Source organism: Bufo bufo, chromosome 1 (genome assembly GCF_905171765.1).
Source record: "Bufo bufo chromosome 1, aBufBuf1.1, whole genome shotgun sequence".
NCBI classification, from domain to species: Eukaryota; Metazoa; Chordata; class Amphibia; order Anura; family Bufonidae; genus Bufo; species Bufo bufo.
In genome coordinates, this window is record NC_053389.1 from 712,697,667 (window position 1) to 712,769,755 (window position 72,089).

Consider the following 72,089-nt stretch of genomic DNA (forward strand, 5'->3'; position numbering starts at 1 on the left):
AACATATGAGTTTCAGAACGGCCTGCTGACATTTACCCCGGGCTGTGCTGAAGTTGGTGGTGAAGGTGTGTGGCTGACTGGATGAGCAGGTGGAAGAAGAGGAGGAGGAAGCTGAGTAGGAGGAGGAGGAGACAGGAGGCAAAGAATGTTGCCCTGCGATCCTTGGCGGCGGAAGGACGTGCGCCAAACAGCTCTCCGCCTGGGGCCCAGTCGCCACTACATTTACCCAGTGTGCAGTTAGGGAGATATAGTGTCCCTGGCCGTGCTTACTGGTCCACGTATCTGTGGTTAGGTGGACCTTGCCACAGATGGCGTTGCGCAGTGCACACTTGATTTTATCGGACACTTGGTTGTGCAGGGAAGGCACGGCTCTCTTGGAGAAGTAGTGGCGGCTGGGAACAACATACTGTGGGACAGCAAGCGACATGAGCTGTTTGAAGCTGTCTGTGTCCACCAGCCTAAATGACAGCATTTCATAGGCCAGTAGTTTAGAAATGCTGGCATTCAGGGCCAGGGATCGAGGGTGGCTATGTGGGAATTTACGCTTTCTCTCAAATGTTTGTGAGATGGAGAGCTGAACGCTGCCGTATGACATGGTTGAGATGCTTGGTGACGCAGGTGGTGGTGTTGGTGGTACATCCCATGTTTGCTGGGCGGCAGGTGCCAACGTTCCTCCAGAGGCGGAGGAAGAGGCCGAGGCGGCGGCAGCAGCAGAAGAGGCCGAGGCGGCAGCAGCAGAAGAGGTAGCAGGGGGAGCCTGAGTGACTTCTTTGTTTTTAAGGTGTTTACTCCACTGCAGTTCATGCTTTGCATGCAGGTGCCTGGTCATGCAGGTTGTGCTAAGGTTCAGAACGTTAATGCCTCGCTTCAGGCTCTGATGGCACAGCGTGCAAACCACTCGGGTCTTGTCGTCAGCACATTGTTTAAAGAAGTGCCATGCCAGGGAACTCCTTGAAGCTGCCTTTGGGGTGCTCGGTCCCAGATGGCGGCGGTCAGTAGCAGGCGGAGTCTCTTGGCGGCGGGTGTTCTGATTTTGCCCACTGCTCCCTCTTTGTCTTTTGCTACGCTGTTGGTTCGGTCTCACCACTGCCTCTTCCTCCGAATTTTGAAAGTCAGTGGCATGACCTTCATTCCATGTGGGGTCTAGGACCTCATCGTCCCCTGCATCGTCTTCCACCCAGTCTTCCTCCCTGACCTCCTGTTCAGTCTGCACACTGCAGAAAGACACAGCAGTTGGCACCTGTGTTTCGTCATCATCAGAGACGTGCTGAGGTGGTATTCCCATGTCCTCATCATCAGGAAACATAAGTGGTTGTGCGTTAGTGCATTCCATCTCTACCACCCCTGGGAAAGGGCTAGGTGGATGCCCTTGGGAAACCCTGGCAGCAGAGTCTTCAAACAGCATAAGAGACTGCTGCATAACTTGAGGCTCAGACAGTTTCCCTGATATGCATGGGGGTGATGTGACAGACTGATGGGCTTGGTTTTCATGCGCCATCTGTGCGCTTTCTGCAGAAGACTGGGTGGGAGATAATGTGAACGTGCTGGATCCACTGTCGGCCACCCAATTGACTAATGCCTGTACCTGCTCAGGCCTTACCATCCTTAGAACGGCATTGGGCCCCACCAAATATCGCTGTAAATTCTGCTGGCTACTGGGACCTGAGGTAGTTGGTTCACTAGGACGTGTGGCTGTGGCAGAACGGCCACGTCCTCTCCCAGCACCAGAGGGTCCACTAACACCACCACGACCATGTCCACGTCCGCGTCCCTTATTAGATGTTTTCCTCATTGTTTCCGTTCACCACAATTTTGAAAATGGCAAATTTGGGAATAGTTTTTCAACCCAGAACAAAAACTGTGCTTTTACGGTCACTACAAATAATTTGACCAGCTAAAACAGTACAGATTTGGTTGAATTTGAGGCCTATTTTTTTTGCTCTGTCTGACAGGTATACGTTTAATCACAGAATTAGACTTGTATCTGCACGGTAGCGTGTGTGTTAAGTTTTTCTGAATGACACTATCAGCACCTTGAATCTAAGATATCCTTTTTGGGATGGATTTAAAGTAGGCCTGATATAGCATAAACTACTTATTTTGAGAATTGCAAATTTTGGAATAGTTTTTCAACCCAGAACAAAAACTGTGCTTTTACGGTCACTACAAATAACTTGACCAGCTAAAACAGTACTGATTTGGAGGAATATAAATGTCAGGTCTATTTTTTAGGCGCTGGGTGACAGGCTCAACTTGCCCCTGATGTAGTATATGGCCAAAAAATAACCACACTATTGATGGTTAAATGCACTTGGGTGACACAGGCTCAGCCTGCACCTGATGTAGTATATGGCCAAAAATTAACCACACTGTTGATGGTTAAATGCACTTGGGTGACACAGGCTCAGCCTGCACCTGATGTAGTATATGGCCAAAAATTAACCACACTGTTGATGGTTAAATGCACTTCGGTGACACAGGCTCAGCCTGCAGCTGATGTAGGATATAGCAAAAAATAACCACACTATTGATGGTTAAAAGCACTTGGTGGTAGCTTGTGCTGGCGCACCACAAGCCACAAAATGGCCGCCGATCACCCCAGAAAAAAGTGATATAAAAACGCTCTGGGCAGCCTAAAAAAAGTGAGCAATTCGATATTAGCACTTCAATGATCCACAGCTGGAGATCGATCACAGAATGAAGTCTTTTAGAGGAGTTAATCTGCCTAATCTCGCCCTAACGTCGCAGCAGCAACCTCTCCCTATGCTTGAATCAGCAGAGTGACGTGCAGCGCTACGTGACCCAAGCTTATATAGAGGCTGGGTCACATGTTGCACTGGCCAATCACAGCCATGCCAATAGTAGGCAAGGCTGTGATGGCCTCTTGGGCAAGTAGTATGACGCTTGTTAATTGGCTGCTTTGCAGCCTTTCAAAAAGCGCCAAGAAAGCGCTGAACACCGAACCCGGACATTTACGAAAATGTTCGGGTCTGTGTCACGGACACCCCAAAATTCGGTACGAACCCGAACTATACAGTTCGGGTTCGCTCATCCCTAGTGAAGAACAATGCATTTTCCAGCACGATGGAGCACCGTGCCATAAGGCAAAAGTGATAACTAAGTGGCTCGGGACCAAAACTTTGATATTTTGGGTCCATGGCCTGGAAACTCCCCAGATCTTAATCCCATTGAGAACTTGTGGTCAATCCTCAAGAGGCGGGTGGACAAACAAAAAAACACTCATTCTGACAAACTCCAAGAAGTGATTATGAAAGAATGGGTTGCTATCAGTCAGGAATTGGCCCAGAAGTTGATTGAGAGCATGCCCAGTCGAATTGCAGAGGTCCTGAAAAAGAAGGGCCAACACTGCAAATACTGACTCTTTGCATAAATGTCATGTAATTGTTGATAAAAGCCTTTGAAACGTATGAAGTGCGTGTAATTATATTTCACTACATCACAGAAACAACTGAAACAAAGATCTAAAAGCAGTTTAGCAGCAAACTTTGTGAAAACTAATATTTGTGTCATTCTCAAAACTTTTGGCCACGACTGTATACATGACTTTCTGAGTACTTAAAGAACATGGAGATGCAGAAGGGGAATCACAAATTGGGCACATGCTCACTTCTGTACTGGACCAGCACAACAGACTAGGAGTTCAGTCGACCACATGGCACCCCCCCCCCCTCACCTTCTCCCCTCCCCCCTATCTACACTCCTTTACTTCTTGTTTCCTTATTTATTATTTATGTCTATTGTAAACTATTGTGGAGTAGATATACCTACCAAATACCATGTAACCATATATTGTGCCTTGACCTTCATCCTCCCTGGAAAGGAAGCTTTATATTATGTATAGAGAGGTCAAACATGTTACACTCTGTTTGAATATATAATTGTATTCTTAATTCTTGCGAATTGTACAGTTAATGTCAGTTTCAATGTATTATTTTGCTGATTAATAAAAATAAATGTGAAAGAATTCCACCGTGAAGTTTCCACAGTCTGTGTTGATTTGGGGAGCCATGTCATCTGCTGGTGTTGGTCCACTGTGCTTCATTAAGTCCAGAGTAAACGCAGCCGTCTACAAGGATATTTTGGAGCACTTCATGCTTCCTTCCGCAGACGAGCTTTATGGAGATGGTGACTTCATTTTCTAGTAGGACTTGGCACCTGCCTACACTGCCAAAAGTACCAAAACCTGGTTCAATGACCATGGGATCACTGTGCTTGGTTGGTTAGCAAACTCTCCTGACCTGAACCCCATAGAGAATCTATGGGGCATTGCCAAGAGAAAGATGAGAGACATGAGACCAGGGCCGTCTTTACCAAGGGGCAAAAGGGGCAGCTGCCCCGGGCCCAGTTGCTCCTGGGGGGCCCAAGGCAGCTGTCTCTTGAGCCCTGCTAGCTACTGCCCCGGGTGTCAAGCTGTCAGCTACACAGGGGGTGCTGCCATGCCAGCACCCCCTGTGTCCAGGCATCATGATCGTACTGTGTTAAAGTTGTGATCTAGGACCTTAATGACATCATCACCATGTGACCAGTAACCTACCAATTACTGGTCACATGGCTATGAGGTTATCACAGGTCCTAGCAGGAGTGTTGCAGAAGTTAACTGTGGAGCTTTTTTGTGTGAAGATTACATCAGAAAAAGGTGACAGGGGCTGTTATGTTTATATACTGTAAACTACTGTATAGTTGGGTGCTGTATACTGTGTGGGGCTGTATACTGTGTGGTGGGCTGTATACTGTGTGGTGGGCTGTATACTGTGTGGGAACCTGTATACTGTGGGGGCTGTATACTGTGTGGTGGCTGTATACTGTGTGGAGGGCTGTATACTGTGGGGGGGCCTGTATACTGTGGGGGGCCTGTATACTGTGGGGGGGCTTGTATACTATGGGGGGGGCTGTATAGTGTGGGGGGCTGTATACTGTGTGGGGGCCTGTATAGTGTGGGGGGCTATACTGCTGTACTGTATACTGTGGGGGTCTGTATACTGTGGGTGCGGTATAGTGTGGAGTGCTATACTGCTGTACTGTATAGTGTGGGGGGGCTGTATCGTGTATAGTTTGGGGTGCTGTATACAGTAAGGTGTTGTATACTGTGAGGTGTTGTATACTGTGGGGTGCTGTATACTGTGGGCTGCTATACTGGTCTACTATATACTGTGGGGTACTGTATAGTGTGGGGTACTAAACTGCATACTGTGTGGTGCTGTATACTATATGGTGCTATACTGCATACTGTGGGGTGCTGGGGTGCACTGTAACACTAGGGTGAGCCGAGCCCTGGTCTCCTTCCTGCAGAGCGGTGCCCACTTCTAGCCCAGAGCACTGATCCTGAGCCGCTGGAGTCTTCAGAACTGGAAGTATATACAGTCATTCACTGGACTCTACCAGATGTGTGGATTTTTTGTGTGTGTGTTGTGGTGGAGGGCGTGATTGCCTGCTAAGGTGTGGGAAGGCGGAATCCAGGGGGCCCAAGTAAATTTTTGCCCAGGGTCCAATCAATATTAAAGACGGCCCTGCATGAGACCGAACAATGCAGAAGAGCTGAAGGCTGCTATTGAAGCATCCTGGTCTTCTATAACACCTCAGCAGTGCCATAGGCTGATAGCATCCATGCCACGCCGCATTGAGGGGCCCATACCAAGTACTGAGTACATATGCATGGTTATACTTTTCAGAGGTCCTACATTTTTCTATTTAACATCCTTTTTTTATTGATTTCATGTAATATTCTAATTTTCTGAGATTGTGAATTGGGGTTTTTCATAAACTGCAAGCCATAATCATCCAAATTATAACAAATAAAGGCTTGAAATATCCCGCTTTGCATGTAAGGAGTCTATCTCATATGTTAGCTTCACCTTTAAGTTGCATTACTGAAATAAAGAAACTTTTGCACAATATTAAAATTTTTCAAAATTTCACCAGTAATCTCCTCCTTTTCTTTGATCCTATTTTGCGTCATATAAGAGTTATAACTGATAAATACAACATATAAAGAAATCTTTTGTATGTGATCCTGAATTTCAGCCATGTCCTCCTCACTGTCTTTGGTCTGGCTGTAAGACAACTGGCTGGAGAAGAAGCCCTCTCTCCTCTGCCCTGTTTATAGCAGAACAAACAGATCAATAAGTCCCTCTCAGCTGTTCCCAAAACTAAAAGCTTAAAGGGATTGTGCAGGGGTTTTATATTGATGACATATCCTCAGTCCGACACCCCCACGATCAGCTGTTTGAAGAGGAGGCGGCGCTCCGTACGACTTCTGCTTCCTCTTTAATTTGCTGTCCGTCATCTCAGAAGTGCAGTGTAAACAATTACTTGTTTCATTCACTTGAAGGGAGCAAGTACTTGTAATTACACTACTGCCGCAAGGGAGATGATGGGCAGTGTAATGAAGAGGAATTAGTGCTCGCATGGAACGCCACCTCTTCAAACAGCTGATCGGTGAGGGTGCTGGGTGTCGGAACCCTGCACATCAGATATTGATGACCTATCCTGAGGATAAGTCATCAATATAAAACCCCTGCACAACCCCTTTAACTCCTGTGTTGTCTGCAAGATTTTTACAAGACTGTCACAGGAACCTGCCGAAAATCTATCGTGCTCATGTCTGAGTCTGTTTCCTTTATCGTTCAGTTCCAGGTTTAGAGTTCTTTTTAAATATATTAGTATTTTTCCCTTCACCCATGACAGCACCATAGAGAGAGATTGATCCGCCCCCACAATTGGACAGGAAGCCTCAGAGCAATCAAAAAGGGAACACCTACTTCCTCCCTCAGTATGGTTTCCTGTCCTCCGGATAGAGGAGCCTGGAGCATGCAGCCTCCAGGGCTGTGAAACAAGGAACACCTTATGATGGATTGAATTTAGGTGATACAGCGAATATGTGGTTGGTACGAATCTGGTTCACTGCCTCATGGCTTCAGGGCCTGGTTGGCTGCCTCATGGCTTCAGGGGTCTGGTTGGCTGCCTCATGGCTTCAGGGCATGCTTGACTGCCTCATGGCTTAAGGGCCTGGTTGGCTGCCTCATGGCTTAAGGGCCTGGTTGGCTGCCTCATGGCTTAAGGGCCTGGTTGGCTGCCTCATGACTTCAGGGCCTGGTTGGCCGCCTCATGGTTTCAGGGCCTGGTTGGCTGCCTCTTGGCTATCGGGACTGGATGACTAACTTCAGGCCTTCCTGGCTGTATGCCTTTGATTTTATGTTGGTTTGGCTGAATTCTGATGCCTGTCTGGCTGAACGCCTTTTGCATCTATGCATGCTTGGTTAAATGTCTTGCATCTACACCTTCTTTGTTGAACGCGTGGTCGGTGAATGCCTGTAGCGTCTATGCCTAGTCGGCTGAACGACTGTAGCGTCTATGCCTAGTCGGCTGAACGCCTGTAGCGTCTATGCCTGGTTGGCTGAACGCCTGTAGCGCCTATGCCTGGTCAGTTGAACGCCTGTAGCGTCCATGCCTAGTCGGCTGAACGCCTGTAGTGTCTATGCCTGGTCGGCTGAACGCCTGTAGCGTCTATTCGTTTTAAATTAGAGGGGCAAAGGTTTAGAAGTAATATCAGGAAGTATTACTTTACTGAGAAAGTAGTGGATGCATGGAATAGCCTTCCTGCAGAAGTGGTAGCTGCAAATACAGTGAAGGAGTTTAAGCATGCATGGGATAGGCATAAGGCCATCCTTCATATAAGATAGGGCCAGGGGCTATTCATAGTATTCAAGTATTCAGTATATTGGGCAGACTAGATGGGCCAAATGGTTCTTATCTGCCGACACATTCTATGTTTCTATTCCTGGTTGACTGAACGCATGTAGCGTCTATTCCTGGTCGGCTGAACGGATGTAATGTCTATGCCTAGTCGGCTAAACGTCGGCGAGACTATGCCTGTCTGGCTGACTGCTTTTGAGTCTGTGCCTGCCTGGCTGGCTGCCTTTGAATTTGAGTCTGTCTGGCTGCCTTCGAGTTTGTGTCTGGATGGCTGGCTGCCTTTGAGTCTGTGCCTGGCTGGCTTTCCTGGCTGACTGACTTTTAGTATATCCCTGGATGGCCTCATGTGCTTATGGAGCTGATTGCTTCTGTGTTTATGCTTGCTGGGATGACTGCTCCTGCAGCCTTACATTGTAGCTGTCTGCTTCTGCAGTGCAGTTGTGTTTGATTGGCTGGCAGCTTCTGCGACCGTGTCTGCATGGCTGGCGGTTTTTGCGGCCGTGTCTGCATGGCTGGCGGCTTCTGCGGCCGTGTCTGCATGGCTGTATTTGGCTCTGAGTGGGTGTCTATGTGACCAGCTGTGCCTGAGGTGTCGCCATGTCTTGGTGGTGGTCATGCATGCAGGGTGGACTAGTTCTGGTTGTCAATTTGTAGTTTAATGGTCTACAATAAGCATAGCACTCCAACAAAGCCCTATAATGCTCCTGGTTGAGAGGGAGAATATGGGCTGGACCATATTACTTGGATGGCCTACAGGATGTATGGTGTACCAACAAAGCCCTATATGGCTCCTGGTTGGGAGTAAGAAGATGGGCTGGAACATTTAGTCTAGATGGCCTACAGGAGGTATGACGCACTAGCAAAACCCTATAAATACTTGCCGCCGATCTAGAACTTCCCAGGGATGCCCTGGAGGGTCGGTGGTTATCTGCTGGGGTCCTTCGTGCGGTAGTTCCGGCAGTGGGGACCCTAGGAGGTCTGAAGGGCTCTTTGGACCTCTCGCAGCAGATCCGTGAGCTCCTCGAGAGGATGGATGCCACGGTTGGGTTCCATCATGGATGCCAGATTGCGAGGAAATTTGGAGATTTTGATGTCTGAAGTTCTTCTGGTAAATGTAACAAAGGGCCTCTAGTGGATCTTGGATCAAAGCATCTGTCTCGCAATATATTCTGCACCAAAGGAATCATCTTCAGTTTGATCATTCTGTGTCAAGATAAGTACTTCTTTAAAATGTTTTGTTAGATCTGTTATGATTATTTTGATAAACACTTGATGAGAAACCCATGAGATTTCTTTTATAAGATTATGCTGGGTTTTAAGTATAATGTCTAGTATTAAAATTTCCTAGGGTTTTGGGATGTTTATTCATCCGACTTTTTTTTTTTTTAGTTCGGACCTCTTGTTAGCCTTTGGGTTCCCTATGCTTCCATCTGGGTCTTCTTAGTTTAGATTACTTTTCAAGCACGGTCCCGCCCGAGGGGTGTTTTTATCTCTCTGCTATTCGGTCTCTCTATGGTGCTGTCATGGGTCAAGGGAAAAATTATAATTACACTTACCGGTAATTGGATTTTCCAGAACCCATGACAGCACCCCTTTAATTCCCTCCCTGGTGCTTATGGTTGATGAGAATTGTTTCTGTCTTTCAAGTAAAAAAAAAGTTGAAAATCACCGCTCATGTGAACAGCCCCATAGAAATGAATGGGTCGGGATTCAGTGCGGGTGCAATGCGTTCAACTCATGCATCGCATCCGCGCGGAATACTCGCCCGTGTGAAAGGGACCTTAAAGGGGTTGTGCCAAGTTTTCAATTAGCGTTCGAGTGTGAATGGGGGATAACTGATTGGTGGGCGTTCGATATTGAGAACAGGGTCCTGGTGCCATCATTTGATGGAGTGGCAGGTCGAGCATGAACCTTAGTCACTCCATTCATTCTCTATGGGAGTGCTGGAAATAGCAGAGTACAGCACTTAGCCATTTCAAAGAATGAATGGAGCATGCTTGACCAGGCTCCATGAGATTGGGGGTAGGGATCGACCGATATAGATTTTTTAAGGCCGATACCGATAATTTGTGAACTTTCAGGCCGATAGCCGATAATTTATACCGATATTCTGGGAATTTTCATTTTTTTTTTATTTTATTTCCTACACAAATCTGCTGAAAATTTATGTTTATTGTTAACGTGTATTTTTTTTGTAAATTTTTCTTTTTCATTTATACTTAATATTTGTGTTTTTTTTTTTTTACTAACTTTTAGCCCCCTTAGCGACTAGAACCCTTGTCCTATTCACCCTGATAGATCTCTATCAGGGTGAATAGGATCTCACACGGTCCCTCCTGCTCTGTGCTTTGTGCACACAGCAGCAGGGAGCTGAACATGGCAGCCAGGGCTTCAATAGCGTCCTGGCTGCCATGGTAACTGATCGGAGCCCCAGGATTACACTGCTGGGGCTCCGATCGGAGGAGCAGGGGAGAGGGGATCCTGTGGCCACTGCCACCAATGATTAATACTGGGTGGGGGGCGCACTGCGCCACCAATGAAGAGAAATCGCTCATTAATTCATATACAGGAGGCGGGAGCTGGCTGCAGAATCACATAGCCGGCTCCCGATCTCTATGAGCGGTAGCTGCGATCCGAGGCACCTAAGGGGTTAACTACCGCAGCTCGCAGCTACCGCTCATAGAGGTCGGGAGCCGGCTATGTGATTCTGCAGCCAGCTCCCGCCTCCTGTATATGAATTAATGAAAGACTTATCTTCATTGGTGGAGCGGTGGCCACAGCCCCTCCCCTTCTCTTGTCCTCTCTCCTCTAATTGGGGTCAGCGGCAGCACAGGGGGAGGGAGACACGGCTTCCTTCTCCCCTGTGCTGCTGAGGGAACACAGAGCGCTGAGAGCAGCGCGTTCTGTGTTCCCAATACGCTATCGGTATATCGGCAAAATAGATGCCGATACCGATAACTGTCAAAATCCTGAATATCGGTCGATCACTAATTGGGGGTACAGGACCCTGTTCTTGGGATCAGTGAAGCTCCCAGTGGTCAGACCCCCAGCAATCAGTTACATATACTCCATCCAGTGCATAGGGGATTACTTAAAGAGGACCATTCACAAAAAAATCTAAACGAAGTATACAGACATGGAGAGCGGCGCCCAGGGATCTCCCTGCACTTACTATTATCCCTGGGCGCCGCTCCGTTCTCCCGGTATAGGCTCCGCAGCGCTCAGCTCATAGCCTTAGAGAGAAAAAAAACCTCTCAGGCTATGAGTTGAGCGCTGCGATTGGCCAGCGCTACAGCCTGGGAGAAGGAGACGCCGGCAGGCTCCACCCAGTTGAGCCGAAAATATGAAGATACCGGAGCCTATACCGGGAGAACGGAGCAGCGCCCAGGGATAATAGTAAGTGGAGGGAGATCCCTGGGCGCCACTCTCCGTGTCTGTATGATTAGTTTAGATTTTTTATTGTAGTGAAAGGTCCTCTTTAACAACCAGGCTCAACCCCTGTAACCTGAGCAATAGCTATTTTCAAATATAATACATGATAAATGTCATTGGCTGATGTTAGATGACTTTAAAAGGAGGAAAAACAACACTAAATGTGGTTAGTTGCTATGGGCAACAAACAAAACAAATTTTTTTTATAATGTAACCACTTTCCCAGAAGCACTGAAATAAGAAATTATGGTGGCCAATGAGATTTTAGCCTATATTTTCTGACACACTCTCCATATGCAACAACTTGATGTTACAGGAAATTCACAACTTTTCCTAAATCATCTCAATGTGGTAAAGAAAGAGAATTTCAGCTGTGTAAAAGTACACTTTAATTAAACAGATACGGCATATTTTTTTTAAATACAGATGAGTCTTGTAAAACATTACTTTGTATACAAAATGTCCTTAAAGGGGTTTTCCAGGCTCCCGATATTGATGGCCTATCCCCAGTATAGGTCATGAATATCTGATCACTGCAGGTCTGACGTCTGGCACCCCCACCAATCAGCTGTTCCCACTACTGCACTTTAACCCCTCAACAGTCACTTTAAAATTGAAAAAACACTCCCGAAAATGTCACTTTTTTATTGTAGATTTTGAACTTATGTCAAATACAGTTGGCGCACCCCTTGGGTGACTGAAGTGCATTTTACCCCTTAGTGACATAACCAATTTTAGCCTTTATGACCAGTAACATTTTTCCCCCTCCATGTTCCTGTTTTCTTATTTTTTTCTTTAGCTGTAGGAGAACTTAAATTTTGCAGGATGAGTTGTAGTTTTTTTTGGAACCATTTTCAGGTACATCTAATGTATTAAATAACTTTTCTTATTTTATTTTTAGGGGGAACATAACACCCCCCCCAGCAATTTTAACATTATTTTGTGGGATTTATTTTTACAGCATTCACTATGTGGTATAAATAACATGATAACTTTATTCTGTGGGTCAGTAAAATTATGATGCCATATTTATATAGTTTTTATTATGTTATAATACTTGCACAATAAAATCTCATTTTTTACAAAAAATTAGTTTTTTGTGTTTGCGTTCCAAGACCCAGAAAATCCTTATCGCTATTACTGTAGTGTGTAAAGTTTATTGCTAGAGAAGCGGTCCGCTTATTGTATGGTAAAGATTGAGTGTTTGGTGTTACTTATTTCATGCTGTGATCCAGGCGCTGGTAAAAGTCTGGGTCATAGCTTCAATAAATGTCCTAATGTGGCACAGAGAGGCTATTAGATAGGCAAGTGCTCTTATTCTCAATGAGTAAAGTATGTTTATTGATTGATGGAAGAGAGGGGGATACGTAGCATGCACAGAAGTTCATATTTGGGGGAATGTTTTTTTACTATTTTACTGCAGGTTGTCATCTCTGCGCCCCTCCTCCAGGCAAGCTGAGATCACAGCCAGCTGAAGGGAGGTGGGTTCTTTTAAACCTATTTCGGGCTATGTAGCAGCTAAATATACGTCCTGGTCGTGTTTGAAAACTGACAATCTAAGCTTCAAAACAAGACCAGGTAGGGAGATATAACTTTTATTCATCTATTCACTTCCTTTCACTTTCAGCTTCTATCACTCCCAACATGATTTCTAAAGACTATATCTCCCAATGTAGAGGAGCTAATGCTGCGATTCTTGTTTTACAGCTTAACTTGCCAGCTTTCAAAGAACAGGACCATATCTCTATCTTCTACACAGCCCGAGATATGAAGGGTTAAAGCAACTGTACCCCTAAACCCAGCTGCCAGAGCTGTGCTCGGGCTAAAGGTATTTTTCTCAAAACATGAACACAGTTCGTGCAAATCTGTTAGGGGGTTAAACAGAGCTGGAAGAACAGCTCCTTCCAAAGTGTAGAGGCCGTGTCTGGTTACTGCAGTTCGGTTCCTACTCACATTAATGGGAACTCAGCACAACCACTCCACTTTGAAAGGAGCTATGTTTTCTGTTGCTAGTTCCTGCATCAGAGGCTGCAGGGAACAGCTGATCGGCGGAGTTGCATGCTGTCAGATCTGCACTGATCAGATACTGATAACTATCCGGAGAATAGGTCATTATTATCAGGAGCCTGGAAAAGCCCTTTAATCTCCACTTCCTTCTGGATATCAACACGTGTAGTTGAAGGTGCAAAATATCTATTAATTCACGTACTGAATATGTGACAATGAAAAGACATATATAGAGCTGACCGCAACATCACATCAGTCATCCTTATTGGCTTAACACCATTTCTAAGGAAAACATCATTGATAGCGTCACACTGCAGTGACCCAGAAGAAATCTACAACATTTTCTGTTAAATCGATAGGTCACCAGATCTTCTGGACATGAAACATGCCCCTCCAAATGCAGGCGTCACACTAAACATAGACGCTGAAAGGGACAATTAATTCACTGTATGCTCCATTTAAACTCCAGATAAGGGATACAATCTAGATTCCCTTAGGGGCAGAAGAAGACGCTTTGTTTGCTGGCGGTCCAGTCCCTTATCCTTGCTGATATTTTTCAAAGAAATAACACCAGCAAGGTGCTTTAACCTCATCCCCCTGCCGAGGGCCCTCTTCTTCCAGGTCTCCAGGCACATGTACCTCCTCCGTTACCGGTTAGAGGGTTATAACCTAATAAAAAAAAAAAAAAAAAAAGAGATAAACATAAAAAAAACCATGTTGCATGTTGGCATGGTTATATATGCAGAGTCATGGTAAGTAACTAGTTTCCTGTTCAGAAAGCTCTGTTCTGTAAGAGGACAGTTCTTGTGTGCCCTCTGCAGGACAATATGAGTATGACATGTGGATTTCTAAATAAAACCCTGTTAGTGCAAAATATCCCTATGTACTGTGTGTTACAGTAAAAAGCTCGGCCTTGTGTATACAGAGCCATGGGTACAGCCAGAGGATCAGCGGGGACAACTCAGCTTCATTGAAAAATCAGGCTACACGTGCCTATAGACAACTATGGAGAGGAAGCAGGAGTCTAGCTGCCATGACATCTCTCATACAGATCACACAGATGAAACAGGACAGCTTATACAGTCAGGTCCATAAATATTGGGACATCGACACAATACTAACATATTTGGCTCTATACACCACCACAATGGATTTGAAATGAAACAAACAAGATGTGCTTTAACTGCAGACTGTCAGCTTTAATTTGAGGGTATTTACATCCAAATCAGGTGAACAGTGTAGGAATTACAACAGTTTGCATATGAGCCTCCCACTTGTTAAGGGACCAAAAGTAATGGGACAATTGGATTCTCAGCTGTTCCATGGCCAGGTGTGTGTGTTATTCCCTCATTATCCCAATTACAATGAGCAGATAAAAGGTCCAGAGTTCATTTCAAGTGTGCTATTTGCATTTGGAATCTGTTGCTGTCAACTCTCAAGATGAGAACCAAACAGCTGTCACTATCAGTGAAGCAAGCCATCATTAGGCTGAAAAAACAAAACAAACCAATCAGAGAGATAGCAAAAACATTAGGCGTGGCCAAAACAACTGTTTGGAACATTCTTAAAAAGAAGGAACACACCAGTGAGCTCAGCAAAACCAAAAGACCCAGAATACCACGGAAAACAACTGTGGTGGATGACCGAAGAATTCTTTCCCTGGTGAAGAAAACACCCTTCACAACAGTTGGCCAGATCAAGAACACTCTCCAGGAGGTAGGTTTATGTGTGTCAAAGTCAACAATCAAGAGAAGACTTCACCAGAGTGAATACAGAGGGTTCACCACAAGATGTAAACCATTGGTGAGCCTCAAAAACAGGAAGGCCAGATTAGAGTTTGCCAAACGACATCTAAAAAAGCGTTCACAGTTCTGAAACAACATCCTATGGACAGATGAGACCAAGATCAACTTGTACCAGAGTAATGGTAAGAGAAGAGTATGGAAAAGGAAAGGAACTGCTCATTATCCTAAGCATACCACCTCATCAGTGAAGCATGGTGGTGGTAGTGTCATGGCGTGGGCATGTATGGCTGCCAATGGAACTGGTTCTCTTGTATTTATTGATGATGTGACTGCTGACAAAAGCAGCAGGATGAATTCTGAAGTGTTTCGGGCAATATTATCTGCTCATATTCAGCCAACAGCTTCAGGACTCATTGGACGGCGCTTCACAGTGCAGATAGACAATGACCCAAAGCATACTGCAAAAGCAACCAAAGAGTTTTCTAAGGGAAAGACGTGGAATGTTATGCAATGGCCAAGTCAATCACCTGACCTGAATCCGATTGAGCATGCATTTCACTTGCTGAAGACAAAACTGAAGGGAAAATGCCCCAAGAACAAGCAGGAACTGAAGACAGTTGCAGTAGAGGCCTGGCAGAGCATCACCAGGGATGAAACCCAGCGTCTGGTGATGTCTATGCGTTCCAGACTTCAGGCTGTAATTGACTGCAAAGGATTTGCAACCAAGTATTAAAAAGTTAAGGTTTGATTTATGATTATTATTATGTCCCATTACTTTTGGTCCCTTAACAAGTGGGAGGCACATATGCAAAGTGTTGTAATTCCTACACCGTTCACCTGATTTGGATGTAAATACCCTCAAATTAAAGCTGGCGGTCAGCAGTTAAAGCACATCTTGTTTGTTTCATTTCAAATCCATTGCGGTGGTGTATAGAGCCAAAAATGTTACAATTGTGTCGATGTCCCAATATTTATGGGCCTGACTGTAAGTATAAGCAGCTGCATGGAGGACATAATACAGCAGTATTGAGCAGTGTAGCTGTGAATCCAGCACTGTAGTGATTCAGTAAACACTTACTATAAGCAGCAGCAGGATGAAGAACATAATACTGCATTACTTAGCAATGTCCAGAAGTGGATGAGATAGAAAACCTACTAAAACCAAAAGGTAAGGTCTCTGTGTGTATGTATGCTTCACTCTCGCACTCTGCAGTTGCTCCCCCCTAGAGTTTTATAGGCTCCTTGTAACCTGATCCCTCAGTAAGGCTAAAATCAGAGGGGCGGGATAGAAGGGAGTGTGCCTGATCAGTGGAGAATGGGGCATTTTTCTCTAATAAGATATATTAAATACTAGCATTATTATCCCCCAGTATTATTACTGGAGGCATTTACACTATATACACATGCATTACATAGTTCACTTGCTTAGCAATGTAAAATAACAACGTCTGGTTTATTTTATGGTTCAATATCTTTTTATTGAAATACAAAGTACATATTAGCATAAATCGAGAGAATGCTTTCATGAGGGTTGTCTGGTTTCTTTTAAACCCCTGACCCATTTTCTACCACATCTCTGTCTCCCCGCTTGATACATACTGACCTCCACCCCTGAGAGGTCTCCGATCTGGTTTTGGCTTTGGAGCAGCTGATGATGTGGATGTGCTGGGAGCTGGCTCCTGAGGCTGCAAATGAATAAAAAGAAAGCTGCTAACAGTACAAGAAAAGAAAGGATAAGGCCCCTTTCACTTCAATGGGGCTGTGCAGATGAGCGGTGATTTTCATGAATCACTTATGCGTTGCGTGAAAAATCGCAGCAAGTTTTATATTCTGCATTTTTCACCTAACGCGGGCCCCACAGAAATGAATGGGGCTGCGTCAAAGGTCCTTGAAGAAGAAGAAGACGATGCTGGCTGCGCGATCAAGTGGATGGGATGAGTTATGTAATGACCATTTTAGTAAGCATTCTGTATTCAGAATGCTATTATTTTCCCTTATAACCATGTTATAATGGAAAATAATAAAATCTATAGAACACCAAACCCGAACTTTAGTGAAGAAGGCCGGGTTCGGTTCTGGGTACCACATCCAGTTTTTATTCACGCGCGTGCAAAACACATTGCACTCGCGCGGAAAAAAAACTGAACATCGTAACGCAATCGCAGACAAAACTGACTGCAATTGTGTGTCTACGCGCGCGGGTTTCCCGCAATGCACCCAGCCCTCAACTGCGACGCCCGTGTGAAGGGGGCCTTAATCTCCACATAAAAGAAAAAAAAACATCAATGGTCATTTACACACAAAGCGACCAGCATGCAGGATTCATATAATCCCGTGTGCATGCCATTTACCAAGGGCTCTTTCACACTTGCGTTCTTGTCTTCCGGCATAGAGTTCCGTCGTCGGGGCTCTATGCCGGAAGAATCCTGATCAGTTTTATCCTAATGCATTCTGAATGGAGAGAAATCCGTTCAGGATGCATCAGGATGTCTTCAGTTCCGGACCGGAACGTTTTTTGGCCGGAGAAAATACCGCAGCATGCTGCGCTTTTTGCTCCGGCCAAAAATCCTGAACACTTGCCGCAAGGCCGGATCCGGAATTAATGCTCATTGAAAGGCATTGATCCGGCCTTAAGCTAAACGTCGTTTCGGCGCATTGCCGGACCCGACATTTAGCTTTTTCAGAGTGGTTACCATGGCTGCCGGGACGCTAAAGTCCTGGCAGCCATGGTAAAGTGTAGCGGGGAGCGGGGGAGCAGCATACTTACCGTCCGTGCGGCTCCCCGGGCGCTCCAGAGTGACGTCAGGGCGCCCCAAGCGCATGGATCATGTGATCACATGGCACGTCATCCATGCGCATGGGGCGCTCTGACGTCATTCTGGAGCGCCCCGGGAGCCGCACGGACTGTAAGTATACTGCTCCCCCGCTCCCCGCATGGCAACCAGGACTTTAATAGCGTCCTGGGTGCCATAGTAACACTGAACGCATTTTGAAGACTGCTCCGTCTTCAAATGCTTTCAGTACACTTGCGTTTTTCCGGATCCGGCGGGCACCTCCGGCAACGGAAGTGCACGCCGGATCCCAACAACGCAAGTGTGAAAGAGGCCTAAGGCTTCTTTCCCACTAGCGTTAGGCTTGTCCAGCAGGGGAACAGATTGCCGGATCCGTTCTACAGTGTACCCCCGTGTGCTGACGGAAATCCAGCCCAGCCCCATTCACTATAATGGGGACGGGCAGGAGATGCGGCCGCAGCACGGCAAACAGCTGAATTTAATGATAACTTTTAATTAGCGATCTGTAGCCTCACTCTGGAGAAAAATTACTTAGATGTAAATGAGAAGTTAAGTGCACTGAGGGTGGGCCCAAGCCACTCTGTGCACCATGGTTCTCCTGCTTCCTCTGCCAGTCCCTCCATCTCCTTCTTGATTGACAGGTCAGGTGACATGGCACCGGAGTGGCTGGCAGAGGCAGCAGGATGAGCAAGGGTGCACAGAGTGGCTTGGGCACATGGATTAACAGAACTTTTCCACTGGAATGAAACAACGGATTTCTAAGTGATACGTCATCACATTTAACTGAGCTAGTCCTACAAGGCACTGTGCCTGGTTTAACCCCTTCCCGACATCTGCTGTACAGGTACACAGAGAAGACACCCAGGGGTAATGCCGATCACAGACATTTAACCCCTCACATAACCACAGCATTGAAAAAACAAAAAAAAACACAGAAGCACGCGCTTTTCAAGCAGGATCGCCTCTCCCTGGCTGAGATCGGGGAAGGTGTTCCGTTGAAATAACAAGACAGAACCTGTACTAGGCTTCTAGGTTTATTACTGGTGTATTCCAATTCAGGCCTGCAGGTGGCAGCCCTGTATAAGAATATACCAGGCATGCTCAACCTGCGGCCCTCCAGCTGTTTCAAAACTACAACTCCCATCATTCCTGGACAGCCAACAGCTATCAGCCTACAGAAGGGCATGGTGGGAGTTGTAGTTTTACAACAGCTGTAGGGCCGCAAGTTGAGCATCCCTGGAATATACCAATCTTTTTATATTGCAATTAGTGTTGAGCGAATCGGGTTTAGATTTTTGTATCCGAACCAGATTAGTTTGTAAACTTAGTTAACAATATAGCCTCCGTGCTACCGGAGGTCTTTGTGAACTTGCGGCAAATATCGCGAGACTTTTTTCGTCTCGAGTCTATGATGTGACACTTTGTTTATTCGCATAAATTACAGAGTCAAAATCCGATGCTGAACTCTACTTCCTGTCTCATTAACGAAGCAGAGTTCATCTTCGGATTTTGACACTGTAATTTATGTGAATGAACTGTGTCACGTCAGACGCGAGATTAACCAAGTCTCGCGATATTTGCTGCAAGTTCGTAAAGATCTCCCAGCAGAGCCCATACACAATAAAAAAAAATTCAGTTTTAGAACACAAGAAAAATTATATAAAATGTAGTATTGTTGTAATCATACTGATCCAGAGAATCAATGTAAAAAAGCAACCCACAAAACTGTGGTAAAATTGCATTTTTTCCCCCTATTCCACCACATTTGAAAGTTTCCCACTACATCACATGCAGTATAAAATAGAGCCATTACAAAGTGCAACTTGTCTCACAAAAAAACAAGCCCTTATACAGCCATGTGAACAGAAAAATAAAAAAGTTATGGCTCTATGAAGGTAGGGAGGAAAAAAAAAAAAAAAAAAAAAAAAACCCTGCAAAAACAGAAAATTACCATGTTAGAAAGAGGTTAACAGTGAATTTCCAGCTGACATCTAAGCGCATGACTAGCTGACAGAAAGCAAACCAAAAGTTAAATATCAGGCTAAAGGCCCGTGCAAACGACCGTATGCCCTCCGATACATACGGTCCATGAGCGGCATTGATTGTGTGCACGGGAGCGCACAGCATCATAGGTTACAATGATACTGTACATGTCGGGCCGCCCGCGGGGCTATGTCCCACACTCATAAGATCATATGAGTGCAGGATAATAGCCCCGCGGGTGGCCCGACGTGCACAGCATCATAATCTATGATGCTGTGTACCCCCGTGCGCACGATCAATGCCGCTCTGGGACATATGGCCCGCTCACAGACCGTATGTCTCGGAGGGCATATGGTCGTGTGCAAGGGCCCCAATTGTGGATCCTTTGGTTGAACAACTGCAGCTGTGTCCACTTGCTTTAAAAAACAAAAATCTTTTCTTTCTTTCTACTTCCCCAGATGCAGGCCAAATGGCGAATGTTCACGTTATATCAGATTATTGCCAGAAACAATGTAGGAACAAAGATTCAGTGGATTGTCTGCAGTAACTAGTCTCACGGACAAAAGAACCTGACCAATTTGTGGCCAACATTAGGACATCAGTGTCAGACATTGACCTCATGTCTTAGGATTCTCAGGCCACCGCTGAGAAGCTATACACTATGGAGAAGCTAGCCAAGTTGTGTCCAGTCTTACCTGACTTAGGCGAGTGGTCGCCTTGTAACTTTTCCCTTCCTTCATACTCTCCCAGCTCTCAATCTTCTGACGCCTTTTCTCTTCTTCCAGCTAAAATGCGGCACACACAGTGAGGTGGTTAGAGAGGTAGACTATATGATGACTGTTACATATTCCTGTTTTCACATTCAGGTTTTAGGAGGACGCATGCACCAGCAGTTCTGCACTTGTGTCAAAAAAGTGGCGCACTGCCTGCGATCCACATACATATTCTATTATGACCTTTGGGGTATGGCAAAAGGAGCACCAATGGAAGTTATTCTTACACCCAAGTAGTGTTGAGCAATCTTGTGTTTTAAGTTTGGCATCCAAAGTTGGGGTTATCTAAGAATTCCGTTATGGATTCCCCTACCACGAACCATAACGCAATTCTATGATGGCATGCACCAGGGAAGCCTAAAGGAGCCATTCCGTCATAATAGAAGTCTATGCTTCCATAGAAGTATTGACATTTATCCACCACGCGGGTGCAATGCGTGATGCGAACGCATTGTGCCGGCAAGGAATCCGGACCCATTCACGCATCACTTTTGCGTTGAGTAAAAAAAACAAAAACGCAGCATGCCCTATATTCTGCGATTTTCAAGCAGCGCTGGCCCCATAGAAGTGAATGGGGCCACGTGAAAATCGCATCCGCAAGCAAGTGCGGATGCAATTTCACGGATGGTTGCTAAGAGATGTTGTTTGTAAACATTGTTTTTTATCACGCAAGTGAAAAACGCAGTAAATCGCATTGCACCTGTGCGATAAAAACTGAACGCGATTGCAAAACTGAATGGCTTTGTTTGCGAAATCGCGCAGTTTTCACTGAACGCATCCGGACACGCTCGTCTGCAAGGAGCCTTAGTCTACCAGGGACAATAACTTTGGCTGCACTAGACCTGGGTGCTGATGAATACCATCTGACTGGATGCTAGGTGTCCCTGTAGATCTGGCTGCTAATTCTTAGGTTATCTGACGAAGTTCTGTAAGTGAGAGCAGCACCCAGGACCCCATCGTTCACTCGCTAAAGGCTTATAGAGAACATCGGTTCACACTGGGCACAAATGCTACGAAATTTGCTTGCAGTTTGTGCTCTGACCTCTTCTGCTTCCCATGATTCACGCAGAGATATGTATTATATCTGGCATCGTGCTCTGCTATGGTCAGATTCCCACAAGCCAGGCTGCTATGAGCAGGAGAGGATGCTGCCAGGACCACCATGTCAGTATTTGTATTGGGTAAACCAACATGACTATTGTGACGCTGGGTGAGGAACCCTGGCAAGACATCTCCCCTCATACAGTATGTGCTTATTTACTAAAGTATAAGCAAACTTCTTCAGAGAAACCCCAAAAGACAATAAGAGAACCCCAGGGTGTGACAGCGTGGAGCAAATATTAGGAAAAAGTCACGTGCACAGCTACAGCCAATGACTGGCCTCAGTGGTGACGTGTCCCCACTTGCCACTTGGGGACATGTCATGGCTGCAGCAGCGCATAGGACCCTGTTCGTCTGGAGGTATACAGGCTGGGGTCTGGATGATTGATGAACGGAGACAGGAAGCTGGCACAGAGCGGTGAGAAGCAGAGGGGTATGATTTGTTTTTCAACTGGCACACATGCCACTGGGGACAGCTAAAGAAGACCCAAAGGCTGGACAACCCCTTTAAGCATAAGACAATAACCTCTACTCACCTGTCTCTGCTTCTCTTTAAACCTCTCGGCCTGAGCGTTGAGCTCCTCCTGCATCCTCAGCCTGGCTGCAGCCACTGCTTCCTGTCTTCTAACTACGTCATCTGGGTCTATAAAGAAAAACATTTACGAGTAACACCCTAAAGGTGACCAGACTCATTCTGCACAAAGGATCACACGTTTGCATTGCTGCAGTGCTAATATGCTTATCATTACAATGGCTTTAGATCATTATACTCTGCATGTGCAAAAAAAAACAAAAAAAAAACTTTATCTGATATGGAATAAAAGGAAAGAAATCACATATTAAAGATAAAAGAGCCAAATATTGCCTTACACTTAAAGGGAATGAGTCATCAGATAATGACCTATTGTTTAAATCATGAATTTATGTTAAACATATTCTCAAAGGATTTTTGGTGATTTTTCATTTTCTATGTCAATATTTATATTAAAAAGAAACAAAAACATAAAACCCTGCAGTTTTCACACTGGCCACTAAGGATAATAAGAGGCGCCACATTTATTACTGGACAACCCCTTTAAATGGGTTATCCACTTTTGTAATATTCATGACCTATACTCAGGATAGGTCATCAATATCTGACCCCCGCCAATCAGCTGTTTGAAGAGACTGCAGCACTTGTATGAGCGCTGCCTTCTCTTCATTGTTTACCAGCGCACCATCACAACTGCAGCGGTGAGCAGTGTAATTATAACCCTGCCGTCCCATTCACCTCTATGGGACGGTTCTCTCCTGATCACTTGACTAGGAAGGAGCTGTTCCATTGAAGTAAATGGGATGGCGGAGTTGTAAATACACTGTTCACACCGCTGCAATGCTGGTCTCTTCAAACAGCTGATGGGCGGGGATGTTGGCAATTGGCCCCCCTCTTTCACCTATAATTTTTGTGACATTTTGGGGGAAGGGGGGGGGGGGGAGAGAGAATTGGGTAAAAAAAAACACAGATTCAGACATTTTTTTCAGGCTTTTTTTTCCCTACAGAGAATGCCAGAGCACACGGTGATTAAGAAGACAAAAACAAAACACTATGGACCGAAAAAACGTGAAGAAAACATATAAACATTTGTACTGCTTTTCAGTAGCTGCATTTATTTATTTATTTGATGCATTTATATAGCGCTACTATATTCCGCAGCACTTTACAGACATTAGCATCACTCGCTGTCCCAATGGGGCTCACAATGGGTTTTCTCCCACACTCTTTGGAGTGTGGGAGGAAACCCAACCGAACACGGGGAGATCATACAAACTCCATGCAGTTGTATGACGACAAGTGATAGCAGAAGCCACTGCTCACCTTCATACTGTACAGGCTTCACCTCTACGAGCAGGCAATTGTCGGGAAGGAGCACTTCCTTTCTGAAAATCGTGTGCTCAATTGTTGCATGAAAATTACAGCTAGCGTCTGGATGTATTTTTATTTATTTATTTTTTTAACTAAAATGCGCAGCAAAAACACCATAGAAAAAAAGATCTGTATGCAACTAATGAAAAAGATTTAAATACATGAGACGTTCCTTTACATGCAACCAAGGATATAATAGATGGGCAGCTGTACAGATGAAGTAGTTATGCAGGCTATATAGACTGGTGACCTATCCTTAGAATAGGTAATAAATACTGGATTGGTGGACAGGTCCGACACCTGGGACCCCCACCGATCAGCTGTTTGAGAAGGCAGTGGTGCTAGCAGGCTTCTCTGTTTTTCCTAGGCCAGTAACGACATGTTCATCGGTGACATGACCTAGGCGCAGCTTAGCCCCATAGAAGTGAATGGGGCCGAGTGCGATACCAAGCACAGCCACTATACAATGTACGGCGCTGTGCTTAGTGAGCAGGAAGAATCCTGTGGCAGGAGCGCCGGTGCCTTCTCAAACAGCTGATCGACAGGGGTCCCGGGTGTCGAACCCACCGATCAGATACTGAGGATAGGTTATCAGTAGTAAAGTTTTGGAAAACCATTTTAAAAAGGGTTGTTTGGCCGGTAAAGTTATTTTAAAGGGAGGCTCAGAAGTGATACTCAACTTACTGATTCCTTACCGGCCCCTCTTGACACACTCCTTGAAATTGAACATTTTCTGTTGCAAGAAGCCTAGCTAGATATAAAACAGCCTAACCTCTGCCCCTTGAACAAAATTACTACCCCTACATGCTCTTACACTGGAAGGGAGACAAGAGGGGGACCAAATGGATGTCTCCCTGGACACATATGGAATGGCTTTTTGGTTTCTTTTTACACCATTTTTTAATACAACGGGGGACAGAGAAGCATATAAGGGAGGATATTATAGTAAGGCCATTACTCTAGTATATCAGTATGCCATATAGCTAATATCCCACTTATCCTGGACAGCTACATTGTGATATGATGTCTCAGCAAATCATAGGCCATTCTGAAGAAAACAAAAAAACTCTTGAGGAAAGCTGCAACAAATACCTTCTGTGGATCTGGGTGCAGATGTCAGCAAAGAGCTGAAGTTGTCCGAGAACCTCTGCTTCACAATATACAGTAATATACAGCCCAGCAGGATAAACCAGCCATAGCTCGCCAATGTTGTGCCAACTGCAGGAGGAAGGAACATGATGAGAAATGGCTTCACCCCCCACTCACCCACCCACATACATGGCCTCTTCTCACTCATCAGTAACATTTGTAACTGTAAGGGGATGTGTTCACATTATGTGTAGTGAACATATTCTATGTAAACCTCAGCAAAGCATAAGGTGATCAAGTCCCTATTATCCTAAGAAAGGTCAAAAGAGTGCGTCTCTTTGTGGGCTGGTATGGGGCAGCATGCTTCTTTTTGCTTACTGCCCTCTCCCTGTTATGTGATAGCACCAGGGAGACCATGCCTACTGCTGCCCAGTCAATAGTGCATTCACCAGTGTGACATCAGATTACGTTAGCCATGAATGCCTGGAAATGGGTAATATGTGCAGCGGATAAGCGGGGATGGATGCACTAGTAAAACCACTGATCCTGAGCATATGATGCAACCAATACTTCCAGCTGCTGACTGTTTCAGGCGCACTGAGGCGCGATCCTTCTGAACTCCATTGAGGAACAGCAGATCTAAGCTCCATGAACCCGTAGCTGTCCATAGTGAGGTAACCACCAGCTGCATTGCCCACTTCATCAGGGTTAGGGGCAAGCCAGGGGACCTCCACATAAGAGGTACTGGCAGGGCCACTTATAGGGTAGGAAGGATGAGGATGAACCCAACGATCGAACCCAGGCCATCAGAGAACCCACCTATAGGCTTGGACTCCGCCAGGTGGGTTCTGGGATGCTAAGGGACCTCTACCCTGAGAGGTGTTAGCAAGGAGAGGCCGGACACCCCCCGGTTCTAGTCCCAGCCTTAGGACCTAAAAGTTCTTGTAGCAGCTCTTCAACCCTAGAGCAGGGAACCTCTCTGCGTCTATCCCCTGTAGGGACCAGAAGAACACTGGTGGGTGGAGGTGGGAGGGACCTTTTAACCACTCTGTTTCCTGTCCCAAGAAGGTCAAAGAGGAACAACCTCCTGTTGTGCTGTCATGAGGGATGAGCTGGAAAATATCAGTGTGTCTTATGGGGCAAATACTAATGAGGGCTCATGATTACAGGAGGACCAGGGAGCGGTGAATGCAGCGCTCCCCATGCAGGCTCTTTACTCACCGCTTCCTGGTCTTTTCCTGCAGGGCTCCGCACACTGTGGTCTGATTGGAGGTCTGAGCTGCAGTCTAATTAGCATTGGGGATCTGATCTGAGATCTGATGATTGGGGGTCTGATCTGAGATCTGATGTATTATATTTTCATTATTTTTCTCCTCTAAAACCTAGGTGCGTCTTATAGGGCAAAAAATACAGTAAAATGTATTGGATTATATAGGTGAACCACAAAAGCAGAGAGATAATTGGAGTTAGTAACTTTTTTTTAGTAAGTGTGTGTGTGTGTGTGTGTGTGTGTGTGTGTGCGCCCTAATTGCCCTCTGCCTGTGTGTGTGATCTGTGGGTAAAATAGTAAAGCACCAGAATCTGCGGTCATGTAATACAGCTGTATGGTGAGATACTATGCTTGACATATTCGCATTCCATCTATGTTTACCGATCCGGGTTCTGGATGTCCTCGGGGTGTGTCCCACATACTGGAGACCACATATTCTGAAGAAAAATCCAAAGAGGGGGATCATTCTGGAGAACTGGCCAGAATCCGACGGATCTCCTTGTGGGAATTGTTACAAGTAGTTAATAAGCTGTATCTGAACAAGCCACAGGACTTCTGGAACAATGGGAGAGATTTATCAAAACTGGTGAAAAGTAGAACTGGCTCATAGCAGCCAATCAGATTCCACCTTTCATTTTCCAAAGGGGCTCTAAAAAAATAGGAGGAGGAATCTGACTGGGGGAACTAAGACAGTTTTCCTTTACACCATTTTTGATAAATCTTCCCCCAATGTTCATTGGACAGATGAGACTAAAGTGGAGATGTTTGGCCATCTATAATGCACAGTGGTCACACATTAGGCTTGTTTTGTAGCCACTTGGGCACCTTGCAGTCATTCAGTAGAGGTTCATTTGCATATAATAAAACATATATTTTCTCAGTAATGTGAGCACATATGAACATGGGACCAAAACAGATGCCTTCAGCTGCCAAGCGCACATGTAACAGGTCAGCCAGTGTCATAGGTACAAAGGACCCATGTTTCCCATGACCAGGGGTGCACCTAGGGTTGCCACCCGTACGGGAATGACCCGGACAGTCCGGGTTTGTAATCCTGTGCCCGGGTACAAGCCTTTCTTAGACCCGGGCACAGCGATCAGCTGGGAGTGATGCGATGCTAGCCCAGGGCAGACACGCCCACCCTCCCTTCTGTTCAGGTTTGGCTTCGGCTTTAAGAAAAGGTGGCAACCCTAGGTGCACCACCAATGAGGCCAGGTGAAGCGATCGCCTCAGGCAGCACCAGATAGGGGCAAGAGGGGGGACGCAGAAGGGCCATGGGCAATGAGCGCTTTCATTGTGGCAAAGGGGTTAGGTTATGAAATTGGCATTTGGGGGTGCGTTGCCGTTTCAGTTTTGGCAGCAGAAAGGCTAGGTGCACCCATGACTGTATGTACTCCTATGTCCATGGAGCGCGCTGTCATTGGAGGTCTTCAGGATGTCACCTTGTGCTAGTCCTCACACATCTGTTACCATTATCCTCTACTATCAGGCACATTGCTTTATGAGCAGCGCCCTATCCAGGGATGGATGCGCCCCGCTATGTCGCCCACACCCATGCTGGTTACACTCCCCGTACCGACCTGTCCCCTGGAGGAATTGGCTCCACTCCACTTCTATATCAGGCTTGGCAGCCGGGATCTCCCGGTCCCCCAGCTCCATGCTGACTGCGCCAAATCCGCAAGTCCGGGTTCTTCTGTGTGTTTTTTCCGCTCCAGCCAATGACAGCTCAGGATGACGTGTCCCTGTCTGACGTCACAACCAGGCGCCCGGGAGAAAGCTGCTTTCCAGGCCTCGCTGTGAGGATGACAGGCGGACATGTGATTGGACGAGCGGGTGACGCCCGCAGACTGTGAGGAAGTGTCCGCGGGTTACTTTCCCGGAGACGCATGGTGTGAGGCCGGGCTGCTCTTGGAGACATGTCGGCTTTCTCCATGGAGCCTCTGGGTGAGTAGAGCCTCTTCCTGGTTTCCCACCTGGCGGGAATCTTTGAGTTGTGCGGCAACGCTTCCTAGTTAGCCAACTCTGTACATGGTCCTGCACATGACAGCCCCTCTGTTTTTATTATCCTTATAAGTGAATGGCAAATGCTGCTCCTCGGTGACCTGAGCGCCGGGCTGCGCCTGTCCCAGTGTCAGTTTGGCACATGGCACCCTGGCAGTGCCCATATACACCCATCTATAAACCAGACTGGAAATGAGTCACAGGGCAGCTAGGTGCTGTCTGCAGAATCACATGGATGGATCCAGTTAATTTCTGTGTCACATGTGACCAATCGATACCATCGGAGCACACTGGGGGAGATTTATCAAACTGGTGTAAAGTAGAACCGGCTGAGTTACCCATAGCAGCCAATCAGATTCCACCTTTCACTTTCCAAAGGAGCTCTGAAAAAAGGTGGAATCTGATTGGTTGCTATGGGCAACTCAGCCAGTTCTACTTTACACCAGTTGTGACAAATCTCCCCCCACTGACACTGGGAAAAAGTAATGTGTGTGAGGACCCTCAGTGGTGTCCACCTATTGTACTGGTTGAAGAACCTACTGACTGTTCTGCTGATGTCAGGGACACTTATCGGGTGGATGTAGATGAGGACCACAACGTTGTTTCTGGGCAGATGCTCTATTCCCTCTGTTTTCAAGATCTCTGCTTTTGGTCAATGGATGAAAACTTGGCATCAAAATTGTACTTCTCACAAGTACAAAATACAGCTGTATCATTGAGTGCCAGCTGTTCTGTTCAGCAAGCGGACATTGTGAAAGCAAAAGTATATTAGAAAGTTACTTAAGGGGCTGGTCTCCTGAACACATGCAAGCTTGAAAAAGGCTAATATCTACTGGATTGCCGTATATGGAATAAAGACTATACGTTTCATCGTTTGCAACCATGAGTGCTGCCTTTCTCTCTCATTGGATTGCTTCTGGGGGACTGGTTTGAACTCTGCTCCCACCTGGGCGTGCAGCGCTCCTCCACTGGTCTGTGGGTGCTGTATCTCTCCTCCTTTTGTGATCCCAGCCCGTGTCCACATTCTATATAATATTAAGAATCAGATGTTTGTCGGGTGCGGGATCAAGGTGATCAGCTGATCTCCCTGGTGTCCTCTTTTTTTAAAGGAAATTTATCACCACGATTCTGGACTATGATCCGTAGTAATACATGAGCAGCCCCATTCCTCCGCTGTCAGCGCTCAGAGCTGCACCAAAATACACAGCCAGGACTGCTGGGCTGTGCTAACATAATAGAGAGGACTCCTGTGCGCATGCACAGCAGTCCTGACAATGTATTTAAGTGCAGCTTTAAACAATGGCGGGGGATGCAGATTCCTTTTAAAAGAGTCCCTGTTATGTCAGCTACATCATTATAGTGCAGGACTTGTTTTTGGAAGTTCTGTATTAGAGCAGCTAGAACATAGACATAGGGTGAGAGAGCGCCCCACACAGGCTGATGAAAGGGTTGCATCGTTTGGGAAAGAGGATCCGATTGTAGCAGACATTCAGTGTATGGCTCGTTCCACATTTGCGCTCCCTGCTCTGGTATTCTGATTAGAATCCTGGAATTGGATCGTTTCCGTTCTTAGTCCCGTACATTTTTATATTGGGATAAAATGCGTACGTTAAATGCTCTGGTGCCATTTTCTTCAAGTCTAAAAACCTGTAGTAACCCACAGTGATCACATGGGCAGTGAAAAGTACTCCTCCCCCCACTGTCCTTGTACCTTACAGTCAACAAAAGATGCTCTTCCAGAGAAATGGATCCTGCCGTTCACTTCTGCTGGGAGTACATTGAACCAGATCGTCCAAACTTTCAGGCGTCATATGCAGATAGTCAGACTTTTTCAGGGTATGATCTAAGCTCGGGATTATAGCACTTGTCAAACTGTCCTGGTCATTCAGGCGGAAGCGATTGGGTGAATCCAATACCAGCGTCTACGTCTTTCCCTGGCACATCGTCTCCATCGGGATCTTACGTGCGCTGGCAGCATCTTCAGAGTATTCTCCCGGATCTAGTTATATCCCATTTTAGTGGACGTACTATGTAGACAGTGCAAATAAAATAACCTATTGTCCATTGAAAAAGCCAAGCAAAGAAAAATAAATAAAAAAATTGATTCATTAAAAGTTCATAAAAATACAACGGATCCGACAAATTGATTCAGTAAAATATTCAACAGGTTACATCCGGTATCTTCCATTCCGTTGTTTTTTTATTCTAGAACGGGTCCATGGACTCAAGTGTAAAACTAGCCTAAATTAGACATTTGGGTAAAGAGGAATTGCCAGTTTGGTCAGAGTCAGTAGACTATACGGTGTCTATATTGAATATTAAACTTGTAATTATTACCAGGTGTTAAAGGGGTTGTCCACTATTATTATATTGACTACCTATCCTATAGCTCATCAGTATCAGATCGGCGGGTCGGGAACTCCCAGCACCCCGCCGATCAGCTGTTTGAAGAGAAGGCAGCGCTTGTATGAGCGCTGTGTTCTCCCCACTGAAGTGAATGGGCCGGCAGAGCTGTAATTGCACCTGCTTGCCGCTACAATGTAAACGGCGAGCAGATGAACAGGGAAGAGAACGCGGCTCTCATACAGGTTCTCTTCAAACTGATGAGCAGCGGGGGTGCTAGGAATCAGACCCCCACCTATCTAATATTAATGACCTATCCTAAAGGATACTTCATCAGTATAACAAAAGGGGTTTTCGGGAAGAATAGAAAAAAAGCCACAAGGGGTTAAAATAATAAATGGACCACACTTGCCCTGATCATTCCCATTCCACTGCTGCCATTCCCTGCAGCTCGTCACTTCGTGATCCCAACTGGTCGAGCTGGAAATACTAGTAAAGGCCCGTCCGGCCAATGACTGGCTGAGACAGGTGACCACTAGAGCTGTGATTGGCGGGGTGGGCTCTTCCTGACCTTTCCAGTGTGTCAGACCAAGACCAGGAAGTGGAGAGCGAGGACCGGATCAGCGAGAGGAAGTGTGGCTTGTTTTTAACACTTTTGTGTCCTTCATTTTATTTTTTTTCCCTTTTTAAACTGTTTATTTTCCTGCATGGGGATTTACTTTTCTCTGTCTTGTATGCTGATACTTTATTCTTTCCTCAGGCGGAGAACCAATGGTGATGGGTTCGCTAACATCTCCAAAGCCAGGTGGCAGTGCCCAGTTTCTGCCTGGTTTTCTAATAGGTGATCTGCCCACACCTGTAACACCACAGCCACGGTCGTCATTAGGATTTCTAGAGTCACGATCACCAGTGTTGGGAGGTAATGTATGAGGGGGAAAAATGTCCTATGTGCCATGACTGTCACTCATAAGTGGCCACCTCAGGGAGCTTTGTCCAACAAGTGGATTGTTTTCTGGATATCATTTCTTTGAAGTCAATCCATGTATTCTGCTTCCTCTCCCGGTTCTTTAAAGGGAATCTGTCACCTATCAAACTATTTGCGCTGACACATAGCTGCGATTCTCCTGATTAAAACACTGTATTTCTTTGGCCACCTGATGGAGAGATCTGCCTGTAGTTAACTGTAACTTTTTACTAATAAATTATACTTATTATTATTTTTTTTATTATGTTTTTAGGTGGTTCTCCTCCTCAGCCTGTTGTTCCTTCTCATAAAGATAAGAGTGGTGCGCCCCCTGTTGGAAGCATTTATGATGACCTGTTACTCCCAGGTTTTAATACTACACCTTTACGTTCCAAAAAGCTGGTAAAGTATGTTTCTGTCTACCTTGACCAGTAGGCTGCCGGGTTAGAAGCTGATGACTTATCCCCTATTACTTCTATAACCAGTGGCCCGCCGCCATTAATTTTTTAGGGAGTTTTGTTTGCTACTTAGTGAATAATATTATTTGCACCCCTTTTGCTGAGCCATTGCCCGAATATACCCAGCAGCCATATCATAGTTCTGATTTCTGTGGAGATAGGTGGTGCATACCGATGGAAGTTGGCACTGGAGAGCAGATTTAGCGTTATTCTTTTCCGGCGCTGAGTTCCATCCTAGGGGCTCAATAGCGGAAAAGAACTGATCAGTTTTATCCTAATGCATTCTGAATGGAGAGCAATCCGTTCAGGATGTCTTCAGTTCAGTCTTTTTGCCTTTTCAGGACGGAGATAATACCGTAGCATGCTGCGGTTTTATCTCTGTCCAAATCTCCGAAACACATGCCATTGAAATGCATTAATGCTGGACCCGGCAAAACAGATCTGTTTTTGCGGTCTGCGAATGCTCACACCGCAAAAAAATTGAAAAAAATAAATGCCGGATCCATTTTTCCGGATGACACCAGAGAGACGGATCCGGCATTTCAATGCATTTGTCAGACGGATCAGGATCCTGATCCGTCTGACAAATGCCGTCAGTTTGCATACGTTTTGATGGATCCGACAGGCAGTTCGGGCAACGGAACTGCATGCCGGAATCCTCGGCCGCAAGTGTGAAAGTTCCCTTACATAGTTGGTGAGGTTAAAAAGACAAGATGGGTCATCAAGTCCAACCTGTAATTCTACTGTGTAGATCCAGAAAAAGGAAAAGATGATTCTAGTTGCCTCATATTAAAGGGGGTGCTTTAGGATTTACGTATTGATGACCTATCTTCAGGAGAGGTCATCAATATAAGATCTGCAGGAGTCCGACTCCCAGCACCCCTGCTGTTCAGCTGCACGAGGAGGCCACAGCGCTTCCATTAACGCCTTAGCCTCCCCGCAGCTTGCCAAGCTCGACTCCGTACATTGCATAGCGGCTGTGCTTAGTATTGCAGCTCACTTGAATGGGGCTGGACTGCACCTAGGCCATGTGACCTATGAATGTGACATCACTGGCCTAGGAAAAGGCCTAAGCGGATCTCAGAGAACCTCTTTAACCCCTTAAGGACCGGGCTCATTTTCACCTTAAGGACCAGGCCATTTTTTGCAAATCTGACCAGTGTCACTTTAAGTGCTCATAACTTTAAAACGCTTTGACTTATCCAGGCCGTTCTGAGATTGTTTTTTCGTCACATATTGTACTTCATGACACTGGTAAAATGAAGTCAAAAAAATTATTTTTTTTGCACAAAAACAATACCTAATTTACCAAAAATTTGCAAATTTCAAAGTTTCAGTTTCTCTACTTCTGTAATACATAGTAATACCCCAAAAAATTTTGATGACTTTACATTCCCCATATGTCTACTTCATGTTTGAATTGTTTTGGGAATGATATTTTATTTTTTGGGGATGTTACAAGGCTTAGAAGTTTAGAAGCAAATCTTGAAATTTTTCAGAAATTTACAAAAACTCAATTTTTAGGGACCACTACAGCTCTGAAGTCACTTTGCGAGGCTTACATAATAGAAACCACCCAAAAATGACCCCATCTAAGAAACTACACCCCTCAAGGTATTCAAAACTGATTTTGCATACATTGTTAACCCTTTAGGTGCTGCACAAGAGTTATTGGCAAATGGGGAGGAAATTTGAGAATTTCATTTTTTTGTCTAATTTTTCATTTTAACCCATTTTTTCCACTAACAAAGCAAGGGTTAACAGCCAAACAAGACTGTATCTTTATTGCCCTGACTCTGCCGTTTACAGAAACACCCAATATGTGGCCGTAAACTACTGTACGGCCACACAGCGGGGCGTAGAGTGAAAGGTGCGCCGTATGGTTTTTGGAAGGCTGATTTTTATGGACTGGTTTTTTGACACCATGTCCCATTTGAAGCCCCCTGATGCACCCCTAGAGGAGAAACTCCCTAAAAGTGACCCCATCTAAGAAACTACACCCCTCAAGGTATTCAAAACTGATTTTACATACGTCGTTAACCCTTTAGGTGTTGCACAAGAGTTATTGGCAAATGGGGATGAAATTTGCGAATTTCATTTTTTTGCCTAATTTTCAATTTTAACCCATTTTTTCCACTAACAAAGCAAGGGTTAACAGCCAAACAAGACTGTATCTTTATTGCCCTGACTCTGCTGTTTACAGAAACACCCCATATGTGGCCGTAAACTACTGTACGGCCACACAGTAGGGCGTAGAGGGAAAGGTGCGTGGTTTAGTTTTTGGAAGGCAGGTTTTGCTGGACTAGTTTTTTGACACCATGTCCCATTTGAAGCCCCCTGATGCACCCCTAGAGTAGAAATTCCATAAAAGTGACCCCATCTAAGAAACTACACCCCTCAAGCTATTCAAAACTGATTTTACAAACGTTGTTAACCCTTTAGGTATTGCACAAGATTTAATGGAAAATAGAGACACAATTTCAAAATTTCACATTTTTGGCAGATTTTCCATTTTAATATTTTTTTTCCAGTTACAAAGCAAGGGTTAACAGCCAAACAAAACTCATTATTTATGGCCCTTATTCTGTAGTTTACAGAAACACCCCATATGTGGTCGTAAACCGCTGTACGGGCACACGGCAGGGCACAGAAGGAAAGGAATGCCATACGGTTTTTGGAAGGCAGATTTTGCTGGACTGGTTTTTTGACAGTGTTTCCATAGTCTAAGAGCCATAGTTTTTTCAGTTTTTGGGCAATTATCTTGAGTAGGGTCTCATTTTTTGCGGGATGAGATGACGGTTTGATTGGTACTATTTTGGCGTACATGCAACTTTTTTTATCACTTTTATTACCTTTTTTGGGAAGTAAGGTGGGCAAAATTTCAATTTTCTCATAGTTTTTATTTTTTTATTTTTATGGCGTTCACCGTGCGGGGAAAGTAACATGACCGTTTTATAGATCAGGTCGTTACGGACGCGGCGATACCTAATATGTGTAGTGTATTTTATTTTTTTAATTTTTATTCAGTGATAAATGTTTTTTTTTTTTTTTTATCTTAACTTTTTTCACTTTTTTTTACATTTTTGTGACCCAGACCCACTTGGTTCTTGAAGATCCAGTGGGTCTGATGTCTGTATAATACAGTACAGTACAATATATATTCTGTACTCTATTTTACTTACACTGAACAGATCTATGCTTTTAGCACAGATCTGTTCAGCACCATGGACAGCAGGACGCCTGAGCAGGCGTCCTCTTGCCATGGGAACCTTCCCCGTCTGCTCAGAACTTCGCAGACGGGGAAGGGTAAGCACAGGGCTGAGGGGGGCTCTCTGGGGGCTGTCGGGGGGCTCTCTCCCTCTCCATCGGGGGGCTGCAAAGGCACAGCAGCCCCCCGATGGATAGGGAGGGAGCTCCCTGACCGATGACAGTTAACTTTTTCCATACAGCGGTCCGTACGGACCGCGGTATGGAAAGGGTTAAACGGCTGACATCTACACAGATGTCAGCCGTTTATACCAGGGTGCCAGCAATGTGCTGGCACCCTGGTATAACCACTAGAAGCCAACGATCATTCATGGGGGGGCGGGCGGGGGATCGCGATCCCGCCTGCCGCACCGCCCGCCTCCCGCAACGCCCCCACCGCATGATTTTAGGCACTCAAAAGTTTCTGATCCCCGCGGTCAGGGCCCGCGGGGATCAGAAACTGCAAAAAGCGCAGCAAACCGCAGGTCTGAATTGACCTGCGGTTTGCTGCGATCGCCGATACGGGGGGGTCAAATTGTTACGGGATGCCGGCTGAATGATTTCAGCCGAAATCCCGTTCCGATTAACCCCTGGGGCGCCGGAATACAGATTTTAAGTCAGGACGTACCGGTACGTCCTGGGTCCTTAAGGACTCGGGAAATAGGGCGTACCGGTACATCCTGGGTCCTTAAGGGGTTAAGGGAGAAAAATTTCTACCCAATTCCAAATCTGGGAATCAGAATAAATCCCAGGATCAATGTCCCGTCTCCAGAATTCTAGTACCCATCACCTGCAGTATTTTTAGCTTCAGACAAGGCATCCAGACCTTTCTTGAACTTGTTCAATGAATCGGCCATCACAACCTACTCTGACAGAGGAAGCTCCATAGTTTCACTGCTCTTACAGTAAAGAATCCATGTCTATGATGATGATGAAACCTCCTTTCCTCTAGATGTAGAGGATGCCTTCTTGTTTTAATTACTGGCCTTGGTATAAAAGACCATTAGAAAAATCAGTGTCACACAAATATTTAGACAGCACTCCGTGATGATGATAAATAGTGATTTATTTCATATTATTTCCGCCGGAGACAGTGGTATGTCAGTTGCGTGCAAAGTTTCGGGCTAACATACGCCCTTTATCAAGGTTAACAAAACATAATATACAAAAAATAGTTCATAGGATGGAAATACATCATAAATTCATGAAACATGATTATACAATTTTGTAAAAAGATGAAACATGATTATACAATTTTGTAAAAAGATCCATACAACAATGTGGCATAATTAATTAGTCAAAGTATAAAGCAGGGGAGGTTGAGCCCCACGTATCATGGTATGCCATAGAGTACATAAATTGATAGTTGATACAGTATTCAACATTCAATAAGACATGATTATACCGTGTCTATTCAAAATTAAGAACATGATTAGTGTGGCAGGGTCCAGGGGAATGGGTCCAAAGGAATGGGACAGTACATGGGCCCTAAGTATAGTACCATGCCATAAAGTGTATGTACAGGCTGTAGGATCAGGCCATGGGGTAATCAATGTGGATATGAGAGAGGTGGCAGGGAGGTCAGACCAGGCGCGCGGCAAAAACCTACCGCAGGCCAGCTCTAAGTACCAAGCCACACCACTGAAGGCAGGCTGAAATCATATGAGAAAATAATAATAAATAGCAAAAGACTCCTGGGAGTGGGTGCTCATACTTATGGAGCGGTGCTCCAAAGTATGGGAAAGAAACCGAAAGGAGTCCAAGAACAAACAATACTCTATTAAAATAGAACATAGATGAGACCCTACTGATGCAAAAAAATGTAAGTAATGTCAAAGACTCACCACTATCGAGACCATAGTAGGTATGCAGCCGGCGCTGCTGTGGGATGCGGGGCGCCATGTTAAATAGTAGCTAAAGGATCTCCATTGGTGGTTCAGCGGCATGTGACACCCTCGGTGGGCGGTACCATACCCAAACCGAGGCTAGGGATGCAGGTGGCTAGCGCAGAGGGGATCTGACGTGCGCGCCACGTGACTAACCCGTCACTTGACCGCGCCTATACAAAGCAGGTAGGCGCTGTGTGCTGTCCATTCCTATATCTGGACGTTGTAATTAGATCGCACCTAACCCCAAGTTTGATAGCCTGTCATAGTACGACAATCCACCCATTCCCTTAATTATCTTGGTTGCCCTCCTCAGAACCAGCTCTAGTTCAGATATGTCCTTCTTGGACACAATATTCCACATGTGACTTATTTTTTAATTTAAGCTGTGTGTGGAAGAGAAAAAATACCATGGTCTTCTTCTAGATTCCAGGCCTGCATACTTCTAGAGTGATCGAGACTGTCAGCAGTATTGGCCATACTAAACTGCTGACAGCACTAGGTAGGCGCTGGGAGAGCGGTACAAATATACCTCTGTAGAGCTTTTCTCATCAGAGTTCAATGTTAATCTAAGTTAGGTTTAGCAGAACTGCATATGGTCCAGGTGTTATGTCCACAATACCGAAACGCAAATGGACCATATGGCCGGTAAAACCAGTCTAAGATCAGGGTTGTGGCTTGAAGGGCTATTCCAGTTATAACAAGTTATGCCCTATCCACTGGATAGTGAATAACTATCAGATCTGTGGAGGTCCTATTGCTGTGACCCCCACTGATAACTAGAGCGGGGGGCCCTGTAAACTGTGGAGCCCCTATTGGAATGGACAGAGCAACCGGCCCCTCTCATTCATCATTTTCCATGCCAGTTTATGGACACAAACTACAGTGGGATGTGAAAGTTTGGGCAACCTTGTTAATCGTCATGATTTTCCTGTATAAATCGTTGGTTGTTACGATAAATAAAGTCAGTTAAATATCTCATAGGAGACACACAGTGATATTAGAGAAGTGAAATTAAGTTTATTGGATTTACAGAAAGTGTGCTATAATGGTTTAAGCAAAATTAGGCAGGTGCATAAATTTGGGCACCACAAAAAAGAAATGAAATCAATATTTAGTAGATCCTCCTTTTGCAGAAATTACAGCCTCTAAACGCTTCCTGTAGGTTCCAATGAGAGTCTGGATTCTGGTTGAAGGTATTTTGGACCATTCCTACAAAACATCTTTAGTTCATTCAGGTTTGATGGCTTCCGAGCATGGACAGCTCTCTTTAAGTCACACCACAGATTTTCAATTATATTCTGGTCTGGGGACTGAGATGGCCATTCCAGAACGTTGTACTTGTTCCTCTGCATAAATGCCTTAGTGGATTTTGAGCAGTGTTTAGGGTCGTTGTCTTGTTGAAAGATCCAGCCCCGGCACAGCTTCAGCTTTGTCACTGATTCCTGGACATTGGTCTCCAGAATCTGCTGATACTGAGTGGAATCCATGCGTCCCTCAACTTTGACAAGATTCCCAGTCCCTGCACTGGCCACACAGCCCCACAGCATGATGGAACCACCACCATATTTTACTGTAGGTAGCAGGTGTTTTTCTTGGAATGCTGTGCTCTTTTTCCTCCATGCATAACGCCCCTTGTTATGGCCAAATAACTCAATTTTAGTTTCATCAGTCCACAGCACCTTATTCCAAAATGAAGCTGGCTTGTCCAAATGTGCTTTAGCCCACCTCAAGCGGCACTTTTTGTGCTGTGGGCGGAGAAAAGGCTTCCTCTGCATCACTCTCGCATACAGCATCTCCTTGTGTAAAGTGCGCCGAATGGTTGAACGATGCACAGTGACTCCATCTGCAGCAAGATGATGTTGTAGGTCTTTGGTGCTGGTCTGTGGGTTGACTCTGACTGTTCTCACCATTCGTCGCTTCTGTCTATCCGAGATTTTTCTTGGTCTGCCACTTCGAGCCTTAACTTGAACTGAGCCTGTGGTCTTCCATTTCCTCAATATGTTCCTAACTGTGGAAACAGACAGCTGAAATCTCTGAGACAGCTTTCTGTATCCTTCCCCTAAACCATGATAGTGAACAATCTTTGTCTTCAGGTCATTTGAGAGTTGTTTTGAGACCCCCATGTTGAAACTTACAATTGACCCCCTTAAATACTCTTTCTCATAATCGGATTCACCTGTGTATGTAGGTCAGGGGTCACTGAGCTTACCAAGCCAATTTGAGTTCCAATAATTAGTTCTAAAGGTTTTGGAATCAAAATGACAACCGTGTCCACATTTATGCACCTGCCTAATTTTGTTTAAACAATTCTAGCACACTTTCTGTAAATCCAATCAACTTCATTTCACTTCTCAAATATCACTGTGTGTGTCTCCTATATGATATATTTAACTGACATTTTTTATCGTAACAACCAACGATTTATACAGGAAAATCATGACGATTAACAAGGTTGCCCAAACTTTCGCATTCCACTGTATGTGTGGACTTTTCTTTCTTGATGATTTGGGGGGGTGGGGGTTGTCTTAAGATGTGGAGGAGGCGGCTGAGGTGGCGAGATGGAGCCACAGCACCGACCTTCAGTATACTGCCTGGTCTTTCAGGGCTAGACCAGCCAGCGACGCGCTACCTCCTGACTCCTTCCTCCTCATGTTGCCCGAAGTGCAAATAAGGAGCACGAGCATGTTCCACTCACTATTAGGGGGGAACAGGGGTGTTGTAAACCACAGTATCCAGTGGCACTTCTCAGATCCATGCACAATGCTGATACAGTCCTGATCAAAAGTTTAAGACCACCTTGAAAAATGGCAAAAAATCTTATTTTACATTGTTGGATCTTAACAAGGTTCCAAGTAGAGCTTCAACATGCAACAAGAAGAAATGAGAGTGAGACAAAACATTTTTTGAGCATTCAATTAATTGAAAATAACGATTAAACTGAAACAGGCTGATTTTCAGCTGATCCAAATTTTAGGACCACATGCCTTTTAAAAGGCCAAATCTGTGCAAAGATGTGGATTCATTGTCATTTTCTGTCAGGTAGTCACACGTTGTGATGGCAAAGGCAAAAAAACTCTCCCTTTTTGAACGTGGTCGGGTTGTTGAACTGCATAAGCAGGGTCTCTCACAGCGCGCCATCGCTGCTGAGGTGGGACGCAGTAAGACAGTCATTTGGAATTTCTTAAATGATCCTAAGGGTTATGGAATAAAAAAGTCAAGTGGAAGACCCAAAAAGATGTCATCAGCACTGAGCCGGAGGATTCAATTGGCTGTCCGTCAAGACACTGGACGATCCTCGACCCAAATTAAGGCCCTTACTGGTGCTGACTGCAGCTCCATAACCATCAGACGGCATCTGAGACTGAAGGGCTTCAAAAACAAAAACGTCTTCAAAGACCTCGTCTCCTTGAACGCCACAGAACTGCTCGTTTGGACTTTGCAAGAGAGCACCAAACATGGGACATTCAAAGGTGGAAGAAAGTTTTATTCTCTGATGAGAAAAAATGTAACCTTGATGGTCCTGATGGTTTCCAACGTTACTGGCATGACAAGCAGATCCCACCTGAGATGTTTTCTACACGCCACCGTGGAGGGGACGCCATAATGGTCTGGGGTGCTTTTTCCTTCAGTGGAACAATGGAGCTTCAGGAAGTGCAGGGGCGTCAAACGGCCGCTGGCTATGTCCAGATGTTGCAGAGAGCATTCCTCATGACTGAGGGCCCTCGTCTGTGTGGTAACGACTAGGTTTTTCAACAGGACAACGCTACAGTACACAATGCCCGCAGGGCAAGGGACTTCTTCCAGGAGAATAACATCACTCTTTTGGCCCATCCTGCGTGTTCCCCTGATCTAAATCCAATTGAGAACCTTTGGGGATGTATGGCAAGGGAAGTTTACAAAAATGGACAACAGTTCCAGACAGTAGATGGCCCTCGTGCGGCCGTCTTCACCACTTGGAGAAATGTTCCCACTCACCTCATGGAAACGCTTGCATCAAGCATGCCGAAACGAATTTTGGAAGTGATAAACAATAACGGCGGAGCTACTCATTACTGAGTTCATGTTTGGAAGTTGGATTTCTGTTTTGGGGGGGTTTAGGGGATTTTTGGAGGTGTGGTCCTAAACTTTTGAATGCTCAAAAAATGTTTTGTCTCACTCCCATTTCTTCTTGTTGCATGTTGAAGCTCTACTTGGAACCTTGTTAAGATCCAGCCATGCTAAATATGATGATTTGCCATTTTTCAAGTGGTCTTAAACTTTTGATCAGGACTGTATCTGGTGCTTGGCCAGGGAGCTTTGAACTCAGATGAGGCCATAAGCAACTGAATTCTGGAGGACATCCCGTGCCTCACAGGTCAGGGAGCCGTGCTTTAGAGACCTTTTTACTTGGACATTTTGCTGACTGGTCTTCTTTTTTTTTTTTTTTTTTTTAAAGCGTTGGGCAGTTTTCTAAAGAGCATTTATCCCATCACATTATAACCTTGCTGGTTGTCCTATATGTTGTTGACCCGATTTTTACCAGCCAGCCAGTTGCCCATGTTGATTGTGAGAGAATCTGGATTTTATGACAAGGCTCCTTCATATCAAACTGTGAAGAATATTTCCCTCTCCTTTTTATGACTTGAGGGGATGTGAATTGGCAGCTCTGGTTTCTTTTATTCTACTAGTTGGGGGTCCAGTTTACCAGGTTTACTTCCTGTGAGTATGATGTGGTGTCAGATTTTTCTTTATTACTTTCCTCTATACTGATGTAGTTATAGATATAACATTTTTCTCAGCTATATTACTGTTTGCATGATTCTTAAAATGACTTCTGTTCTTTTTACAATGTAGACGACATTCACAGCAGGGATTCCATTGACCCCATCAACTCCTTATACATGTAAGATACAGTCACTAAATCCAAGCTGTTACTGTTTTGTGTACCTTTGTGATCCATCGCTTGTATATTAGGGAATTGCTGGACCGCATTTCTTCCATTCTTCAGTACTGTAATACAAGTGAAGGTTCACAACGTGTGAATGCTGCCATAGAGCTAAAGAGGACCTGTCACCATGAAAATGCTGGAGCAGATTGTAGTGTAGATTCACACTGAAGGCATCAAAACTATGAATTAACACATGTGGAATTATATACATAACAAATAAGTGTGAAACAACTGAAAATGTCATATTCTAGGTTCTTCAAAGTAGCCACCTTTTGCTTTGATTACTGCTTTGCACACTCTTGGCATTCTCTTGATGAGCTTCAAGAGGTAGTCCCCTGAAATGGTTTTCACTTCACAGGTGTGCCCTGTCAGGTTTAATAAGTGGGATTTCTTGCCTTATAAATGGGGTTGGGACTATCAGTGGCGTTGAGGAGAAGTCAGGTGGATACACAGCTGATAGTCCTACTGAATAGACTGTTAGAATTTGTATTATGGCAAGAAAAGAGCAGCTAAGTAAAGAAAAACGAGTGGCCATCATTACTTTAAGAAATGAAGGTCGGTCAGTCAGTCAGCCGAAAAATTGGGAAAACTTTGAAAGTAAGGGCTATTTGACCATGAAGGAGAGTGATGGGGTGCTGCGCCAGATGACCTGGCCTCCACAGTCACTGGACCTGAACCCAATCGAGATGGTTTGGGGTGAGCTGGACCGCAGAGTGAAGGCAAAAGGGCCAACAAGTGCTAAGCATCTCTGGGAACTCCTTCAAGACTGTTGGAAGACCATTTCAGGGGACTACCTCTTGAAGCTCATCAAGAGAATGGCAAGAGTGTGCAAAGCAGTAATCAAAGCAAAAGGTGGCTACTTTGAAGAACCTAGCATATGACATATTTTCAGTTGTTTCACACTTGTTTGTTATGTATATAATTCCACATGTGTTAATTCATAGTTGATGCCTTCATAGTCATGAAAATAAAGAAAACTTTTTAAATGAGAAGGTGTGTCCAAACTTTTGGTCTGTACTATCTATATAAATATATATATATATATATATATATATATATATATATATATTAGGATTCAGCATAACTTGTAATTTATACATTTAAAGGCTATGTACACCTTCTGTGGGCAATGATTTTATGATTGCATTGTACTTATTCTGAGCTAAAAAACTTTTTTTTTTTAATCGGTCTTTACTAAAAATATGGAATCCTTTATTGTGTACAGAGCTGACTAGCTGCCTGTGGACTTTGTCTTTTCCGTCATCTGGGGAGCAGACGGACTCCTCCTCTCTGCTCTCTGGCATTATAAACACTCATTATAGCTCAGTTCTTCTCTTACTGATAGGAATGTGGCTTAAATAAGTGTTTATGACCTCTCAGTAGTTTAGAGATAAGTGTTAGATGACCAAAGTACCAGTCACACAGTTAGAAACAGTTAACCCTTTGTGACAGAATGGCTCAATATTTTTCATAAAGGCTAATTGAAAATATTATTTTTAGCCAAAAATGAGTAAAATGTAATCCTAAACAAAAATTGCCTCATAAAGGTGTACATAGCCTTTAAGTCTCTGATTTATTTATTTTTATGCTTAGGAGTCACATAGGCATGCTTATCAGTGATTGACAATCTTCCTTTACTTTAGTCATGCAGAATTGGCTGTCAGTCACTTATAGGACCTCTCATGTCACTCCTAAACATTAAAAGTGCAGATATAAATGTGTAAATTACAAGTAAATTACAAGTTTTACTGAATCTCTTCCCATAGAACTATATATCAATCTGCTCGGCTCCTCCTGCTCTATAACCTGCTGCCTGCAGATAGCACAGCATTTTCATGGTATCAGGTTCTCTTAAAGGGGTTGTCTCATCATGGACAATGGGGGCATATCGCTGTTGTCTTATCGCTGGGACCCTCACCTATATTGAGAACGGGGCCCTGCAAGTGAAGGAGGCCGCATGCTCGGCCCCCGCTCCCATTCATTTTTATGGAGCCGACTGAAATAGCCGAGCCAGCGTTCTGCTATTTTCGCCGGCCCCATATAAAATGAATGGAGGGCGGCTGCACATGCGCAGTGCGCCCTCCTTCACTTCTGGGGCCCCGTTTTCGATATAAGCAGTGGGACCCGCACCTATAAGACAATGGAGGCATATCCTAGCAATATACCCCCATTGTCCATGATAAGACAACCCCTTTAAGTGTGCCTTCAGTGAAGGAATAATGATAGTAATATTCTTTTGGTGCTTTGTCTGTAAATATAAATTGCCCTCCAATTAAAAAGTCTTAGGATGTAGTGGGTTATTTGATACAGCAAATAACTGGTTACAATATTGCTAACAAATTGTTTATTTTTGTTCTATGATCCACAAACTCAAAGGGGTTGTCTACTGTCCAATGTAATTACAACTCCTCCGCTCCATCCACTTCAATGTAATTAGTGGGGAGCTGTCCCATTGAAGAGAATAGGGACGGTGGAGCTGTAGTCTGTCCTGTTAAGGTGGATTTAGATGGGCCAACTGAGCGGCTGATTAACGGGAAGGAGGCGTTTCTTCCCGACAGTCGGCTGCTCGTTCAGTGAAGGAGACCACGTATTTACATACCTTCACTGTATGAGGACAGGTGATGGCTATAGCGATCCCTCATCCTCATACAGAATCATGGCTTCTGAGCAGCAGATCGCTGTTTTACACCACACAATCTGCTACTCAGAAGCCATGATCGGTGGTGCCTGCATAAATGACAGGATCACTCGATTAACAAGCGTTTCACCATTCCTCAGAAACAGGGGAGGGAGACAAGGGAACTGGAATCTGTCAAGAAGCGGCTAGAGCCAGGTAATGGCATGACGTAACGGGTTCACTTTTAAAGGGGTTGCTTGCTTTTAATATAAATTTCAGGAATGCCATACATTAATGTAATGACCTAACCCCTAAAGCAATTTAGCAGATTCTTATGTTAGCCCGCATGGAGACAGCGCCCCCTCAGTACAGATTTTACACCAACTGCTGTGTACATAGCTTTCCGGACGTGTCAGCTGTGCGGTTTCTGAAAGCATTCAGTACAAGTGCAGATACAGGACATGCGTTGCTTCCCTGGATAGTCCTGTATCTGCGCCTGTGCAGCACCTGCACAGTAGAGGACACAGCCACCATCTTGAGAAAAGATATGGCTGCTGCAGCTTATATACATAGGCCAAGTTAAGCCCGGATTTACTGAATACTTATGCCATTACACATTAGTGTTTGGTATTTTGGAAACTTATGTAGAAAGCAAACAACCTCTTTAAGGGAAAAAACGGCTTCTGGTCGAATGGTTCTAATGTAAAAACGCAAAAAAAAACTAAGGAAAAGATGGACTGGGGACTACATAAAATGTATAATTCAACAGAAGTTTAGATTCTGATATTGGTGACCTATCCTCAATATCAGATCGGTGGGGGTCTGACACCCGGCAGCCCTGCTGATCAGCTGTTTGAATAGGCTGCAGAGCTCAGGTGAGCGCTGCAGCCTCTTACTAGGTCAGTGATATCGCATGGCCTAGGCGCAGCTCCGTCTCAGTCAAGTGGATGAGGCTAAGCTGTGATACTAAGCACAGCCACTATACAATGGACGACGCTGTGCTAAATGTATCCTTATAGCCTCCTCAAACAGTTGATCAGTGGGGGTCCTGGTTGTCAGACCCCCCCGTCCTATGTTTCACCTTAATGATGATTATTTTAGTCTGTGCTTACTGTTAATTTAAAACTTCTATGTTAACAGCTTCAGGAGTATTCAGTCCATCAACCATTATGCAAAGCAGAAAAGCCACGCTATCGCCTGCTCAGCTCGATCCATTTTATACACAAGGTGATTCTTTGACCTCCGATGACCAGCTGGATGATACTTGGGTTACAGTATATGGGTGAGCTATGTTCTATATTTTTTTTTTTTAGAACAAGAAAATAAATGGAGAGACCCTCCACCGTCACTCACTAAAAGGGTCATTAGACTGTAGGAAATCGGGCTACTGTGATGGGGGAGAGTCTGATGTACTCGGGAGTGAGATCCAGAGTATGGAGGATGCACAGGAAAAATTCTGTATAGTATGTGAGGAGCGGAGAAGAGGAGAGAGCGCAATGAAGAAGGCCTTTGAGAATGAGAGATTACATGTGGTAAAGTGAGAGTAGGTCAGAGATGTACAGAGGGGACAGATTATGGATGGGCTTGTATATCATTGTTAATATTTTGAACTGAATTTGCTGGGCAATGGGGTGCCAGTGAAGAGAAAGGCTGAGGGGAGAGCTGGAGTAACCAGGCAGCAGAGTTTAGAATAGATTGGAGGGGCCCAATAGATAGGAGCCCACAGAGGAGGGTGTTGCAGTGTAGCCAGAAGGTGATGAGGGCAAGCAGTAGTATTTTAGTTGACTCCTGGTTGATGGGAAAAAAAGTGGATATGAGAAATATTTTTGAGTTGCAGTCTTGCGCTTCTTGTGGAAGACGTTGAAGTGCAGCCCAGATGTAAGCTGTGGTTCAGTAGATTTAGATTTATGTTCCTGTAAGACTTATAGAAAGATATTCAGTTAAAAATATAATATATCATTTGTATATATAGGACATGGATATATAGATATGCTTTACATCATGAGAAACTAAGATTGATGTATTATGTGCCTAAGGGCTGTTTCACACGAGCGTGTCCCTTGTGGGAATCGCTTTTTCGTGTAAGAGAGGGATCGTGCCTTCTGGACTTAGGAAGCGCATGGCATTATAGTGATTTATTATGCTGTGTGCCTCTACATGACCTTCCTTCTACAGGATTATACTGACATAAAACTGTCAGTATGATTCCGGTACAGAAAGGTCAGGCAGAGGCATACAGCATTATAAATCATAATAATGCTGTGTGCTTCCTAAGTCCAGAAGGGACGATCCCTCTCTCACACGGAAAGTGATTCCCACAAGAGACACGCTCATGTGAATGAGCCCTAACCATTTGATACTGCTGTTCTTTTTCCACAATTTTTCCTTCTTAGTGTAGGTTCACATCTCTTGCACTCAACTTCGGTTCCAGCAGAGGAACAGACTACTACCACCAGATCCCCATTGACTATAAAGAGATTTGACGGGGATCCGTCTGCTTTCCAGCATTTCGGACGGACAAACACCACTGCATGCACCGGTATTTGTTCAGCCAAAAGCTGCCATTTATGCCAGAAAGCTGTCTGATCCCTTTGTTCAATGGGAATCTGGTGGTATCTGGCTATGTCGGATAAGGTAACTCCCTTACCTCTGCCAGAACAGACTAGCAGCTAAAGGTGTGAACCTAGCCTTATGTATGTATACAGCTGATGTTATCCTCCGTCAGATATGCAGATGTTCACCCCACGCCTGCCAGGTGAAAAGATGTGAAGCACAAGGTTCAGCAGGTCTGATACCTCTGTGTTAGGGCATGTAATGATGAGATCTCCAGTGATGTAGGCCTTATTCAGATTGTCTTTCTAGTCTACGTAAACATAATGCGATTGTAAATGTAATGCCATATGCACATTGCAGAATGATGGTGAGCTGTGGGCACTTTGTGTAGAATATTTTCAGTGGTACGGTATTGGCCTGGTGATCTCTATGGACTCCATGTTACTGATACAGCCATGTGCATAAAGCCTTGGGGGTGGGGGGGATTTATCATGAGGGATATATTTAAAGTCAGTTTTGCTCGAGTCTGTGTTGGTGTAGTTTATGCCACATTTATTTCATATCACACACTCTTCTACAGTGAGATTGCAACTTTTTTGTGAGTTAAAAAAAAAAAAAGTCTCCATTAAAAAATATGGAGTGAATCTCATTAACATAACTAACCACACCCACTTTTCTTGCAAAACTGGAGCGAGTGGTGTAAAAATGCAAAACGTTGAAAAGTTTTTGTGCGAGTGTAAAAAGTCGCGAAAGCCCTATTTTGCGACTTTTTGGCGCCAGATTTCTAGAATGAATAAAACCAGGGCCTTAGTATTTGTCTACACTGCGTGCAGAATTATTAGGCAAATGAGTATTTTGACCACATCATCCTCTTGATGCATGTTGTCTTACTCCAAGCTGTATAGGCTCGAAAGCCTACTAACAATTAAGCATATTAGGTGATGTGCATCTCTGTAATGAGAAGGGGTGTGGTCTAATGACATCAACACCCTATATTAGGTGTGCATAATTATTAGGCAACTTCCTTTCCTTTGGCAAAATGGGTCAAAAGAAGGACTTGACAGGCTCAGAAAAGTCAAAAATAGTGAGATATCTTGCAGAGGGATGCAGCACTCTTAAAATTGCAAAGCTTCTGAAGCGTGATTATCGAACAATCAAGCGTTTCATTCAAAATAGTCAACAGGGTCGCAAGAAGCGTGTGGAAAAACCAAGGCGCAAAATAACTGCCCATGAACTGAGAAAAGTCAAGCGTGCAGCTGCCAAGATGCCACTTGCCACCAGTTTGGCCATATTTCAGAGCTGCAACATCACTGGAGTGCCCAAAAGCACAAGGTGTGCAATACTCAGAGACATGGCCAAGGTAAGAAAGGCTGAAAGACGACCACCACTGAACAAGACACACAAGCTGAAACGTCAAGACTGGGCCAAGAAATATCTCAAGACTGATTTTTCTAAGGTTTTATGGACTGATGAAATGAGAGTGAGTCTTGATGGGCCAGATGGATGGGCCCGTGGCTGGATTGGTAAAGGGCAGAGAGCTCCAGTCCGACTCAGACGCCAGCAAGGTGGAGGTGGAGTACTGGTTTGGGCTGGTATCATCAAAGATGAGCTTGTGGGGCCTTTTCGGGTTGAGGATGGAGTCAAGCTCAACTCCCAGTCCTACTGCCAGTTTCTGGAAGACACCTTCTTCAAGCAGTGGTACAGGAAGAAGTCTGCATCCTTCAAGAAAAACATGATTTTCATGCAGGACAATGCTCCATCACACGCGTCCCAAGTACTCCACAGCGTGGCTGGCAAGAAAGGGTATAAAAGAAGAAAATCTAATGACATGGCCTCCTTGTTCACCTGATCTGAACCCCATTGAGAACCTGTGGTCCATCATCAAATGTGAGATTTACAAGGAGGGAAAACAGTACACCTCTCTGAACAGTGTCTGGGAGGCTGTGGTTGCTGCTGCACGCAATGTTGATGGTGAACAGATCAAAACACTGACAGAATCCATGGATGGCAGGCTTTTGAGTGTCCTTGCAAAGAAAGGTGGCTATATTGGTCACTGATTTGTTTTTGTTTTGTTTTTGAATGTCAGAAATGTATATTTGTGAATGTTGAGATGTTATATTGGTTTCACTGGTAAAAATAAATAATTGAAATGGGTATATATTTGTTTTTTGTTAAGTTGCCTAATAATTATGCACAGTAATAGTCACCTGCACACACAGATATCCCCCTAAAATAGCTAAAACTAAAAACAAACTAAAAACTACTTCCAAAAATATTCAGCTTTTGATATTAATGAGTTTTTTGGGTTCATTGAGAACATGGTTGTTGTTCAATAATAAAATGAATCCTCAAAAATACAACTTGCCTAATAATTCTGCACTCCCTGTATATTTCATTCTTGTGCCTTATGTTTCAGGTTTCCTCAAGCCTCTGCGTCTTACATATTACTACAGTTTGCTCAATATGGGAATATAATAAAACATGTGGTAAGGATTGCTTTCCTCTCTGTTTTATGAGTCTGTGTTACTAAGTTAAAAAAAAATCCATGCTTGCTTACTATGGCTGCAAATCTTTAGCAATTAATTGTGCTGCAAGACGTGACTTTCACATACATAAAAATGACGTTGACATCATAACTCTTGCTGTTAGTAACTAGGGATCTTTTGACTTCTGAACATGCAGGTTAATAGTGACTTTACTCCAGATATATAACACTGCTGCTTGGCAGGTTGTGATGTCTTGATTAAAGGGGCAGCACGCATGCCCAACCTGCTGCTCCAATTATACAGGGAGATGGGACTGCTGTTCTTGGGACAGATCACTTATCAGTGAACAGGGGATATTTGTCTTGTGAAAACCCCTTTAAGCTGGCGAGACTGGAGGATCATCTAATGTTCTAGTGTTGCCTCCCTTCACCTCCCCATCGTGACAGCTGATGTTCAAGGAGATAAGGGTCGGGTGGATCGTTTTTGTTTTCCCCTCACCCATTCAGGTCACACGCACCCTCAGCTAAGCCAAACTGCCATATTTATAGGGGGTCTGGATAGATAACGTTCGTCCGAGCAAGCATTCAGCTGACATCAGTCTAATTTGTATGGCTGACCTAAGGCCGAATTCATAATTCAGCTAAATATTAGCAGCCATATTAGGGTTTCACCTAAATAGACCATTTTCTGAATATACTGTACATTTTATTTAACTGCTATACAGATGTCGAATGCTGGAAACTGGATGCACTTACAATACCAGTCCAAGCTTCAGGCAAGGAAAGCTCTAAGTAAGGACGGCAAGATATTTGGCGATTGCATTATGATTGGCGTGAAACCTTGCATAGATAAGGTAAGTACGATGATTTATACAATAAAATTACATACATTTTCCTCCTCCCACCATTTCCATATTCAGCTACCATTCTCTTATATGAAACTAGTACAGATTACCTATACTGTTAAACCAATATGAATAATGTGTGCATCTACCACTATAAAAGCTATTCTTAATTTGGCTGTTTACGGCCCACTGCTATACTGAAATTTTCTAGGATACATTGATAGTGTAATTTTACCATAGACCATCAATATATAATCATTGAGGGTCCATTCCTCATGACCATGATGAGCTGCAGAGAACAGTGATAGTGGTGCTTGCCATGTAATTCTGCATTAACCCTGCTGGAGCGGTACTACATGCAGTACTTGACATAGTGACGCGTATTGCTGTCTTGAACTGCTTCCCTGTCCATTCACTTGAATAGGCTGAGTTGCACTACCAGACACAGCTACATGGACATTGCTGTCAGGTATAGGGTTGTTGCGGGTATCGAAATTTCGATACCAAATCGATACTTTTGTCCCGGTATCGATACGATACCGGGATTTCCATTTTTTCGATACTGGGCTGCGCAGTCTAGTATTTCCGAACATGAGCGCGCTGACACAGCGCGCTCATGTTCTCTCAGCAGCACAGGGGAGAAGGAAGCAGTCCTCCCTCCTCCTGTGCTGCTGCTGCCACCACCAATGAGAAGAGAGGAGCGGAGGAGGGGCGGGAGCACTGTGCCACCAATGATACGACTTTTCCTACACAGAGCGGCGCCCAACGATGTCCCAGCACTTACCATTATTCCTGGGCGCTGCTCCGTTCGCCTGCTGTTCCCCAGTTACAGTCTCCTGCTCCATATGCTAATTACTATCGGAGCGATGGGGAGGAGACATCAGCTTCTCTAGTGGGCGTTCCTTCTCCCTGCGCTGCGATTTGACAGCGCTACAGCCAGGGAGAAGGAACGCCCACTAGAGAAGCTGATGTCTCCTCCCCATCGCTCCGATAGTAATTAGCATATGGAGCAGGAGAGGAGACAGTAATGGGGCACAGCAGGCGAGCGGAGCGGCGCCCAGGAATAATAGTAAGTGCTGGGACATCGCTGGGCGCCGCTCTGTGTAGCCTAATACCTAAAGTCTGGAAAAGTAGTCTTTAACGCATAATACAGGAGGGGTTAACTGCCGCTGATCTGCCAGTACCCGCCTCCTGTAATAAGGGGTAATTATCATTGGTGGCGCAGTGCGCCACCCCCCCCCCCCCCACCCCATTACAATCATTGGTGGAACAGTGCACCCGCCCCTCTCAACTCCCCCAGTATTAAAATCCTTGGTGGCAGTGACCACAGGGTCCCCTCCCCTCATTGGTGGTGCAGTGGCAGCTTATGATCGGAGCCCCAGCAGTGTAATCCTGGGGCTCCGATCAGTTACCATGGCAGCCAGGATGCTACTGAAGCCTTGGCTGCCATGGTAAGCTCCCTGCTGCTGTGTGTACTATGCACAGAGCAACAGGGACAGTGTGAAGTCCTATTCACCCTGATAGAGCTCTATCAGGGTGAATAGGACAAGGGATGAAAAAAATCCCAGGTTCTAGCCCCTAAGGGGGGAAATAGTTATTAAATAAAAAGTGTAAAAAAAAAAGTTGAAAACCCCCCCCCACCAAAATATTAAGTATGAATCATCCCCTTTCCCAATTTCACATATAAAATGTATAAATAATAAACATATCACATATCGCCATGTCAGAAAAGTCCAAACTATTAAAATATAAAAAAAATCTATGCGGTGAACGCCGGAACAGAAAAAATAAATAAAAACTGTGCGATTCGCCAGTTTTTAAAATGCAGAATACATGTGGCTTTTTTGGTTTATTTTTTTCGCGTGGTATCGAATATCGCAATACTTTTTCATGGTATCAAAACCGAATCAAAAATTTGGTATCGCAACAACTCTAGTCAGGTACTGCACTGAAGAGGCATCTGTGTTCCAGGAAGCACTGATGTCTATTCTTGCTGATCATGGGGTTCCCTCACTATGTAGAAATCCCAGAAACACCTTTTTAAAGGGATTCTGTCAGCAGTTTTGACAGTGCTAAACTGCTGACGGCACTAGGTAGAGGTTGAGAAGAGTAGTACAAACATATCTTTTGGTGGAGCTTTTATTATCAGGAGTAGTGTGAATATGATCTCTTATTCTGACAGGTTATGCTCCTGCAAGTGCCTATTGTGAAGTACTCTGCATTGAGGTGTTTCACAGCCCCCAACCTCTGACAGCTGTAGTGGTCTTCTGGTTGAATGTTACAGCTGCCCCCAGATGGGAGGGGCTGTGAGCAATTCACTTTGAAGCTCTGCTTACTGGACACTTGCAGGACCACAACCTGTCAGAATAAAAGTTCATATTCACACTACGCCTGATAATAAAAGATCCACAAAAGGTATGTTTCTACTGCTCTCTTGCCCTACCTTAGCATGGTCAAAACTGCTGACAAACCTTCTTTGTCATAAACAAGGAACAAACGAACAGCCCACTCTGGTAGATATAATTTGTAAAGCTGGATTTACACAGCCCAATATTTGGTACATTTATCGGGAACGAACATTCTTACGAATGCCTATTCCCTATAATCTGGCCATTAGAAGGTACAGGCGATCACTCGAACAAGCGAAACGGTCATTGGGTGAAATGATCGAAGGTGCAGAAACCTCAATCATCGTTCCGGGGCAGCAGATCGTGGCATCTAAACAGCACTCTACTGCCCAGGAGCAATGCTTTTGTATGGGGACAAGTGATAGCAGTAGCGATCACTTGTCCTAATACTGTAGAGGTGATCGCTGCATGCCAATGACTGTCGGAAGGTACACTTGCTTCCCAACAATCGACTGCTCTTTGAATAGTGTAAATGCGCCTTAAAAATCAATGTATGCTAAGTACTATCGCCTATCTGATGAACAAAAACAAATACCATATTTTTCAGACTATAAGACGCGCCTAGGATTTTGAGGAGGAAAATAAGAAATTATTTTCCATCAGACCTCAGAGCAGACCCCCAGCCTCTAATCAGATTCTCATTCTTCATCAGACCTCAGATCAAACCCCCAAAATCAGACCTCTAACCTCCATCAACCTCTAATCAGATCCCCCATTATAACCATCCAAAAAAAGATAACTGCAAATGTCAATCTTAGCACAGTGTTAAGGATCCCACTTATGCTGAAATGTCTGTTGTATTAGGCCTCTTTCACACGGGCGTTGCGGGAAAATGTGTGGGTGCGTTGCAGGAACACCTGCGATTTTTCCGCGCGAGTGCAAAACATTGTAATCCGTTTTGCACTTGCGTGAGAAAAATCGCGCGTGTTTGGTACCCAAACCCGAACTACTTAACAGAAGTTCGGGCTTGGGATCGGAGTTCTGTAAATAGTATTATTTTCCCTTATAACATTGTTATAAGGGAAAATAATAGCATTCTGAATACAGAATGCATAGTAAAACAGCGCTAGAGGGGTTAAAAAAAAATAAAAAATCATTTAACTCACCTTAATGGTGAATCACCATTTAACTCACCTTCTAATTGGTGAATCACCATGGTAAAAGATCATGTGACGTACCATGTGATGACCAGAGTGACGTCATCCCAGGTCCTTGAACTATAGTTAATGCTCACCACAGGTCCTATACAGTAAAAGAGACAGACGGAGATGCCGGCTACGCGAGCAAGTGGATTAAGGTGAGTTAAATGATTTTTTATTTTTTTTTAACCCCTCCAGCGCTGTTTTACTTAGCATTCTGTATTCAGAATGCTATTATTTTCCCTTATAACCATGTTATAAGGGAAAATAATGATGATCGGGTCTCCATCCCGATCGTCTCCTAGCAAGCGTGCGTGAAAATCGCACCACATTCGCACTTGCTTGCGGATGCTTGCGATTTTCACGCAACCCCATTCATTTCTATGGGGCCTGCGTTACCTGAAAAACGCACAAAGAGGAGCATGCTGCGATTTTCACGCAACGCAAAAGTGATGCGTGAAAATCACTGCTCGTGTGCACAGCCCCATAGAAATGAATGGGTCGGTTTTCAGTGCGGGTGCAATGCGTTCACCTCCCGCATCGCATCCGCGCGGAATACTCGCTCGTGTGAAAGGGGCCTTAGTGGCTGCATTCTGTACATACCTGGATCACTCGCCACTCTTGATGCAGCATTTGCATGTTTGCGAGCCTCTGACAGCTGTATTGTAGCAATACAATCGTTGTAAATGTAACATTGAACATATTGCGACTTGTGAATGTACAATGGCAGTAGTTCCATAAAGGTCATAAGATTTAATGAAGAGATAATGGTCTGTAAACTGTGACTTAATCTTGAACGTTTTGACTTTTTATTTATTTTTTACAGTCTCACAGTGGACCTCAGGTTAACCAAGTGCTATTTGTTTTCAGAGTTTAATGGAAAGTAGTGAGAAGGCTTCTGCATCATCGGTCTATTCAGTTGTTACGCCGCCAGTTAAAAGCGTAAGCTCTCCACGTTCAGGGATGAGACCTCTTGCTGCAGCTTACAGAGCCTCAACTAGTCCCTACAAGGTATTTTGACTCTACCCAGGCACTTACATCCCAGATAGCATGCTTTACACTGCTTATATGTACTGTGTGAACCAGCCCACTGGGCAGAAACGTGCTGACAACCAGTCAGGTCCACCACAGTGCTACTTGAACAAAGTGTTGGTTGGCATCTCACTCTCACCAGTACAGTCATCGGGTGGATGCAGCTTGTGGGCCATTACAATGGAATCAATGAAATGCCTGTAATGGTGTATCCAAGATTTTTTTTTCTCTCTCTTCTGCCAAGTTTATTGTAAACCCTTCCTATAGTTCCCAGTGCAGTACTAGCACAGAGTTTTACATGTGGAAGCATTTAAGCAGCATGATGGCTCAGTGGTTAGCACTGGTGCCTTGCAGTGCTGGGTTCGAATCTGACCAAGGACAACTCATGCATGGAGTTTGTGTGGGTTTCCTCCTACACTCCAAAGACATACTGATGGGGAACTTAAATTGTGAGCCCCATTGAGGACAGTGTGATCCTAATGTCTGCAAAGCTCTGCAGAATGTCAGGGCTATGTAAGTAAGTATAACAAAAAAACATCTCCTGACCCTACATCCCTTATTTGCCCCAGAATGTTGCAGTCTTATGATTTTTTTTCCCCCACGATATTGCTTGTAGTTTATATTGAGCCTGTTCTTGCTGTAATGGCAGTCAGATTTTGATGCACCAATTTCCTGGTGGTGTGGTCAAAAAAGATCTGCCCTTTAAGCTGAAAGTCAAATTACATCACAGAATTGCAGTGGCCAATTAGCGTAGTGGTAGGACCCCGTGCCATGCTGAGTGACCGTGACGTGGTGCATGATGGGCTCAGATATTTTCCTGACAGGAATATATTGGCAAAAGTCTCAGCTTTTAATATCTGCTTGTATGACCAGCTAGTATAGTCAGTGGCATATCCGTTTGGTGCATTTTCTTCAGTGATTTATATGAAAGTCAAATTACAGCTAAGGAGAAGCTATATGTTGGTTGATGACTTAATCACCCATATTTTTTGATTTACATAAACAGAGTGGGAATGGTGATTCTTTGTTAAAACTTAACTTTTAATTAATTTAGATAGAATAAGGTCCCTAGATATTCATATTTGATACAAAAGAGAAGTGCATGATAACACAAGGGATAGAAGATAAATTAGTGCACGCCGGCACCTTAAATAACCGGTAGTCCTACCGTTTAGCCCGGGGTACTCCGGTTTCCGTAGATGTCCAGTAGATATAGTATTACTGTAAAAAAAGAGCAGTTCAGGCTGGGCAGGGGTATTAATGGGTTAAAGGTACCTACACAGCCCTAATATATGGGTGCTATCTCGGCCCTAGCATCCTATTCACGGAGCAGCCGTTCTAATAAGAACGACCCCGTCCGGAACCTTGCCCTTTTGCTACTTGGCCCTATTGTAGCTAATCCCTACATGCATGTTTCGTATAAGAACTCATCAGGGGAGTATTGAGAACACACAGAGGGGCAATACAGTATAATAACATAAGGTGTTGATATCCTTAGTCAGTGATCAACACAGTTATGGTAGAAGAAGGATGACACATTGATACCTTGCAGGTGGTAGCCTCTATTCCAGGCTCCACACATGTATCAGGGCGCAGTACTTGCCTAGCGATGAGCAGACAGTGTTGGAAGGGTAGCCAAGGAGCGTTGTGACAGGATGCCTGCTGAATGATTTCAGCGGACATCCTGTTGCAATTGCGGCGCTGGTTAATCGCGATTTAAAGTTAGGATGTACTGGTACGCCCCGAGTCCTTAAGGACTCGTGAAATAGGTCGTACCGGTATGCCTTAAGTCCTTAAGGGGTTAAGTTGCTTTACTGAAATAAATGGACGTTTGCACGATATTCAAATTTTTCGATGAGCGTCTACAAACAGCTTTTTTTTTTTTTTTTAGGGTCAGTGGCGTTATCAAAATGTCAGTAAAATGAAAGTCAAATAATAAAAAATGTGCTAAAAAACCATGGAACACGTGGCATTATTATACATGGCAGGTCTAAAAGCAGGACTACAGTGTAAAATGACAAACCTACACTTTTTAATTTGAGTTGGCAATAAGAAAGTGCCTAGCTTCATCTTTTTTTTCTTTTCTTCTATATTGCAGGTGTTCACGGACAGACAGACCCCTAAAAAGGATGACACCGTAATATCTAAAGCTCTGGAGTATCTATTTGGATGGTAGTGGTTTTAATATCATGCAGCAGCTTACAACAGTTGTTTTTTTTTTTACCTTATTTATATTCTAACAATTTTTTACAACGAAGAACAATGATAATTCTTCAACAATGGGTGCTATTTTATTAGTATTGCTGACAAATCATGAAAAATGTTTACACGCATACCAAAGAATATCCCACTCGTACAGCGGTAGACTCCGAGATCAGTGCTTGGGGACTACATTTTAATACTACACGTGTTAGGAATTTTTATTGCATTAGATGTGTATCAGTGATAATGCACAATCACAAAGTGCAATAACTGCAATGGGTTAAACAATGGTGGAGCCCCAGCTAAAAAAAAAATAATATTGTGACTGCCAATCAAAGCAAAAAAAAAAGCACAATTTTAGACGTGCACCAGTATTGTTGTCAGTGTATCAAAAGCCGGTGTAGAAAGGGCTCCAAATGTATTTGCCGTATAAATTCACGCAGTCCATAGAAAGGATGCCGGAGAGCTGGATACAGTACAAAGGAGAGCAAACTGATAAGGGTCATGGAAGGTCTTGGTTATAAGGAAAAAATTTTAAATGGATTTAGTCTTCAGTAGACATAATTAAACTATACAAATGGGCCATACAAAAAAATATGGTGAAAAGCTGTTCCATGTGAAATCCCCTCAAAAAAGCAGGGCACTGCCTCTGTCTGGAGAAGAAAAAGTTCAGCTTCTAGAGTCAGAAAGGCTTCTTTACTGTAAATCTGTGGAATAGTCTACTTCCCGATGTGGTCACAGCAGCAACCGTGGGTAGTTTTAAAATGGGCTTAGATTAAATTATTAATGAAATTTTTTTTTAACTGTATTATCAGATATGTAAACTAGATATGCAAGATACTTTGAGAGGAATTTATTTCCCCCTATGACATTTTTTTGTGTTAAGTTGAAAAACCCGGTTTTCTGACTTAAGTTGTAATTTGCATTTTTATGCTGCCTTCGCCAGTTTCCAAAAAAGGGGAGGCCCAGGCACATTTATGCCAGAAACTAGCATAAATTATAACTAGTCTAAGGTAGCTGCAAGTCCTAGGTCTGTCCCTCCTCGGGGACACGCTAGTCTTGATAAATCAGGGCCTTTGTATCTCGTATGCTGTTTTGCATTGGCTAGAAAAAAAATATATATAGTCTGTATATAAAAAAATTTTTTTTTTTAAATGACCGATTCTTTTGGGATGTTTCGTTGAAGTCTAATTATCTAGGACAGAGATGCACAAACTGTGGCCCTCCAGCTGTTACAGCCTACATCTATTAGGGCATGGTGGGAGTTGTAGTTTTGCAACAGCTGGATGGCTGCACATTGAGCATCTCTGTTCTAAGAAAACCTAAATCAAACTGGGTAGTCCTGCTAGCAGTTTTGTATTTATACTGTATGTACCCACATGCTGGATTAGTGTCTTCCATCTTTTTAATTTTTTTTACTTTCTCCCCGAGAATCCACTGACTTTTATATGGGGAGTATACATGTTGTATATTTCAAATGAAAGGTAGAGGATCATATAGGCACATAATTGATTTACAACAGTCCAGCTTTTTAAAACTGATTCTTAGGGTAGGCCATCAATATTGGACTATATACAGTACAGACCAAAAGTTTGGACACACCTTCTCATTCAAAGTGTTTTCTTTATTTTCATGACTATGAAAATTGTAGATTCACACTGAAGGCATCAAAACTATGAATAAACACATGTGGAATTATATACATAACAAACAAGTGTGAAACAACTGAAAATATGTCATATTCTAGGTTCTTCAAAGTAGCCACCTTTTGCTTTGATTACTGCTTTGCACACTCTTGGCATTCTCTTGATGAGCTTCAAGAGGTAGGCCCCTGAAATGGTTTTCACTTCACAGGTGTGCCTTGTCAGGTTTAATAAGTTGGATTTCTTGCCTTATAAATGGGGTTGGGACCATCAGTTGCGTTGAGGAGAAGTCAGGTGGATACACAGCTGATAGTCCTACTGAATAGACTGTTAGCTGCTTTTTTCTTGCCATAATACAAATTCTAACAGTCTATTCAGTAGGACTATCAGCTGTGTATCCAACCCCATTTATAAGGCGAGAAATCCAACTTATTAAACCTGACAGGGCACACCTGTGAAGTGAAAACCATTTCAGGGGCCTACCTCTTGAAGCTCATCAAGAGAATGCCAAGAGTGTGCAAAGCAGTAATCAAAGCAAAAGGTGGCTACTTTGAAGAACCTAGAATATGACACATTTTCAGTTGTTTCACACTTGTTTGTTATGTATATAATTCCACATGTGTTAATTCATAGTTTTGATGCCTTCATAGTCATGAAAATAAAGAAAACTCTTTGAATGAGAAGGTGTGTCCAAACTTTTGGTCTGTACTGTATAATATCAGACTCTTGGTACTGCAGCCTCTTCACTATTTAAGGGCCATTTACATGGGCCGGAATTGCACAGATTATCGCTAATGAGTGTTCATAGTAATACTTGATAGCGATGATAGGGTGGTGTAAATGTACTGCCAATAAATAAGCATAATGCTCATTCATCCTGATGCGCAAACAAGTCCTTAAGGGAAGAGTGATGGCCTTAGCGATCGCTCCACCCCACAGTCTGGAGGAGATTGCTTGTTCTCCTCCCCTAGCAATCAGCAGATTGTCAGGAAGGACCGCATCCTTCCCAACAATCTGCTGTAATATCATCCTGTGTATATCCCAGTCTAGTGAAGTGGCTAAACATCTACTGCACAGCCACTACTAAAAGTAGATTGTTCTTCAGTACGACCACGCCAGCCTACATGAATGAAGTGGCTGTAGTGATTGTACATGCATAGCAGCCCTTTCAGTTGATTGGGCAGAAAATGGGCAACGAGAGTCAGACCCTGCTTATCTAAGATTGATGGTCTATCCTCAGTTTCACATGTGTGATAACTGCATTTAGTTGTACTTGTTTTATCAATTTTATTTTCTGCTAAGTTGTAAATGTGTCATATCCTTTTATTAAATATTGTAATGTCAAAACCACCAGCACTACACTATCACTTAACTGGAAATGTATCTTGTCACAATCCAGAAGTCTATCTAGCCCCAGTGCAGCTTCATGAAACGCCATCAACTGTTCCAGTTCTATCCTTATCTTGAATGAACTTAGTAACAGTACTTGGTTTGAATCCTGTGTCTATGCATTTACCCCTATTGCAAAGGTTATAAGACCGCTACCACATAGCAGTAGCTGGACTGCAACGTGTGTCAGCTATGCCCATATTGTGGCCTGCAAACCACAATATACAGGCACCATGGATAGATTATAGCTTGAAGAACTTTCCTCCCAAAGGCTAGATCTTGACCTGCCTTAACATGGACTCTGTAATGTTTGATAAACGTATTAGGGCTAGACCAAGTGGCCGCCCTACAGATCTGCTCTAGTGAAGCGTTAGCCCTTTCTGCCCAAGAGGCATGTGCTGTAAAGGCTTCAGGAGGCGATTTTTCTAGTGCTTTATATGATTCTGAAATCGCTGTTTTAATCCATCTGGAAACAGTATTTTTTGTCGCTCTCTGCCCTTTATTTGTGCCAAGAAACTGAACAAATAAGGAGTCCGTCTTTCTGAAGGCCTTCGTGGCTTCTAAATATATTAGAACTGCTCTGCGTACGTCCAATTTATGAAACCTTTCCTCTCCTTTTGTTTTCGGGTTGTCACAAAACGAGGGAACCAATATTTCTTCTTGCCTGTGGAAATTAGACACAACTTTGGGAAGGAAGGAGTTATCCAATTTAAACGTAATTCTATCTGAAGAAATGACACAGAAAGGCTCATTAATCTTTAGGGCCTGGATTTCACTAACCCTGCGGACTGATGTAATTGCTACTAAGAACAGGGTTTTTAGTGTTATATATTTTATAGAGACAGATGATAAGGGTTCAAAAGGACTTTCTATTAAGCCTGATAAAACTACATTGAGATCCCAGGGGGGAGTCATGGCTTTTAATGATGGTCTCAGTCTGTCTGCCCCTTTAAGGAATCTAATAACCCAAGCATGATTGGCAATTTTTTCATCAAAAACTGCACTAAGAGCCGATACGTGAACCCTTAGTGTATTGGGACGAAGACCTTTCTCCAGCCCAGATTGTAAAAAACCTAGAACTGAAAAGACTGAAAAATTTTCAGGCGATACTTTCTCTTTTATACACCAGGTATTAAAAGTTCTCCATACTTTATTATAGATTTTTGAGGTTCTCCTTTCTGCTAGCCGACATAGTATTGATGACTGGATCTGACAGGCCTCTAGCTTTTAAAATCAACCTTTCAGGTTCCAGGCTGCTAAATGCAGCCTTTCCACCTTGGGATGGTGAACTGGACAACAAATCCTGAACCCAAGGAAGGATCCATGGACTGTGGATGGACATGATCTTTAATAGTGGAAACCATGATTTCTTGGGCTATCAGAATAACGTGAGCCCTGTCTTGCCTTATCTTCTTTATCACTTGAGAAATTAGTTGCAGAGGAGGGAGGGCGTAAGCCAGATGGAAATTCCATTTTATTGAAAAGGCATCTATCCCTTCGCTTCCGTCTTCTGGATTGAGGGAAAGGAAACGACCTACTTTTGCATTTGTGGCTGACGCAAAGAGGTCTATCTGGGGAACCCCCCATTTTTTTGGTTATTTGGTGAAAAACTTTCTTCAAACTCCATTCTGTTTGATATATCTTGACCCTGCTTAGGAAGTCTGCTTTTACGTTTAAGCTTCCTTTTAAATGGACTGCTGAAAGGGATCTTATATTTCCTTCTGCCCAGGAAAAAAATCTTTTCTGTTATTTGGCTTAGACATTGGCTCCTTGTTCCACCTTGATGGTTTAAATATGCCACCACTGTTGTGTTGTCTGATCTTATTTGGACATCTTTTCCTTCTATATATTGACTCGCCACTTTTATAGTCTCCCAAACTGCCATCATTTCCATTTGGTTTGAGGACAAAGTCTTTTGGTGGTCTGCCCAGGCCCCTTGGAAATAGTGATGAGAGTAATGCGCTCCCCAACCCCCAAGGACTTGCATCTGTTGTGACAAACACCTGTTCTTCCGAATTCCATGGCATAGGTGATTTACTTGTTTCCACCACAGAAGAGACTGGTTTACTGCAAAGGGAATCAGAACTGTTTGTTCCAATGAACTCTGGTTTCTGTCCCAGCAGGTTAATACCCAGTGTTGCAGAGTTCGAGAGTGGAACTGAGCCAACTTTACCGCAGGAATGCAAGAGGTTTAAGTCCCTAGTAGTCTCATAGCCTCTCGTATCGAACAAAATGGATGACTTTGAAACCTTGAGACTTTTTCTACCACTCCCGAAACTTTTTGCTCTGTAAGTGACGTCCTCTGACGAGTGGTGTCCAGGGAGAGGCCCAAGAAAATTATTTCCTGGGACGGGACCGGCTTTGATTTTTCCCAATTTATTAGCCATCCCGCTAGATACAGCGTCTGGCAGGTCACTAAGAGATTGTTCTCCAGTGACTGTCTTGTCTCGCCTACTATCAGTAGATCGTCTAGATAAGGAACAATCAGGATGTTTCTCCTTCTCAAGTGGGCCACCAGCTCCAGCATCACCTTTTTTGAAGACTCTTAGGGCCGAGGTTATTCCAAAGGGTAATACCTGGAACTGAAAGTGGAGCAGATCTTTCCCCAAATAGACCGCTATCCGCAGGAATTTTTGAGACTGTTTGCATACGTCTCTTAAGTCTATGGAGGCCAAGTGGTCTCCCTTTTTTAGCAGATTCACGGTTGATCTTATCGTTTCCATTTTGAATTTGTTGTATTGGATGAACTTGTTCAAGTTTTTTAGGTTTATTATTAACCAATATTTCCCGTCCGGTTTTTTCACTAGAAAAACAGTTGAATAAGATCCCTGACCTTTTTGAGAAGGTGGAACCGGAATTATGTCTTTTTGAGCTAGTAGCTTCCGAATCCCCTCTTCCAGATTTGTTTGAAGAACGGTTGTTTTTTTAATTGGAGTTACCCTGAAAATATTTGAGGGAGGAGGAAGACGGAAAACTATTTTGTAGCCTTCTGATATATTTAAGACCCAAGGGTTTGTTGTAATCTTTTCCCAATAGTCTAGAAAAAAAAAACTTAAGTCTCCCTCCTACCTGAGCACTGGTGTCATTGCTTTGACGGTTCCATATTCTTTGTAGAGAACAAGTATCCTCTACTCTTCTGGTTTCTTCCCCTTAACCAGCTCGAATCCCTATTTGTTTTCTTTGCTTGGAAGGGGGTCCCTTTTTTAACCCTCCGAAAGGGAAATTTCCTTTTTCCGGAGTCCCTGGGAAAGGTTTTCTTTGAGTCGGAAGCCTTTTCTAGGATGGATTCTAAATCTTCCCCAAACAACAAATTACCATGAAAAGGCAAGGTACATACCTTTTAGTTTTGAACTGACCTCTCCCGATCAAGACTAACCAGAGGGACCTTCTTGCCACGACCGCTAACCCAGATGCTTTTACAGCTATCCTGACTGATTCCGCAGTGGAGTCAGATAGGAAATCCACAGCTTTGAATAAGAGCGGAAAGGAATCTTTTAGACTATCATATGAATTTCCGCTTTTCAGCAAGGATTCTAACTGCGTGAGCCATTTCTTTAGTGATCTGGATACTGATGTTGCAGCTAGGTTTGGTTTAAACAGTGCCGCACAAGCTTCCCATGTTTTTTTTGAGGGTTTGATCCGTCTTTTTATCCATGGGGTCTCTTAATGATCCCATATCCTCAAGAGGTAAGGCGTTTGGACCTTTCACTAATTTAGATAGGGAAACGTCTATCTTAGGACAAGCTGTTAAAAGGGCCTCATCCTCACTAGAAAAAGGTAGCCGTCGCCTTATTGTCTTAGGAATGAACAATTTCTTATCCGGGGATCTCCATACCCTTTTAATTAGATCGTGCATATTTTTATGTACCGGAAAGCCTCGGTTAGACCTCTGCTCAAACCCACTGACCATCTCGTCATGGACTGATCTGCGGACCTTTTCCTCAGAAAGATCCATAGTGGCCCTAACTGCTTTAATTAACTCTCTGGTATCCTCTGATGAAAAGAGTTTTTAAATTCTGAATCAGATCCAGAATCTTCGGACCAGAGTTCTCCTGATTCTGAATCTTCCTTTAATTCAGAATCAGACATTTTTGTCGCTGGTCCCTGCGCCTGTTTGGAGCAGGAAGGGATTAATGAGGTATCTGACATAGCAGCTCTGATTTCTTCCCTAATTGTGTTTTTAAGTTCTTCCTTTAAGGACGGAACTAATTCCTTAGAAATATTGTCAGTGCACTTTTTACAAACTTTCCTAGTAGAGGAATCTGAAAGTTTAACAGAACAGATACTGCACTTTTTTGCCCTCTGACTAGTTTTAGCTTTCAGAGCACTCTCTCACTCTGCACACATACAGAAAGAAAGAAAACATATAAGGATTAAATAACAATATACTGCCTTAACCCTTGTCCTGGTGGTATTACTCACAGGTACAGATCCCTGAGTGGTCTCCATAACTTCACCTGGATCCAGCATGTTTCAGGGTAACAAGCAAGCTTACTGTCCCCCCCTTAAATAGCTTTACCTTAAGACCTCAGATCAGAGGACGACCTCCGTCATAATCTTGCGCGATTTTTGAATCTCCCGCCGCCGGCGGCATGCGATCCACCGCCGGAAGTGCTCTCAGGCCCCATACCGGAAGTAAGCCTGTGGAATGCATGGAGCGCATCCACTTCCGGTGACGACACTGAGCGCTGGCCATGCCGGATCGCAGTGTGGAGCTTAGCAACTGACCGGAGGGACTCCCTGAGCGTCCGGTCCCACGTGGACCTGTCTGCCCGCGCTAGCAGCAGGTAAGAGACAGGTCTTCAGAGCCCGTTTCTCCCAACTAGGGTTCGGACTCTGCTGCCTCTTCACATGGTATCCTCTTTCTTCATGGTCGGCGACCATAAGGGAAAACCCTATCTCCTACCTGGAGGGACAGGAAGACACTGAGGAGGAGCCGGAGGAGAGTCAAATTTATTCTTCCTGTCCCTACCTGGTTGGAGGCGGGTCATCTCTCATGGTATGCAGTCATGGAGGATGAAAGGGAAAACAGACGATATGCATATTTATGCCATTGTATTGCATTCATTTGCAGTGATGCACCATCTGAAGTGTTAGGCTACAGGAAGGTTTTTGCTGTGTCAAATTGACATCAAAATCATGCGGATTGTTACATACAGAATTTCTCCAGATGTCACAGAATGAAATCTGCAGATAAAATCCACACAAAATTTACATGCTGTGGATTCCATGATCTGCACAGTAATTTCTGTACAAGAAATATCCACAGTATAGATGACACTTTCACAATTCCCACTGTGTGCAGGTAGCATTATGGTCACAGGTTTAGTGTACATGCCAGGAGATTCTGATGAATACACCAAACATATTCAGTCTTCTATGGCTCCAAAAGAGTGAACACACTCAGGCAGTATGGTAACATTCAACTGATATACAAAAACATTTATTGAAATAAAATTTACAGTGGGACATCACAGCTCAGGACCCATTTACAATTGTGTCTTCATCCATCTCCTCTTCTGCTTCCTCTGAAATGAACACATCAGTGCCTGGGAATTGTACAAAAGAGACATGTGAACAGTAAAAATGATCGGTTGTGCTGCTCTACTACCTGACCTTTAAAACCGGAATGCAACAGCCGCGATGGGACCACAGATCCACAGCAGTCCAGGAACAGCAATGAAAGAAGATGATCACAGCAGCATATCCAGTGCGTCATTTATTGGAAGCCTTGAGTGCACACACAAAGTACGACGTTTTGGCTACGCAAGTATTACTTGACAAAGGCTACTGCATAGCCGAAACGTCGTACTTTGTGTGTGCACTCAAGGCTTCCAATAAATGACTCACTGGATATGCTGCTGTGATCATCTTCTTTCATATGTGAACAGTAAAGTCAGCCTAGTCATCTACATTGATGCCTAAAGACTGAAGTTTATCGGTAAACCCTCTGCATTGGGATTCTGACTCTAAAGGAGGCCGACAGGAACTCCTTCCTACCCCCTCCCCGTACAGGCTTGGCTAAGCATGTACATGTTCTCCAGTGAGTGGGGAATAAGCTGCTACCAGACACCTTTGATGGTGCCTTATGTCCCTTGAGAACAAAATCAGGCATGATATAAACCAACATGCCAAAATCATGTTCTCCATCCACAAACAATGCGATTGTTGGACACACATTAGATGGTCGGCTGACATTCATCTTTAGTTAAGGACATATATTGCATTATCTTGCCCCTGGGTGTCTTGTCTGTCTTTCTCAAAAACAATGGCTTAGCAGCTATCATCTGTTAGTCTATTACAGTGTTCCTCAACTCCAGGCCTAAGGGCCCACATTCCGGTCATATTTTAAGGATTTCCTTGGTATTGAGCGTGTGATATAATTAGTGTCCATGCATCAGGACTTACCACATGTATTCATTCTGTGGGACATTCTCAAATTGTGACCGGCAGGTGGGCCCTGAGGACTGGAGTTGAGGAACTCTGGTTTATCAGACCAAACAGAGGAAGTATTTTATTGCTCTGTGAAATTCTTCAATGATCACCCTGTTCTCTCTCCATCTTGGCGATTTAGTTGTCCCATTGCTTAAAGCAACCCTCTAGTTCAAGGGAAACTGTGACCTAGTCATCTTTTCAGTTGCAGAGCCGCAAATCCCCAGGCTCCTTCTGCCAACAAAGATGGCTTTACTGCTTCTCAGACTATCTTGTGTAAACTGCATTTGGCAGTCCAAGACACTTGCTTCTTGTCCAGCCCTGATCTTGGACTGGCCAGCAGTGCCGATAAGACAAGTAGTCTAAGAACGTGTGGCCATCTTGGTTGTTAGAAGAGGAGCCTTGGAATTGGATGATCTGCAGTTGAAAATATGACAAAGAGGTCACCAGATCAGGTTTTCTTTGTTCCCTAGCTTGAACCATAGGTTCATTTTTACTTTAGCCATGTAAGTGAAGCAAGGCTTTTATATCTGCTTGACATACAGCCGGTTGGAAATACTCAAACAATTTACTCTATGCTGAAAGTTTTAAGATAGATTGAAGAAAGTCTTACCTGGAGCACGGTCTTTGCCAGGAATCTGACCAGACTGCAGCAAACCTTTGAGCCTCTCCACTTCTGCTAGGGTTGTAGCATTGGCTATGGCCGTCTGTAACATTACCATGTAAACGTTGGAAGAATTACAAATCTAATCAACCACCAATAAAATCTCTCAAAAATGTTAAAAGTATATGTTTAAAACTATCTAGGAATCTCTGGTGCACACACCACTGTGTATGGAAGTGAATAAAGCAACTGTCACCGCAGACACACCCAGCATAGATGAAGTCTTATTTTTCTCAAAAGACAACAACTAACTCTTCAGCGGTAGGCTGGGCATTCTTCTCATGGACACCATGGCATGCCCAGAAGTCATTCCAAAAATGGACTGCCTTTCTTATGTGTACTTATGTGAAATTTCAAAAGATGAACAAGATACTAGAGGGGTTGCCTCACAAACTCATCTCATTTTCAGATGGGAAGACATGAGTGAGGTTATCTTTAGGAGAAAGTTTAATGCCTTGATATTAAGCATTTCAGAATTTTATATTAAAAAATAAAGATCAACAGTTCTTCGGCAAATTCAGGTCACAAGATAAAGTTGAAATGTCAACAGCAAACTAAAACAGTTGCAAAAGGGACAATGGTTTTAATTTGCTGTTGACATTTCAACTTTATCTTGTGGCCTGAATTTGCCGAAGAACTGTTGATCTTTATTTTTTAATATAAAATTCTGAAATACTTAATATCAAGGCATTAAACTTTCTCAGAGACTGCTAATGATGCACCAAGCAGCTTTAATACCTTGATGGCTTCAACATCACTGGGTGAAGGGCCAGATTTCTTCTTTTCAGCTTGTAAACCTGCACCGGGCGTGAATCTATAAACCAAAAAGGCGGCAAAAGTTTCAACAAAAATCAATTCATAAACAGTTATTGGCTTCTCTCATCTTTCAGTGGTGACACCATGAAAGTGATTTCAACCCAGTGTAGTATCTTATCTTGGTTAACAACTGATACATAAAGAAAGCTTCTTCACAAGCACCTTGTGGGGAATAGATCTGTGGTCTCTGAACACTGCATAATTATATGGTCAGAAGACAAATTTGTGGATAATTTAGAATTAAAAGCCCTGATTTGCTTCTCAGTCATTTGGCGACTTCCCATGATGCAAACACCGCCATGATTGTGGGTTTACAGTGCAGGATATGACGACACGACGTGTGCCATTTCCAGCATTCCTTTAGCAAGATGTGTGCCTGAGGAAGGTGCTTATGAAGGAAACTTTCAAGCTTCAGAGAGAAATTCGTATCTTACGTTCTTGATCTCTTGGCAATATCCTTTGCAAGCTGTGCACCCCGCTTGCCCTTGAACATACTCGCTGCTTCCTCTCGCTCCTGAAGCGATACCATACACAGAGTTAAATCAGCAACAGCAAAGCGAAGACTGGGAACTAACTGCTCAGCAGTCGTCTTGTTACAACAAAAACTTATGTATGTGCTCATAGACTAAACCAAAGTGAGCCGCCCCAACAAAGTCAGTGGATGTATGGGACATTTAGTGCCTTACATGTACAGAATATTCCCCTGAGGATTGTCCACTCTCAAAAGGCTATGGTCAAGTTTAAAAGGAATTTACACCGAGGAGAAGTTGTTGGAATCAAATTAAAAATGTTCTATGTATGAATGTAATGATATAAGTGATTACAATATTACTGCAAAAGATATATATTGGGGAAAACTAACATTGGAAGGAGGCTCTAGTACCTGTTGGGCCACCTCTAACCCAGATATAAGATATGGTAGGACATGGAGGCATACAGGTTCTGTATGGTATCCTGCGGCACATGTGCCCACAGATTTTACAGCTGAGCTTGCAGATCTGGGATCGGAAACCTTTGGCAACCCATCTGCTGTGAAACTACAACTTCCAGCATGCAAACAGGGAAATTAATGAAGAATTCTAGTAGTTGTAGTTTCAGAAAAGATGGGAGTGCTGAAGGTTGCTGCTCCCTGCTGCAGATTCTGCACTCTTGTAGGGTGCTGAAGCTGGCGACCCAGCTGCTCCCATAAATGCTAAGTTGGCGATAAATCTGGTGACTGGGCAGCCAAAGAAATGCTGTAATCTGGTGGAGACATTCCTGGGAAACCCTTGCTGTGTGGGCGAGCGTTATCCTGCTGAGTTGTAGTTTTGCAACAGCTGGAGGGCCGCAGGTTGGGCATGCCTGTTGTAGAGAGATCTGGTAGTGGTCTGTGCTCCACTCCCATTTGAAACAGCATGCATGCTTGGCCAACATCTTAGACAGCGTTCACATCACCGTTTTGTTTTTCTTTCTTCTGATCCGTCATCTATTGCACTCATTTTGCATCTGTTTGTGTCAGCTCCGTTAAAGATCATTTTTTATTTTTTGACACAAGAAAAGGTTTCTCTTGCAGGACTTTCTCTCTCGTCCAAAATAACAGATCTGACGGAACAGACTCAAACGGATGCAAAACCAATGCACAAAATAAAGGATCATTAAAAAATAAATAAATCTGAAAACAAAGCAAACAGTGATGTGAATGTGGCCTTAATAGTTTAACAACTATCCTGCCAGATTAGGCTCCCCCAGCAGAACAAATGAGCTGTTAAATCACCCATACAACGTAGCCGAGTTCATAGGTAGTTGTAGCTTTTCTGTGAATCGCTGCAGTCTTGTAATGCGGTTTTTGTTCGCACGTTTTCACAGTTGAAATGTAATATAAAATAAATGTTTCATTTATTAAATCTGCAGTAATACGTGTGTGATGTTGCCATGCTGTAATTGGCCTCCTGCCACATTAACATTACGTCTGAACTAAACCCTACAATGAGATTACGCTACGGAACCCATTTTGGGCTACACAGCAATAATGTCAAGTGAGGAGCAGGAAGTGTCAGCTTATGGTGATAACTGGAATATTTTTTATGGCTAGTTTAAAGGGAACCTGTCACCGGGATTTTGTGTATAGAGCTGAGGATATGGGTTGCTAGATGGCCGCTAGCACATCTGCAATATCCAGTCCCCATAGCTCTCTGTGCTTTTATTGTGTAAAAAGAACGATTTGATACATATGCAAATTAACCTGAGACGAGTCCTGTCCCTGACACATCTCAGGGTAATTTGCATATGTATCAAATCGTTTTTTTTTTTTACACAATAAAAGCACACAGAGCTATGGGGACTGGGTATTGCAGATGTGCTAGCGGCCATCTAACAACCCATGTCCTCAGCTCTATACACAAAATCCCGGTGACAGGTTTCCTTTAAGATAAAAACCTGAATTAAAGGATTATTTCCTTTAAGTGAATGTATAGATTGCAGAACACAGATCCTGGTAAAGCCTTTTCCTGACAGATTTATGGACATGACAAATGTGATAAGAACGATAGAATGTGATAAGAACAAGCCTTTAAGGGACCAAGTGAGAACTCTGACTTTAGTCTGCAGTGCAGCATAGGGAAACTTTTAAAAGTTTGTGCAGAACAGGCAGCTCTCTGCTATAGAGAATATCAACCAGTGCCAAACAGATTACCGAAGACAACTTACTGATAGTCTGACTTTCTGGAAGTCCAGCACACGGACCTGTGGTACCTTGAAAACGACATACAATCTGTAATGTCGTTTGTTAATGACTGGATTTCTTAATAAACTGAAAAAGAAAACAATGAATGGTTATGGTTACTGGAAACAATGGTTACAGGAAGAGCAACCATGCCTAAGATGTGCACCACGGGTAAGGCCACATGGAGTAGATTTAGGGCTCATGCACACAAACGTATTTTCTTTCCGTCTCCATTCCATTTTTTTTTGCGGACCGTATACGGAACCATTCATTTCAATGGGTCCACAAAAAAATAAAAATAAAAACAGAAGGTACTCCATGTGCATTTAGTTTCCGTATGTCCGTTCCGCAAAAAAAAAATAATAGAACATGTCCTATTATTAGTACTGTTCTATTAGGGGCCAGCTGTTCCGTTCCGCAAAATATGGACGTCATCCGTATTTTTTGCGGACCGCAAAATACATACGGTCGTGTGCAAGAGGCCTTAGGGTGGCGAAGAGCTGTGCCATGATGCTTTCGATTAAGTTTTCAAATCCACTTATTTTTTCGTTCACAATCAGCTTTTTTTTTGGCGGAATACGTTTTAGTTTCTAATGGTGCCATTTAATATTCCATACAATGTATTGGGAAGCTAGGAAAAATGATTAATGGGGTGGCATTGAAAAAAAATGCAATCGCGCCATTCTTTGATTCGCAATATATTCTGACATATTTCTATCTATGGAGGTATGAGAGTGCCCTTTTTTGCAGGGTGAGCTGTCGTTTTTACCGATACCATTTTGGGGAATGTAGGACTTTTGAATCACTTAAGACTTAATAGGAACATAAAAGGTCTTGTCTCATCTTGCCGTTACTAAGGCGAGATGAGAGACATTCCTGACCACCAGCCGGCCGGGAAACAGCAGAGAGCACCGTCACTCACTGTTTTAGTGGCAAACATTGCGGTGCACGGAAGTTATCGAAAGAACATAGAACAGCAAGCTATGCCGTTTCAGAGTTAGGGAAACCGTATTGCTTGCTATACTAAGGGCTCTTTCACACTTGCGTTCTTTTCTTCCGGCATAGAGTTCCGTCGTCGGGGCTCTATGCCGGAAGAATCCTGATCAGTTTTATCCTAATGCATTCTGAATGGAGAGAAATCCGTTCAGGATGCATCGGGATGTCTTCAGTTCCGGACCGGAACGTTTTTTGGCCGGAGAAAATACTGCAGCATGCTGCGCTTTTTGCTCCGGCCAAAAATCCTGAACACTTGCCGCAAGGCCGGATCCGGAATTAATGCCCATTGGAAGGCATTGATCCGGATCCGGCCTTAAGCTAGACGTCGTTTCAGACGTTTAGCTTTTTCTGAATGGTTACCATGGCTGCAAGGACGCTAAAGTCCTGGTTGCCATGGTAAAGTGTAGTGGGGGAGCAGTATACTTACCGTCCGTGCGGCTCCCCGGGCGCTTCAGAGTGACGTCAGGGCGCCCCACGCGCATGGGTGACGTGATCACATGGATCACGTCATCCATGCGCATGGGGCGCCCT

The 72,089-nt window shown here is 44.0% G+C and overlaps 3 protein-coding genes across 3 annotated transcripts in view; 1 reads left to right on the forward strand and 2 right to left on the reverse strand.

Annotated features, from left to right (window-relative positions):
- Positions 1-12,992: 12,992 nt before the first annotated feature.
- SELENOS (selenoprotein S) lies at positions 12,993-27,545 on the reverse strand. The gene is made up of 6 exons (XM_040414261.1): positions 27,389-27,545; positions 24,542-24,667; positions 22,083-22,189; positions 20,368-20,457; positions 16,501-16,582; positions 12,993-13,821 (listed from the first exon to the last, which is right to left on the reverse strand). Exons 1-6 carry the CDS (start codon positions 27,465-27,467, stop codon positions 13,742-13,744), a joined length of 564 nt encoding a protein of 187 aa, XP_040270195.1. The 5' UTR covers positions 27,468-27,545; the 3' UTR covers positions 12,993-13,741.
- Positions 27,546-27,620: 75 nt separating this feature from the next.
- On the forward strand, positions 27,621-58,033 carry LOC120985996 (nucleoporin NUP35-like). Its single transcript, XM_040414259.1, has 9 exons — positions 27,621-27,752; positions 30,913-31,071; positions 31,391-31,518; positions 41,543-41,591; positions 45,394-45,535; positions 49,223-49,292; positions 50,017-50,145; positions 54,554-54,694; positions 56,814-58,033. The coding sequence occupies exons 1-9, from the start codon at positions 27,725-27,727 to the stop codon at positions 56,889-56,891; spliced, it is 924 nt and encodes a 307-aa protein (XP_040270193.1). The 5' UTR covers positions 27,621-27,724; the 3' UTR covers positions 56,892-58,033.
- Positions 58,034-65,345: 7,312 nt separating this feature from the next.
- The window catches only part of SNRPA1 (small nuclear ribonucleoprotein polypeptide A'), a 17,933-nt gene continuing 11,189 nt past the window's right edge, over positions 65,346-72,089 (reverse strand). Inside the window, exons 5-9 of the mRNA XM_040414260.1 lie at positions 70,547-70,649; positions 68,296-68,375; positions 67,784-67,859; positions 66,995-67,088; positions 65,346-65,498 (exon numbers count right to left, since the gene is read on the reverse strand). Of these exons, the coding sequence (XP_040270194.1) occupies positions 65,428-65,498; positions 66,995-67,088; positions 67,784-67,859; positions 68,296-68,375; positions 70,547-70,649 (424 nt within the window). The 3' untranslated portion in view covers positions 65,346-65,427. The remainder of the gene's footprint in view (positions 65,499-66,994; positions 67,089-67,783; positions 67,860-68,295; positions 68,376-70,546; positions 70,650-72,089) is intronic.

Bases quoted from the DNA above. Each gene is read 5' to 3' on its own strand.
- LOC120985996 (XM_040414259.1), top strand. From the start codon at position 27,725: ATGTCGGCTTTCTCCATGGAGCCTCTGG. The intron at 31,072-31,390 runs GTAATGTATGAG...TTATGTTTTTAG, and splicing joins ACGATCACCAGTGTTGGGAG to GTGGTTCTCCTCCTCAGCCT. The intron at 50,146-54,553 runs GTAAGTACGATG...ATTTGTTTTCAG, and splicing joins TGAAACCTTGCATAGATAAG to AGTTTAATGGAAAGTAGTGA.
- SELENOS (XM_040414261.1), bottom strand. From the start codon at position 27,467: ATGGAGCTGGGGGACCGGGAGATCCCGGCTGCCAAGCCTGATATAGAA. The intron at 24,668-27,388 runs GTCGGTACGGGG...TTCCTCCTGCAG, and splicing joins CCAATTCCTCCAGGGGACAG to TTGGCACAACATTGGCGAGC. The intron at 13,822-16,500 runs GTCAGTATGTAT...TTTTTTTATTAG, and splicing joins GAGACCTCTCAGGGGTGGAG to GTTATAACCCTCTAACCGGT.